Source organism: Oryzias latipes, chromosome 24 (assembly GCF_002234675.1).
Source record: "Oryzias latipes chromosome 24, ASM223467v1".
Lineage (NCBI taxonomy): Eukaryota > Metazoa > Chordata > Actinopteri > Beloniformes > Adrianichthyidae > Oryzias > Oryzias latipes.
The window spans coordinates 6,176,538-6,247,370 of record NC_019882.2 but is presented as its reverse complement, the minus strand read 5'-3'; the positions used below and the strand labels follow the sequence as shown (position 1 = coordinate 6,247,370).

The 70,833-nt window shown below is 39.1% G+C and overlaps 4 protein-coding genes across 4 annotated transcripts; 3 read left to right on the top strand and 1 right to left on the bottom strand.

Annotated features, from left to right (window-relative positions):
* Window positions 1-3,536: 3,536 nt before the first annotated feature.
* Window positions 3,537-8,804, top strand: LOC101156055 (opsin-5-like). The gene is made up of 4 exons (XM_011491561.3): window positions 3,537-4,094; window positions 5,453-5,746; window positions 5,822-6,153; window positions 7,903-8,804. Exons 1-4 carry the CDS (start codon window positions 3,992-3,994, stop codon window positions 8,377-8,379), a joined length of 1,206 nt encoding a protein of 401 aa, XP_011489863.1. The 5' UTR covers window positions 3,537-3,991; the 3' UTR covers window positions 8,380-8,804.
* A 4,762-nt stretch (window positions 8,805-13,566) lies between these two features.
* On the top strand, window positions 13,567-28,608 carry LOC101155816 (T-cell activation Rho GTPase-activating protein). The gene is made up of 14 exons (XM_004083561.4): window positions 13,567-13,785; window positions 16,763-16,848; window positions 20,768-20,938; window positions 22,834-23,001; window positions 24,182-24,223; window positions 24,546-24,630; window positions 24,725-24,778; window positions 25,001-25,070; window positions 25,237-25,391; window positions 25,740-25,901; window positions 25,998-26,107; window positions 26,283-26,469; window positions 26,668-26,749; window positions 26,862-28,608. Exons 1-14 carry the CDS (start codon window positions 13,714-13,716, stop codon window positions 28,016-28,018), a joined length of 2,601 nt encoding a protein of 866 aa, XP_004083609.2. The 5' UTR covers window positions 13,567-13,713; the 3' UTR covers window positions 28,019-28,608.
* Window positions 28,609-37,119: 8,511 nt separating this feature from the next.
* Window positions 37,120-65,399, top strand: LOC101155563 (ezrin). The gene is made up of 13 exons (XM_023953026.1): window positions 37,120-37,360; window positions 41,895-41,978; window positions 50,918-51,013; window positions 52,262-52,536; window positions 54,482-54,565; window positions 54,669-54,815; window positions 57,352-57,448; window positions 57,700-57,863; window positions 59,652-59,782; window positions 60,855-61,015; window positions 61,802-61,894; window positions 61,985-62,224; window positions 64,128-65,399. Exons 1-13 carry the CDS (start codon window positions 37,349-37,351, stop codon window positions 64,290-64,292), a joined length of 1,749 nt encoding a protein of 582 aa, XP_023808794.1. The 5' UTR covers window positions 37,120-37,348; the 3' UTR covers window positions 64,293-65,399.
* Window positions 65,400-65,461: 62 nt separating this feature from the next.
* Window positions 65,462-70,397, bottom strand: LOC101155317 (synaptotagmin-like protein 3). The gene is made up of 13 exons (XM_011491560.3): window positions 69,787-70,397; window positions 69,288-69,497; window positions 68,924-68,991; window positions 68,744-68,795; window positions 68,589-68,655; window positions 68,426-68,498; window positions 67,983-68,107; window positions 67,601-67,723; window positions 67,360-67,529; window positions 67,182-67,278; window positions 66,922-67,092; window positions 66,389-66,450; window positions 65,462-65,993 (listed from the first exon to the last, which is right to left on the bottom strand). The coding sequence occupies exons 1-12, from the start codon at window positions 69,882-69,884 to the stop codon at window positions 66,415-66,417; spliced, it is 1,290 nt and encodes a 429-aa protein (XP_011489862.1). The 5' UTR covers window positions 69,885-70,397; the 3' UTR covers window positions 65,462-65,993; window positions 66,389-66,414.
* Between the last annotated feature and the right edge of the window lie 436 nt (window positions 70,398-70,833).

The window sequence follows — 70,833 nt, the reverse complement described above, 5'->3', positions numbered from 1 at the left end:
GTGAGGATTAATATTCCTGTCTGTTTTTATTTACATTTATGTTTAAAAAGTTAAAATTAAGTTAAAGTTTTAAAGGTTTAAAAGTTTAGCTTTAGTGTGTTCAATAAATATTTATCTTGTTCGGCTGCAACCTAAAGTCTGTTTTGAAATTAGGCTCCCTCTGCAACTGAGTTTGACCCCCCCCCTGTAATACCAGTCTAGTAAATTCATGCATGTTTTTGTGTGTAAAATGAGCAAATAAAAATAGGGCACACAAAAGGAAGTCCTCAAATTGTGTTGTTTTTTTTTTTTTGGGGGGGGGGGCTAGGAGGTTTTTAGTGGCGCCCTTCATACCACTTGGTGCCCATGAAATAGCCCTCGGTCTCAAAAAGGTTGGTGAACCCTGCACTAGACAGTGCTCTGAACATTTTTTCCTCAATGATTTGTGATCTTCACTGGTGTCCATGGATTACATGAAATCTTTCCACCTTTATCCACCTTTGTCATGGTAGGAACACGTCAATGTAAGGGTGGGGTCATCTAAGATAGCACAAGGGTTACGTCAGCTAAGACACATAGATCCTTTAGGGTATCCTGGATCTCCTCCTATTGGGACATGCTCAGAATACCTCTCCAGGGAGGGACATGCCAAAGAGATGATTGATCCACCTCATCTGTGGATGTGGAAATACAGCTGCTTAACCCTGAGCTCCTCCTGGGTGAAAGGCAGTGGCGGACTTGGCGAATGTGGCCCTCTGCAGCTGTTGTATTAATAATTAATAATTTCTTGTTTTTTTCTTTTCTTTACTCCTTACCTATCGGGTAAAACGTCAAATAACTTCCTTACTGGTCCACTTTAAGACAACGTCAATTACAAGAATCTAAGTGTTTTGATAAGACTTTAAAAACTAAAATTAAATGTTAAAGAAATGTATTTTGTATTATATACATTTTTACTTGCAAAAACATTAATTTTACTAAATTCTCTAATTTGTGAATCCCTCACTTCCCTGAAGGAACAAATATCATTTTTCTGTCTTTAACTTGTCAGGTTTTACTAAAGAAGCAGAAAATGCAAATAGTTTTTTTAGTCTGTTCTGGTTTTTCCTATTTTATCTGCCTTCCAGCCCTTTTGGAAGTGTGGCAGCAAATGTCTTGCTTTCTCTTTGCCTTTTCCTCTTGATCACTATGCTTCATTTGACCACTTTAAAAAAAAACATTGTTTTCAATCTTCTTTTAACATCTGTCAGTGTTGCCAAATGGAGTTGGGGGTTCTCCAGCAAACGTCATCTAAAGACCACCAGAAAACCAGACCCACCAAAAAAACACACATAATATTAATCAGTGATTAATTAGTCATAATTGATCATCCATTATTTATTACTTCCCGATTTGATTGAAAGTCCAACTTTAACACATTTTTTATGTTATTACATCCACCAGTTTTGCAGTCAGTCAGAGAAAAACGTGAAGTAACGGGCTCTTATTGAACTTTTCTAACAACCACTGATGTTTTGTTCAAATATTAAGAACAATCAAACAAAAGGAAAGTGGAAAAAAAAATCAAAAATAATCAAACAATATATTAGTTGTATTTCAACTTATTAACCTACCATGAACAAAAGTGGAAATTGTTCTTGAATTTTAATTTTTATGAATTTAGGTGAGATAAAATAAATCTTGTGAAATGTTTGATTTTTGAAATCCTGTTCTTGTGAATAAAACATTTCCAAGTGTTAATTAAAATATTAGGAATTAAATCAGATATCACCTGAGATGACTCCAAAAAGTGCTTTTTGTTTTTCTATTTGTGTATTAAAAGGAATTTGGCACTGACAGCAATAATCCTTCCAAAAACATATGTATGCAGTCATAAAACAAATGATCGATTGTTTATATCAATATAATAATAAGCACAATTGTTTTTCTGCCTCATTCTGTGTTTTCTTTAGCGCAGCTTCACATCAGATCTTCTGAAGTGAAATATATGACCTATCAAATAGAAAAGGAGGACATGGAATAAAAAATAAAAAAAAATGCTTGGCTTAAATAATGACAGTAACAATGCAAAATAAAGCAATGATTAAAATTATTAGAATCAAACATATGCATTTCATTAATCATTAATTTGATTATGATGGCTGGTGAGGAAGATGACAGCTGGAAACCCAATCTGGACTTGCTGTTGCAGAAGAACAGGGGAGGACCAAACACTTTTACATGATCAATCTTATGCCAGATTAGTAATTTGGGGTGTTTTTTCATCACAGATTTAAATAATGATGGACGTAAAATTTATTTAAGACATTTTTACTAAGTGTTCAGGTCAATCCTAATGGTGAGTCCGCCCCTGGTGACAGATCTCTTCACTCTATTTCATTTCCTCCCCTTTTTTCTTCTGGGATCTTATCCTCATGACCCTCCGTTTATGACCGTATATAAGGTGAGGAAATGAACATACAATCACCAGTAAATCGAGAGCTTTGTCTTTTTGTTCACCTCCTCTTTTACTATAACTGCAGTGACAACCATTACTGCAGCCGCTGCAGGGATCCAAATGTCAATCTCAAGCTCCAAGTTTCCCTCATTCATGAACAAGACTGCAGGCAGCCTCAATGCACAATAATGGTCCTGGTGCCATGAGGCTAACAGAGCAACCTCTTTGGTAAAAAGCAAAGGTTCTGAAATTCTGTGTTCTTTAAACCAGACTCCCTCTGATCCTTGTTGGCTCCATAGAAATTCTGTTCATGAAAAACTTGAACAGAACTGTTGGAATCCAACTTTCACTGAGAACTTAGCATGCTGATAAAATGACCTAATCTCCTGCTTTGGTCGTCCAAAAGACCAGATGGGCCTTTATAGAAGGCCTTGAACACAATGAGAGACCAAATCGAATGCTTTTATTCACCTTTGGATGAGATGAGCAAGCATTTATGAACACTTAAGAAGTCAGTGTGAGATGTTTAATATACAGCTCCTATCCTCCTCTTCAAGCTGAAGAAAACCTCTATGAGAAGATAAAGATGAACAAATACTCATGATTTTAGAGCCTTCTTCTTTTCAATAGTAGAAAAACACTTTCACTTTAATAAAACCTTTGGATCAATGGATTAGGCTTATAACATTTTTTATGTAGTTTAAAAAAGAAAGTGCATTATTAAGCCTGTAATACAGTAAAATACTGATGAAATATATGAATGTATACAGAACTGTGAACTTCTTTTAATGTTTTAGATTTTTATGTATCCAAGACGGAATATGTTGCCATCTTCCGCCAGGGGGCGACAGACATTTATTTTCTGTTTGATTCTGGTTCTAATTTTTTTTTTTTAGGATTGTATTGAAAGAACCTTCTGGATTTTTTTACTTGTCCCATTTTTGTATGAAAACTCTCATCATCTGAGCCATTTAAACACGAGTGCAATTTTTAAACGGGAATGACACGAATTTCGGATGCTGCATAAGGTTTCACAAGTGATGAACCCTTATGCCTTTTCTAGAATTATTAAATCCTCTGAAATATTGAATGCCTTATTTTATTTACATTTTTTAAGCAAAAACTAAGTAATTGTTCCATAGATAAAAGTAAACAGTACATAAAACTGCGGAAAAAAGGCACATTGCTTTGCTGGATTCTATTCATTGTTTGACAATTATTTTTCTAATACTTTCTTTTCTATATATAAAATAAGGGCTAAAATGCATGAAAGTCTAATTCCACATCTCAAATGAGAAACTAATGATAAATACTGAAAAATGGTAGCTTGCAGTTTCAAACTATCTTTTAGTTGGTTTCTCTCATCAGATTGTTCCTCTGACATTTGTAGCCAGTGGGACCCAATCCTTGCTGAAGCAGTGAGACCTTGCCTCATACCACTTGAGCTTCTGGATCACATCACATCATCCTTGTTTCCAGTGGACCCTGGGTTACCATGGTGACGCTCAATCCTCCTGCATAAAAGAAAGTCAGCTTCCTTGCAGACATTCGGTTTTGACAGGCAGCGCAGCACCAATGCCTCTGAAGTCCTCCGATGAGAACCGAACCAGCTCTGCGTTCTCCTCCAAGCTGAGTCCAGAGGCTGATCTATGCGTAGGACTTGGCATCGTCTCTGTGGGTATGCATATCTTATGCTCTACATTTATTGACCTAAAACTATTTAAAGGGTTTTTTTTTTCCGACTAAAGCTAAGCAAAACTAAAAACTTTCACTTTAGACGCATGGATACCAAGTTAAGGTGCAGACATGAACCATTTTTAATAAACTGTGGTGGCAATAACTTTTATTGGAAGTTTGGAGAATGTTTTATTTTTTTACTGTTTGTGACTAAATTAGGTACAATGAAAAATCTATTAGAAAGTCTTTTTGCAAAAAATGTAACAGGATTTTTTTTTAAAACACTAAACTAATAAAGCATTTAAAACTATGACTCTTCTAGTTTAGAAAAAAAGAATTGACTTTATTAGAAAGTTCATCTACATGGAAATACAAAATACTTGCACAGAAACATCTTTTAAAACATTTTTTTATGTTTTTGACTGTCATGAATACCTTTCTTTTATAACTTAAGATATACAGTAGCTAACAAATCATACATCAATATAACTGATTCATAAAGACTTTTTATTATCTACATGGAAAGTGGCTTTTTTCACTGCTTCTCTAATGAAGAGAGATCTCAAAAAATCTTACAGAGTATATAAGACTCATCGGTTTTGTATTTCTATTCTTTATAAATGTGCTGTGAAGCATGAGGGTGGTGGTGTTATAATTTGGGAATGTATTGCTTCAATGAGTTGCGTATTGATCCATCCATCCATTTTTCGTTCCTTAGTCACATTTGGGGTCACAGGTTAGGCCGGAGCCTAACCTGCTACTGTTGGGGTAAGGCGGGGTTCGCCCTGGTCACCACTGCTGCAGGGTCAAACAAGGACAGACAACCACTCAAACTCATATTCACATATTCCCTAAGAGATGCCCAGAGATCCCCCCCCCCCCCCACACACACACACATACACACACATGCAAATATCCAAACTATACTTACAAAGGCCCTCAGATTTGATTGAACCTGGGACTGAGGAGAGAGTGTTAACCACTACACCATCATGCAACACTGGCCCAATGATTTATTTTATGATGACATTGTCTTGTTAAAAGAATAAGTTAAGGTTGATATTTAAACTGTCAAAGTTAACTGATCAAATGCCGGATGTGCTTTTTAACTTTGTTCTTTTTGAGTTTTTAATATTTTGGAGCATCAGTGACGGACTTTTGTTTGAGTTTTGCTTCATCACAGGCTGAAAGGTCAATGAGGATTCTTGGGTTAAAGCATATCTACATCCTAAGTATGAGATTTGAAAATAAATCAAAATGACTGACTCAAGTGTGCACTTTTGTTTCAGTAAGGTGATGCTGGAGGAAAGTCAAATGTGTATTTTTGTTCTCTCTGAGTGTAAACTTTGTGTCCTGCAGTTTTGCTCTCTGTTGTGGGAAATGGACTGGTGTTGGTCATCTGTTACCGCAAGAGAAAGAAGATGTCGGGCTCGGAGCTGCTGTGCATCAACCTGGCTGTGGTGGACTTCCTCTGCTGTGTCTGCTTTTACCCATTCTCCATTGTGTCCTCGTTCCATCACGTGTGGCTGGGAGGAAACATCACCTGCATTTACTACGGACTCGGCTGCTACATCTTCGGCTTGTGCGGCATGTTCACCATCACCGCCATCAGCATCATCCGCTACCTGAAGACCTGCTACAGTCTGGCTCACAGTGAGAGTAGGATTTGTTAAAAGGTTGTACCTGTGATGATTTCAGCAAGAAGCTGAGTTTTGATCCCTCTTCCAGGTTTTTGGCTGAAAGCTACTAATATCCGGCTGCTTTGCTGTGTCATCTGGCTGGTTTCTGCAGTTTGGTCCAGCTTTCCCCTGTTTGGCTGGGGCGAGTACGTCCCTGAGCCTTACGGGCTGTCCTGCACCGTCGCCTGGAGGGGCTATCATACATCAACAAAAGACGCCTTCTATGTCATCTGCTCCTTTGTGTGCTTTACTCTGGTTCCAGCTCTCTTCATTGTGGTGTCACAGTGCAGCATCCTCTACAAGGTGTCTCGCTTCTCCTGTGAACTGTCCGCAAAAGGCATCCGAAACAACCTGCGTCACGCTGAAAAGAGGATATCCATGGTGAGGAGTTCTTTTGGTCTCAATAAGCATGGACTCCAAGGATTGCACTTCATTTGAACAGAAAATGTTTCTGAGATTGCTAGGATTTGCAGCATTTACAACTTAATTGGACTTTTTAAGAAACAACACACATTTTATGGCCTGCAGGTGCCACCTGCCCCCAACCTGACTGCCCCTTTGTCCCACCCTTGTTGACTGAGTGGCTGCTACCGGCGCCTTGTCCCACCCTGGTCAGAGCTGCATATGATAAATTGAAAATAAAAAGGCAGAATTTCTGTTGTTTTTTTCTGCCTAGCAACCATTGTGGTGATGAACAGGTCTATGTAATTTTTTAGAAGAATTGGCAAAAGTAAACTTTTGGATTTCCTTGGCAACTGAAGTTTTTTGTTAATCATGCTCGTTTTGTTCTGCTTGAGTCAGCGATTCATGTATTAAATTCTCACAATAATTTGGTAAAAAAAAAATGTGCCAGCAACAGGAGATAACGCTATTCAAAGCTTCCCAATGTTGTGGCGTATGTGTGCAATTTCAAGAAGATCGCCTGAACAAGTGTTTTTTTTTTTTTTAACCATTCTGTGCGAAAATGTGAATTGCCAAATTTCCATTTTCATGCTGTAGGGTCTGTGGCTATCCCATAAACTTTATTTTGAGCCTATTGAGAGATTTTGGCCCCATTCATTTTTTTTTGAAGATCTCTCCCATTGTGATGTCTTTTTTGTGTGTGTGTGTGGGGGGGGTCACTTACACATTTTTGATGAGTATGTGGCGGGGTCAAAGGCTCAATCTGGACATGGCAGATTGCAGAACATAAAAAGGTAAACAATGTAGACAGGTGAGCGGTTGGAGTGGACAATGGTCCAACAAAAACCATCTGTTACTAGTTAATGTGAGGAAGCCTTTCTCAGTTAAACTCTGAAAAATACCCACAGTAAAATGTAGAATAAAATGTGAAGATTTCTTTAAGTTATAAATTGAAAGGGGCAATGCTTCCTGTTTGAGGCAGGTTGGACAAAAAGACAATTCACTAAGTAGCCCTTTGGTGGTTTGTATTTCAAGTTACTGTTCTGTGAAAGCTTTCCAAAAACAGTCTGCTTCAAAAATATTTTCCTATTATTTTTGGACTGTGAATGTTTCTGAACCATCATCATTTTTTCTTGTTTATCTGACATGTGTGCGTGAATAGAGAATCCTATACATCATGTCAACGTGGTGACAACAGAGATTATAAACCAATCTGGCCTTAAATCAGCCGAACAAACCACTGGTTGACTCACTCATCAACAGGATTTTCTATTATCTTTAGGACAATAGGAAATAACTTAAAGGAAAACAATTTTCACTGTAAGTTATTTTGAAATCTGTGACTATGGTTACCAACTGTAACATAACACGTTACCCAAAAATGATAGAAGCCAAGAAATTTCTTTTAAACACATTTTGCAGATTTTTCTCCCACATTTAAAAGTCTGTATGTTGTGTTTTGTGCTTTTTACACAATCCTGTCAAAAAGAAAAGAAGCAATTTTTTTTTTTACATTTCCACAATGATGATCATCTGTCTATAATTACTCTAATGTGGTTACCCGGCCGGCATGTCAATAATTTTGGTAACACAATGACTCAACTGTTGACCTTTATTGTTGAAGAAAGAAAAGGTCTCCTAGGTAACCACTCCGATGCGTCATGATGGTACAAAAGTAGTATGCCATTACTGCAATAGTAAAATCTGCTTTGTGACTTCCTCTTCCAGATGTTTTTCTGCATCAGTTTTGGGTTCGTGATTGCCTGGGCGCCTTACGCAGTTGTGTCCTTCCTCTTCATATTCCACAAAGAGCCCCGCTACATGGCGCCGGAGGGTTTTGTCCTCCCGGCTCTTTTTGCCAAAAGCTCGCACATCTACAACCCGTTTATCTACTTCTACTTCAACAAAACTTTCCAGCAGGAGCTGCGCCGCTTGCTCCTGGCATCCTACCACAAACTGACGGGAAACCGAGTTGGAGTTCACATTTCCACGAGCCAGCAGGCCCCTCATCCCATCCACATTCAGCTGCAGGAACGAGGCTGCGCCCAGAGGACAAACTTTGCTGTGTCTCACTGCAGACCCAATGAGATTCACAGAGGTTCACACAGCAGGCAACTGTTTGCATGCTGGGAGTCTGCGGCAAAGGACGCACAGGCCATCAAAGACAAAGAACAGAACACAGACTGTCAGGCAGTTTCCATGTGAACTCTGACTTCTAATTCCAGATTGATAAAGGAGTTTACACTCTCGGTGTAAAGAATCTTAAGATTCTGTTTTTTCTGTTCAGTTGAATGTTCATATGCAGCTGCATGGATTAGAATGATGAACGTCCATCTTATTTTCAAAAATGTTAAATGGGTTTTTAGGAAATGGAAAAAATAGTTCATAAACTTAAAAAGCTCTTTTATTTTTTTATTTTTAATGTTGTGTTTTCATGAATTATGGTTATTCTCGATTTGTGTCATTGAATCAATAGAGAACAAAAGGAGAAGTTTGTTTAGTTTCAACATCTTTTATGTAAGTGAATGTCAGCAATGCTTGTCTTCCATTATGTCCTGTAATATTTGTATTTTTTATGTGTTTTAAGTTAAAAAAAGTTGCATGAATGATTAAAGAACCCCCAAATCTGTCGTTTTGAGAGTTCATTCAGCTTTCTCATTTCCATAAATTACAAAAACGGACAGTCAAATCAAAAGGATTCATTTAAAAACCTTTAAACCAGAACTTAACAATGAATGATAAGACAAGTAAAAGCATTCTCACTTCAAAGAGTCAATATGAAAGATTCAAATGAATTTGACGCCTACGGCACTGCGGTAAATTTGGAGAATTGACTTTGTTCAATAACTTTGGATGAGGTGAGTTCAAAGCAAATCCAAAACTGACAACAACCATAAAACTCAAAGCTACCTTTAAAATGACCTCCGAAGTTCAAACAAAACTGAGATGAAACGACTGGGAGACTGACAAAAAGGACCACACTTCACAAACTTTCAAAAATGTAAAGAAAGGAAATCATGCCTTTGCTTATATTAGTGCATAACAAGAGTCTTGTGTGCAAGTTCACATTCTAAATAAAAAAAAACTGATAAAGAAAATCAATGCAATAGCTTTTATGTAACATTATCTTATCCCATGTTAGAGGACCAAGCAGCTGTTTTCAAAGATTCCCTGTTAGACATCCAGTATCCGGTTGGTCACCTGTGCAGCGGGCCATGCAGTAATAAATGTCAAGCTGTTGATGCTTCAGTTTTCCAAAAGTGGAGGCTTTACTGTCTAAAAAATTAAAGAAATATGGATTAGAAAGACTCCAATGCTGCTCGTTTGAAGCTGTTTGCGCACTTTCTCCAAGGTATTTGTGCTCTCTTAATTTGAAAAAAGCAAGTGTTTACGCACATTTATTTTTAAATTTTACTTTTTTTTTGACCAAATTGTTAAAAAACAAAACAAAAAAAAACTCACATACAGATATTTTATTCAAACTGTCATGGTGCCTCTGTCAGCTATCTTCCCCCTCCCCTCTCTGCTTGGCCACTGATTCGTCCCAGCTGCGTTCACTCATCTCATCAACCTGCCAGACCTACTTAAGGAGCGCCAGGACCAGAATTCAACGCTAGTTCGTTACCCCTGATGGACCTACATATCCCACGAGTGGACGCCAGCTTCAGCCCAAGCGGAGTTATCCCCGGAGTTACCTACCTCCTCTCACGCTCCATACATCAGGCCTCAGCTCTAGCCTCAGCCGAACCTCCAGCCACGCCACGGGCCACGGTCGAGCCTCCAGCCACGTCAAGATCCACCCTCTCATCTGGAGTTGCCGTTCCTGCCATTCCCCGCCACAACAGGACAAATTCATCCGCTGGAAAAATTAAATTTATTATTTACCTTCACTCACCTCCTGTCTTCCTTCTGGGTTTCAGCGTCTGGGTCCGTCTAGCTTTGACAAGTCATGACACAAACCAGACTTTCTGGAGAACAAAATCAAATCAATTCATGCAGAGTCCACAAACCTCTACATCATCTCGCTAATTTAAATGATTCATGAATGTTAATGAGAGGCAGAATCATTTGTTCTTCGAACTTTTAAAAGTTCCTGGCACTCTTGGCACAATCAGTTCTCAGTTTTCTGCATGAAAGCTGAGTTAATCCTGGACCACTGAAGACGAACGAACTATACCAGAAAACCATTCCCTTCATGGTGGTTAGATTTCAAACAGCTGCAAGTGGCGTTGTGTGGCCCTCTGGCGCTACCTGCCCCTGTTGCAACCCTCTTTTACCCCTTTTTTACCTGCCCTCCCTTGCTGAGCTGCTGCTTTTTCAAAATGGTGACTTTTTTTTGGGTTGGTTTTTATCTCCATAGCAACCATTTTCTTATTCGGTCGCCGGGGGGTAATGAAGAGATTGACATAATCTTTAGAAGAATCCAAAAAAAGTAGACTTTTGGATTTCCATGAATAACTACAGAGGTTTTTTGTTAACCACGCCCGCATTCTTAATGCACTGTATCACCAAAAGTATTGGCTCACTCATCCAAATGATCAGAATCGGGTGTCCTAATCACTTGGCCTGGCCACAGGTGTGTAAAACCAAGCCCTCAGGCGTGCAGACTTTTCTTACAAACATTTGTGAAAGAGTGTGCTGCTCTCAGGAGCTCAGTGAATTCCAGTGTGGAATTGTCATAGGACGCCACCTTTGCAGCAAATCCGGTTGTGAAGTTTCATCACTCCTAAATATTACACAGTCAACTGTCGGTTTTATCATAACTAAATGGAAGAGTTTGGGAACAACAGCAACTCAGCCCCCAAGTGGTAGACCACGTAAACAGATGGAGAGGGGTCAGCGGATGCATCCAAGCCACACATCCCCAAGGTACCAGTTGTGCGCAAATTCTGGTGAGTTTTTGAGTATGTGGCAGGGGGGACATTTTTGCTTAAATGTAGAGTAAGACAGAAGAGTTGCAGTCCAGGACTGCTACAGGCCAGAATGATTGAATTCAGGTAAAGAGAGGAAGGACTTTGCACCTATCGGCTGTGATAGCAGTCGGTTAATCTTTTTTTCTCTTCCTGGGGAATTTCCCATTCGATGCCTCCGTAAGTGGAAACGTCACATGCTCACGTCCGCAAATGCAAAGCCAATAGAGGGGCTGAACGTGACCAAAACGCAGGAACTGAAGCTACACTTTGGGTTCCTCATTACAACAGTTAGTGCTGTGTTTGTTTCCATGAAGTTAAGCGCTGAGATGCTTTCTGAATGTGTCGCTAGTGATGTAACCCCCCTGACAATAGATGGCATTGATGAATGAAGCCACAAAGCGAGGCAGTGTTTCCTCTGTCGTCCGAATCAGCTGCAGAACTTAATTGCGTTTCACTTTGCCAAAAAGCTTTGTCAAGAGTTCCCCCCGTAAGCAAACAATCAATATGAAAAACAACAGTTAAAAACACAAACAGACTGCCTTGTTTACAGGGGCTAAAGCTGAAAGAAAAACCTACATACAGCTTTAAGAAGGTCTCCATCTTGCTCTGCAGGAGCATAAATGCTTTTTATTCATAAATGTTGAAACACAGGAGATCATTAAGAATAAAACCTATTACTGCCACTCAAACTGACTATTGACAACATCATTAAAGTCTAGATCGAAGCCCCAAACATTGACTGAGGTTCTGGAAAAAGGAGCAGCCTATCGCAGCCAGGATCGGAGCAATCAAACCCAGGCCTCTCTTGAATTGGCCTCATGCTGAGCTTTTGAGAATCACATGGAGACCATTAACTTCACCGAGCAAAAACCGAGGGGGTCCAGCAGGATCAAAGCCAGAGCAGAATGACGACCACAGCAGGCCAAAGGCGCTGTTTGTTTGTTCGAGCTTCTTCTTCCTAAAGTTGCATGATTTGTCCAAAAGACTGGAAGGCCCTCAGCTAAGAAAAGTGTTTCTTCGCTGAAGACAATTTTAGACACCCCCCCCCCCCCAAATGGCAACTCAACGTGTGTTCTTCCATAAAATTTGTCATCTGTGGAAATGGTTAATTCTAAACCAAAAAGGTGTCCCTGGTTGTGTCCAATTTCGATCACGACTTAGTGAACTGTATCGCCATTTTGTAGAGCTGTCTGAATCTACAAATCCAAAGACCTGTGCCCTAGACATTTCCCAGAAGTCTCTGCAAAACATTCTGTAGACCACAATGCATTGCGTTTCAATGGTTTTCACATAACAGATTTGTATCTTGATTTATTTTTTTTAAATGATCAAAGTTTTCATCATCAGTACTCAGTGGATTCACAAATAGTCAGGCAGTGTCTTTCTCTGGGACAGAAAGTGGTTCTGGTGCTAAAACTAAGAACTGGTTGGACATCAGATGCTGGTACTGGATGGAAGATGAAGGTCCACCTCTTGAGCAGATCAGGATGGATTACTGGGCTACAAAACACACTTTTTTTATGGGGTGTGGCTGCTTCTTTACTGTATGAGATCTTTAAAAAGTAATATTACTTTAAAAACTTATAGGACAAACAAGCCAAAGATTATAATTTATCCTGTTGGCCTAATCAAATTGTAGAGTGCATTTTTTTAAAAAATAAATAAATATATATATTACTCACCTAAAGGAATAAGAAATAGGGGGGAAAAAAGTGTTTTTATTGGTTGTTTTGTCTTGGTTGGGTTGCTTATAGACTTTAAGACCTTTTTTTTTTGTTTTTGTTTTTTTGCTTTCAAAATCCCTTTAACAGGTCATTTGTCTATGAGAGGAGGAGCTGAGGAACAAGCATCATTTATGGTTGAGTTTGCATGAGAACTGGGACAGGAGGTGGACCTGTTTCTCTGTTAGGATCCGTCCAAAAGGGCTGAAGGTGGTTTGATAACTGCAGATTAATTTATGTATTTTTTCGTATAAAGATACTTTTTTTGTCTTTCTTTGGATTTAGATAAAAAAATAAGTTGATTACCGGTATTTGATTCCGCAGATTGTTCAATTTTCAAAGCACAAACCCAACTATGTAAATGAACAGCATGTTGATTACTTTGAATTTAAGTTCTCCACAAGTTTGAGGACATACGTGTTTGGCATGTGGGGGCTGGTCTTTGGGGGTCCACTGCTATGGTATCCAACCCTCATTATCCTGGAAATGGGGGCAAAGTGACACCCCTCTAATGGGACTCATTATGGGAAGAAGCCACCCCACTGAAGCATGACAGCACAGTCTAGGATAGAGACATGCTCATAGGGATGCTTGGAGAGGGTTGGGGGGGGGGGGGGGGTTGTTTGTGTATGTGGCTTGATGGAGGACTGTTGTTTGGTAGCTGGGTTTAAAGTGGCACAACCGGTCCAGGTCAGGCACAGAAACCCTCTTTTGTGCGTCGGCCAGGCCTCTATTGTTCAACCCCTCATTAGCACCACTTAGTAGAAGCTGTTTTCCAGAAGAGGAGGCTTCTTTCTGCAGCCGCTAAATCACAGCAGAGCCCCCACAAACCAAGTCGACTTTCCCAGCTCAGAGGTTGCTGCAAAAACCAAAGGACAACAAGGGGGTTGCTGGAAGAAAGCAGCATGGAGCCTTTGGATTATGAGACTGCAGCCTTGAGGAGAGGAAGCTATGATGATGCAGCTTCACTGCGTCCTGTGAGTATCGATCTACACACACTGGCAAAGGTGAACAGGTCCTGTTGGAGATGACCACAGAGTGTGACTGTCAAGTCTTCCAAGTTTGTGAATCCGAGATCATTCTTTTGAGCTAATGTGTCTCTGTACATGCAGGATCTGATTGGTGAAGGTTGGTGGTGAAAATAGACTTAAATCTGATTCATCAAAGCTTTTTTGGCCTTTCAGACAAACTGCTGAACTGGGAGTTTTTCAGAAAGCAAAAGTTCACGCTCAGATTTTTCTCATTGTCTATTGAAAGTCTGAACTCCTCCTAAACTGGCTTGTTGTTTTTTTGTATTTTTATATACTTGGTCATGAAGGTTCACAAAGTTGCAATGATATAGAACAGACCAATACAGAAAGGTTTAACAACACAAAAGAAACTCAGTTATAACCCTTGAAGTTAGATTTAAATTAGGATATTTTGCTGCTTTTTTTAAAAAAAAGATTTGAAATGTCAATTTCTGACAGAACAATCCTTATTTATCAGAGATCATTTTACAAGAAAACTCATTTTAACCGCATTTCTGTGTTGCCAACTGCAGAAAAATCTCCCTGTAAGCTAAACTGCCTGAAAACTGTTGTTGTGTTGGCAACAGCAGCAACACTGAAAAGAATCTGTCTCCAGAGAACAGGACAACATTTTGGTCTTCTATACTAAAGAAAACATTTGTCGAATTTGCCTAAAGCTATTAAATATCCTAAAAGATTGGGGTCAACATGTTTATTCTCAGGCTTTACAGAATTTAATCTTCTGCAAGAGTTCAGGAACAGTTTCATCTCTAATTGAGAGTTTCTTTCAATAATGCTGCTTCTACAAAAACAACAAACAAACAAACAAACAAAGCCTTCTCCCCACAAACGCCTCGCTTCACACTTTCTGAATTATGATTGTTGCATCTCTGTTAAGCAATTTTAATACATTGCACCTCCATAAGACATGCAGCACAACAATTACCTGAGACAAAGCAGCCAAAAGTCTAAAAATAAATGAATCAAAGATAAAAAATGGTTTGGTCAAAGTTTTGCCTAAAACCATTTAAAATGTCAATAATCTGAAAGACTGTTATTTCAGCCAAAGATCACGGAGCGTGCATGTATTTTTTTAACACAGTTCTTGGGCCGTTGTGATGTTTACTGAAGGCCACTTTGACCCTGTTAGACCTGGAACAGATTGGCACACGCTTTCTAATACTTTCAGCAGCTTTTTACAGTTCCTTTCCTTGTACATGTACATGTAACAAGTTTATTTCAAATCAAATCAACATTTACCTGGAAAAAGAAAATATAAGTCAAAACATGACTTGGAAAATAAGATTTGAAAGGGGAATGGAAGAAGCGAAAGCTTATATAAATCCAAACCCCCACTCAACAACAATCATAACAACAAAACAATGAAATTAAACATTTGACATAATAACGCTAACATACAAAAAACACCTGATGACGACAGACAGACATGCCCAAAAACTCCGACCAAACACCAAACCCCCTATAAAGGAAATAATAACAGAATAAAACTAAATAAAACAAAACAACCACTTTGATAGTGATCCTTCCAAAGTCCAAGACTACACATACTCATCATTGTTACATTGCATCTTGGTACACATTCATCATATATCTTTTAGACATAACTTTAAAATGAACAAGATTTTTACAAGTTTTCATGTCGTCCGATAAATTGTTCCAGAGTGTGACACCCTTTACTGAGATACACATCGATTTTAATGTTGTCCTTATTTTGGGTTGACAGAATTTGTTGATTCCTCTCAATTTATATTTATTAACAGCATCTCTGTTTTGAAATAAAGATTGAATGTTGGTCGGCAGAGAATTTATTGAAGCTTTATACATGATTTGGGCCTCCTCTCATATATGGCTTAAATAGAAAACCTCCATGTTATTTCGGAGACTTTTTGGTTTCAAATCTTCCCGATCAAAGCATCTAGCTGGACCTAGAATGGTTGACAGAGCTATCAGGCCCCTCTGGAACACATTCCCTGCTTAAGTCCAGGAGGTGGACATTTTTGGGGACTGATCTAAACTTTTCTTTTTGTTAAAGCCTGTAGCCCGGGTGACCCTGCCTTCAGTTCTGTTGCTATAGACCTGGACTACTGGAAGTCATTTTTCAAAAAGCTCTGGTCACTTTTCGCATCCTCCACCCTTCCTCTCTACTTTCCTATCTAAGGAAAAAAATGCCCCATTTTAAAATGAATTGTCTACCTATCTTTTGTCTTATAAAAGATGTTCTTGTGTTTTTGATTGTCTTTCTTTTTGATCCTGTCTAAAGGTCGTGTCACACAGCCTCTATGTACATTTTGCGCATGTTGCACGGATGAACATTGGTCACACGGGAACAGATGTGGAGCGAGTGAAACGGTCATGGAAAGCAACAAATTTGAATCTCGCAGAATCCTACAATTGCGTATAGGATTTATTTTATAATTGTGTAAAAAAACGCATGAACTGCCTCATTCTCAACCAACCAAAATTTTTGAACAGTTCAAAACTGAAATCAAGTAAATCGACGAAGGATGAACGCAAGAAACACTTGTGAATTTCTGTCTTTCATGATACGCAATTCATAGGCTTTAACCATAAGCAGTCATGACAGAATGAAGTCTTTTCTGAAAATTAAACCAAAATCCCTTCACTGTTTATTACTTATGCTTATTTAATCAAAAAAATTATACCTGGATTGATCTGAAACAGATTATTGTAGTACTTTTTGGTTAAACTTTTACATTGAATTATTTGTGTTGTTTAATGAGACAATCCTTATCTAAAATTTGTGTTTTATATTAAATTGCCAGGGTAACGCATGTTACCCACAAGTGGCCGGGATAGGCTCCGGCAGCCCCGTGACCCCGAAAGGGACTAAACGGAATAGAAAATGAATATTAAATTGCATTAAGAAAAACCTGCAGTTCAACATGTCTGTCTTCCTACACAGCATTTCAGACATCTGGCTCAGCGTCGACGCTCCGCTCCATCACTGGTCCTTGGGAAAGCTTTGGGAATGCCATGGTCTCCTATCAGGTGTGCATCTCTGAGTTTGTCAAACTCTCAGATTTACTTTTACCGAAATTGTCCACGTATTTTACACAAGATACCTTCTATCCATCCATTTTCTGAACCTGCTTATATGAGGGTGAAGGTGGGGTACAACAGTTTTTCAGTCACACACTTAAAAAAATCCCAGCTGGAAATTGAACAATTCCTTTATACTTCAACAACTGTTTGTGCTCCCCTTGCTTGCAGAAACAGAATTTTTACACACAGATCTGATCAGAAAACACAAATCACACGTACCAAACAAAAAAAATAATTTCATTTTTAGATTAGTTTAGTTTTTTTTTTAAATGCATTTGCAGATTTGTGAATTCGAGATTGCTTTTTAAATTTCTAAACCAGAAAAACTGTCTGCACTGTATTAGTTGCCATCTCCTATTTGGAGAAAAAGAAAAACTATTCAGGCTTTTGCAGAATAATTTAAGCATCCATGCGTACAGTTTTCTATCCATCCTGAAAGGCTTGTGTTCATTTTGGCTAAACAACAAATCCACAGGTAAACATTTTTTCCTTCTTTTTTTCAAGTTTCATTTAGTCTCTGCAGCCTCCAGCCTGCAGATGTCAACACAGAGGAGTTCATTGTGAAGAAAAAGCGTCTAACTTCCGCTCACGGATGTTTCCACGTGTAGAAACTCAGTCGACCAATAGCATGGTGTCACCATGTCACCCCATCTGCTCACCAAACTCAAGGGGGGATTTACACAGTGGGCTTCAAGAGCCAAGCAGCTGGGACTGTTTTTTATTACAATGTTAAAGTAGTTAAAGTTTATTTTCTTAGGTGTACTTAAGGATGACTTTAGCAAGAATACTATGTGTAGTGTACTAACTGAATATTTCTTCTGACTAAATTGAAACATTTTACGTTTACAATATCTAAATAGTTTATAAAAGTAAAGTACAAGTATACTGCCTCACTTTTAGTCTACTTGTAGTACACTTAAATACTTTGTGCTAAGGGCCAGCTCAGTAAATTATACATTTTTCCAACTTTAAGACAAAAACAAGTTTGTAAAGGATCCATGTTTTTGGATAATCCCGAAAATTTTCAAGTTAAAATTTCTTATTTAAAGCTAAAAAGCCTTTAATTAAGATTGTACCAACTTTATTAACGCCTTCAGACTGGACTTTTGTCATGTCACACATGTGGGCCCCGCATCGCCCCTATATGTCTGACGTTTGAGAAACCCCTACGTTTAGACCACCAGAGCAGTGGGCGACAGCCTAGACAAATGTCAGACACGTCCCACTTTCACACATCCACCCAGTCAGGGGACGTGGGGGGGACTTTGTGACTCTCACTGTAATGGGAAACCCACTCGCGTACACAGAGGAAATCACAATAAAAGGCACATGCTCTTAGAAGGAAGTCTGTGACATTTGCTGAGCAGAAATTGATTTTAATAAACTTGATTGTTTGTGACAAAACACATATGTGACATTTCACTCATCACAACCCTTCATACTAGAGTTCCTGAAATAACAAATTAGCTGTTTATGTGTCAGCGTAAGTGAGAATGCACCAACTTCTCCCACTTTGTTTTTCACATTCTTCTGGCAGGGAAAGTACCTCGAATGCACATTTACATCTCTGCCCCACAGCAGGTGCAGTGAGGGGAGCACCCACAAACACTGCTGTCACTGTCGCGTGTCCATCTGCACTTTAGATTCCCAACACATTCTGTCAGCTTTTAATATAGCTTTTAATGTAAAAAGATTACAAAAGTCCAGTTTCTGATAACAGGGGATGAAGAACATCAATAATGTGTCTTGACCTAACAGAAATTGTTTATATTTTACATTATTTTATTTTCATACTTCACTGAAAAACACACCCAAAAAAAAAATATATAAAGTTTTCTCAAAAATATTAATATTTATTCAAAAAAGCTGAACAGCAAATGCCCTCATGAGTGTGTAGCTCAATACTTTTTTAAAATTAAAATACTTTTTATCTCTATTAAACACTGGGTCTAACAGGTGCTCTTTACTTTAAATGCCAGTCTCTGCCAGATTTTTGGAAAAACGCAGCAGCGTTTATCAAGTTAGTAGATCTCTGAACAGACTTTGCCATCTGTTTTTATTTGAACCTCTTGGCAATTAGCTCAAAAAAAAAAACTTGCATTGCATTTAACATTTTGGGGAGATTTCAGTCTAAGAAAATGATAAATATTCATTTATTATTAGAATAACTGATTTGGTTAATTATTTAATCCCATATGTCTGTGATAAGTTTAACACATTTTAATTAAATTCTCATTCACTGATAATAATGGTTTGTGTCTAATATGAATGCTTAAAGTTGATCTGGTTTAAAAGCACAAGTTTTGGCGTAAGATACATCTGTGTCAACATAAAATCATTTTTGCACAAAATCAATCATTTTTAAAATGGTATTAAATCTTTTGTAATGTTTTCTTTTTAAGTTAAAAGGTGAATTATAAAAGAATAAAGCTTTTCTTATGGATCAGATTAGTTTCACTTTTTGAAGTTAATGTGTCTTTTGTAGTAGGTTTAGGGGATGTCATCTGGACTAGGTTTTAAAGTTAGAAGACGTTTCACCTCTCATCCACCTCTTTGTCAATTCTGAATTAGCTGGTCGAAGAGCTGGTATATATGCGCTCATGGGGGAGGAGTCAGACCAGAAACTGGATGGTATTGTCAACTTAGCCTACATCAAGAAGGATAAACCTTCTCTTAATAAGAATGGTGGTCTCAGGTTTATTCTTCCATCCATCTACGGCAGTGTTTTGAAACCAAAACAAACCAAACCAGTTCCACCTGGGTCATTATTAGCTGAAAGAGATGACCAGTTTGGGGAGGGGGTCACTAGCTCCCCAACCCCCAGCTGAGGACAAAGGACTCCTAACGACCCAAAACCATGTAGGCTAAGTTGACAATACCATCCAGTTTCAGGTCTGACTCCTCCCCCATGAGCGCATATATACCAGCTCTTCGACCAGCTAATTCAGAATTGACAAAGCCTCTTGGATAAGAGGTGAAACGTCTTCTAACTTTAAAACCAAGTCCAGATGACATTCCCTAAACCTACTACAATGGAACCAACCTAGATGAATGAGAGTCTTCATAGACAAGTTAATGTGTCGTTTTTTTGCCACCACGCATGGATCAAATATGCAATTAAGCATCAAGTGAACCAGATGGTTTTCTGTGCAGACAGATTCACTATCTTTTTTTCCAGATCACTTAAGGAAAAGCCAAAATAAAGGAAGCAGGCAGCTGCCGAGATGAAATGTTCTGTCTCCACTGTTCTTGTCCATTATTTCATGGATATTGAACATTTTTTTGGGAGGAATTTTGATCCATTCACTGTACAAAAATAACTTTTTTTTTTACCTCTTAAACCATTTCAGTGTTGGATTTTTATAGATTCAACCACAGACTTGGGACCAGTTGGAATCGAGCTGCTGAAAGCAAAGCGTCTGAAAATGATATTTCAAGTGGATTCTTTTTAAACTTGTTCTGAGATACAGCAGCGATTGATCATGGAGATGCAGTTTAGTATTGTTTTTTGTTTGATGGGTTGATATGTCAAGGCAAAGAAGCTATAAAACAATTTACAAAAACACAAAAGTGGAAACACATTCCTGTGAAAATAACCAACATAAAGAAATAAATGTATATAAGTGAGCTTTTAAAAGTGTGTGGAGAATGCAGTTCTTGTGATGCAAGACTGCAAGGACACAAAGCTGACATTTTTATATAGAAGAACTTTTTAAGGGAATAAAAAAAGGCATTTGATTGAAACCTTCAAGTTTCTGGTTTGCAACTGATCTTTTTAAAAATCTGCTATTGTCGCTGATTACAAAGAAGTGCTCATATTTAGCACATTCTTTTTCTCTTTCCCTTTTTGTCTCCTTTGGTTCAGGGAGGAGGCTCCCTGCTGGGTGTCTGTGGAGCAGAGCCCATTTGTCCTGGGATTGACCAGCGAAAACGGAGAATTGCTGCTGGATGAATGCGTCCAGGTTTCAGAGGGCCACAAGACCAGAGAGAGACACTTGTTCCTCTTCCGAGACGTCATCGTCTTTGCTAAGCTCAAGTAAGGAAACGGGAGGTTAGACTCTTTAGGAATATTTGAAGCTTTTGTAAGACAGATGCAAGCAGGACGTGTGGTTGTAATGCGGCTCTCACATTTAAAAAAGTTGTGGAAAATCTCACACTATCAAATTGGCCAAGTAAACTGCAAAGCGAAAGAGGAAGTTCAAACAAACCGTGTTTTTTTAGACTTCTACTTTGGACTGTTAGGGAATCTCCTTGACAGCTCGCTTGTTTTTGTCATTTAGTCTGGTCAAGATAGAAAATGTAGGTGCTTCCCTTTAAAAGAAGTCATGTGAGGGGAAAATTGTCGGTGTTTATAAACGGTTTTCATTTTAAGACCCAAATCTGCTCTTTTGAAAGTCCTAATAATGTGGATTTGAATGTTTAGCAGTTTTTTATGGGAAAAATGTTCTAAAACATCACAGTATGACCCTTTCAAACTGCAAAAAGAGGTATTCTAAAAGTAGGAAAAGAATAATAATCTTTAGAAAAAAAACTACAATTATCTGTAATTACTAACAAGAAATTTTATGAGACATCAAAAGTCCACACAAACATTTTAAAAGAGAAAGATGAGCTTAAAAAGCTAAATCTTTGATAACATTACCTCAAATTGAAATCTTATAAAGCCTGATAAGTCTTTTTTGTTTAGTTCTAAGCAAATGGTTTGTGTTTTTTTAGTTTTTATGCATCTAATTCTGGTTCATTGTAATTACAGTGATATTGAACTAGTGTAGTAATAAGTGGAAGTGACGCATTTTGGAACAAAATGAGAAGAAAATTTGAATACAAGGCCCATCATAATCAACTGTTAGTAAAATCTAAACTTAGCACTTACATTCAAATATCTTGAATGTTAAGGTTTTTATCTTTCCATGTATCAAGTTAGTTTGCAAAAATATCCAAACTTCACTTTTCCAAAGTTTTTTTCAGCACAATAGGTTAAAGTTTTAAAAATTGCTGCCTCCTAAACTTTTTTCACCTTTCACACTTGATCTGTTTATCAAAGCCAATGGAAGCTTGTTTGAGTGGGAGTGTCGTCAGAGTCATCTCTGTACCACAAGCTGCCCACTTTTCCTGTGTAGTGTGCTAGATGCACAGCTGGGACTACACAGCGGTACAGTAAACACATTTTTGAGGCTTGTCGTCTCAAATATGGACAATCATTACTCATCTGCATAGCTTTGTTCCTTCAGGGGTGTTTTTCAGATTTTTGTCGAGAATGGAACACAAAACAATCACGTGAAGAAAGTTCCAAACTGCACGTTTCATGTTTTTTTTTTTTAAATCCCTAAACTGTTGAAAAGAAAAGGTTTAAAAATGGCACAAAAAAAAACACAAACCCAGTTTTATGTTATTTATGTTTTTAGCAAAATGTGTAACTTTTTGCGAAAAAAAATTAGACAAGCTGTTTATATTTAAAGGTGTATCACAATTTTTTAACACCTCCCAAATCCTAAATATTGGTATCTTCATCCTTAAAGATCTGCTTCCATTGTTTGGTGCTCAGCATGATGCTGCTGCTCCAGACACACAGAGGTCAGCAGGGTCGTGCTTGACTGCTTTTTTCTTACTTGTGTGGCTTTATGAAGGTGTTTTAAACAAAAAAAACACAGATTTCTCGCTCTGATAATTCATTACTCACCTTTGCTAAAGAAGCAGATGAATCATTCCTGCTCTGAAACATCTCCTACATGTAAATATGCTCAAGAACAAAAACAAGCTTCTTTACAGAAAAGAAAATGGGAAATTTGGAGAGCTTAATATTTGATGATGACATGGCAAAACTAATTACCGAGATAGAAATTTGAGGAAGTGAAGTTTGTAGTAAAAAAAAAGACACTTATAAACCAAAACTTTGATGACTACTTGTTGTTTTCACTTCTCTTCTATCAGATCCACGGCCACCTACCGCCTGAAGCACAGAGTCAACCTGGAGGACGTCTGGCTTTACGGCTTCGAGGATGAGCTGGAGAACGAAGAGGACGCAATGATCGCAGAGTTCGACCTCAGACTGACTATCGTCCTGGCCTGGGAACTCAGCTTCTGTCTTGTGTGTTTTCGGTGAGAGGATAGCTCATCCTCTGTCCTTTCTCACAGACAGTCTTAAGCTGAGGATCTGCACATTATCATAAAATAATCATAAAACCTGTTTTTAGTCTGCAAACTCAGACTTAACCCCTTTAATGTCATTTAGGCCCAGACTGGAAGAGTAGATCCTTGTCGCACCTGCAAAGATTTTCAAGATTTATCCTTTGATTTTTCTGATAACCTGTTTGTCATTTTGCCTTCATTAGGAATCTTGGAATCCAACAAATATTTATGCAGTCCTCAACTTTCTGTGTCTTTTTCACTTTTTTGCAAGTCATTGGTTAACAAGAATTTATGGCTTTCCAATGAATGCAAACACGGATAGTAAAGTGTCATATGATCGCAGAAAATTTAGGAAGTGGCAAAGAGAAAGTCTTCCCCCGCAGCATCACAAGACAAAATGTCAAAAACTGGGAAGTGTCAGGCTGACCGCTAAACCTGTCTGCAGGACGGGGCATCAAAAGCAGCCGCCTGTGGCAAGTAATGCCAGCATTTACTGTAAGGCAGAAAAATGCCTTGCTTACTCAAGTGAATAAAAGAATAGGAGTAAATAATTTCTGATCAGACTGGTAACAGTCGACAGACAGCTCATTTAAACTCCCACGTTTCTCGCAAAAATCATTGCAACTGAACTCTAAAGTTGCTTTTCACTCATTCTCTTCCAAGAAGATGAGGAATTCCAGATCTGAGTTGTTTTTGTTTGATTTTGCTTCGGACTCTGGCAATGATTCAACGCGTGAAAGTTTCTCTGCTGCCCTCCCACACTCAGATGCCTCATGGATCCTTCAGTCAACCCTGACAGATTGTCATTATGTCGGCTGATGAAGTGCAGCTCGGCTGGCATTAAAGCAGGTCACTGAAGGTGAAGCCATGCAGGTGTAAGGTACGCCTTTCTGTGTCATCGTCCTGTTTCCACTGATGGATATGAAGCCACAGCAAAGCAGCAGTCTATAGGAGGAAGTGGAAGATGTCTGGTGGGGGCACGCCGTGACGTTGTTTCCTGTTCCAATGACACTGCAGCACACTCCCCCAGAGTTGCTAAAAGAATCAGTGGGCGCGCACGCTGCCTCAGTCCGTCCTAACGCTCTGTGACAGCTCACTGGAATCTCTCTGTGGATTAGTAACTCCTAGCATGCTGTTGTTTTGTCTGCAGCTCGCCTGAGGTGAAAGGACACTGGTGCGATACTCTCCGCAGGTAACTTTTGATGTGTTTACATCATCAAAATGTCTAATTTCAGTTATTTGGACAAAGCTGTAGATGCTTTCTGATCACCGCTAACTAAACATTCTCTCACTATAAATTAATTTAGACACATTTAGGAACATGTTTTAAAATAAAGTAAGATAGGAAAAAAGCAAGACATCCCTAAACATATACACTTTGTTCACGTTGGCTCTGTTATCCTTCAAAATGGGATATTTAGTACTAAAATGTTTAAAAATGAGTAGTTATAGAACTTGTAAAGGAAACAAAACAAGTTAAAGTGTGCTAAATTGAATATTTCTTTCTGTCACAGGAACATTTTGGATGCAAGAGTGAGAACGGGTTTTGCTTCTTCACCGCCAGACGTCCTCATGAAGGTGTTGAGTGGCAGCATCGCGGTAAGTCTCCGACTGTCCTCCCCAACTCCTGAAAACTAAAAAAAAAAGAAAAGCCATAAAGGATTCTTACAATCTCTCATTTTTTTTCTTGCAGACTAAAACTCTTACAGGAGGTGGCATGGAGCAGATGATTGATCTTCCCATCGAGGTAATTAAAACCCCTGTTTGCAAAAGTTAAAACATTGTGTTAGTGGTAATTAATGTGCATGAAGAACAAATGAATGACTGAAAGTGTGTGTAGATTGAATCATGTGTCACATTGAGGAGTGCGATGTGGCCCGTTAGGTTAAAAAAAACACACCCTTCCTCTTCTGTATGTCTTCCTCTTGCATGATCTTCAAATCTTTTTTTCTTTTTGTTTTGTTGCCAGGGAGATGCAAAGAACTTTGTTCTGTCAAAGCAGCTGAACAGCCAAGACGAGAGGTCGACACAGCTCATAGGTGAGAGAATAACCACAGAGATGAAGAAAAGAAACTTTTGTATTTTGATCAAGTGCAGATAACATTTTCGTTCATCTGGTTTTGACTTCTGCACATCTGGTTGCATAGGCGAGCAGCATTCATTTAGAATCCATGCTGATGGAACTGTTGTTTCTTTTCCAATCAGAGACCAAGTGGAGCTTAGTGAGGAACAAGATGAAGCTTAAGAAAGGCTCCTCCAACAAAGCATGCCGGGCAGAATCAGACTCCAAAGCACAGCTGTTCGGGCAGCAGCTCAGCAAGATCTGCCCCGATGAGTACTCGCTCCCCAAACCAGTCATGGTAAGCAGTTTGTGGATCTTTTTTAAAATTTACCAGCATTTTTACAACAGTTTTGGCAAGTTTAGGTAACTTTATGAGACAAATAATTTTTAAGAAATTGCATAGAGGTGCAGGAGTTCATAATGGGGAAAAAAAGGAGGAGCTCCCACAGACCCATATGTTCAGTTTAGTGGAGGTCTGCATAGACCACAGTTGTGATCATTGGTTGATTTTATTCAGCTTTCAGGACTAATGCACAGCAGCTTAGTTACTATTGCCCTCTCTTGTTTGTTAATGAGAAAAGGAAGCCATTTAATTACTGAGGCTGTCTTCTATTAAACGTCACCTCACCTCATCTTTGCCTCCCAGGACCTGCTGGTGCTGCTGAGGAAGAAAGGCCCGTCCACAGAGGGCGTGTTTCGGAAACCCTGCAACAACAAGAACATGAAGGACATCAGAGAGCGGCTCAACTGCAGCATGGAGGTCGACTACAAGGACCTGCCGGTGGTCCTGATAGTTGGACTGCTCAAAGTAAGGATCTAGAACTGTTTGATTATCCCCTCAGCAAAGCCAACCTGCTGACTTTTCAAGTCCTGAGACTCATCGCTGTTTTGCTTCTGTGTTTAGAGCTTCCTGAAGGAGCTTCCTGGGAGCCTGTTGAGGTCTGAACTTTACGACAAATGGATAGCGGCGCTCGACATTGAAGACGCCCAGCAGAGAACTCAAGAAATCACAAAGTAAGTGCAATTATAATTATAATTAAGATAGAATTACAATAATATGTGGGGTAGAAACCAGGTTTACACGTTTCTTTTTAAGTTGAATGTCTTGCGTTTGAAAAGGGAAGAAGCTTTGAACTAGAAAAAGAGCGCCAAGCTAATCCTTCCTTCCTCTTTTTTTTGTTCTAACCAGGGTGGTAGATGATCTCCCAGTGGCCAACAAACTCCTCCTGCAGTACCTGATCTGCGTCCTCCACCACATCCTGAAGAACGCAGACATCAACAAGATGGATGCCCACAACCTGGCGGTATGCATTGGGCCCACGCTGCTGCAGCTGGATGACACCCCGCTGGATGGGCAGAGGGAAAAGATGCAAAAGGTAACGAGTCTCGATATGAATGCGCTTTCTCACCTATGGTTCTTTGAAGCTTTGCGGTTCACTGAGTGCAAAATTTCAGAAGGTTTGAAATGTCAGATTTGACTGGCACATACTGAAAAAAATGGTTTCAGTTTGAAGTCGAGCCTTGTTTTTTCTTCTCTGTTACTTAATGAGACTTTTTTTAATGGTTATTTGCAGGTCACAGAGCTCACTCAGTTCTTGATTGAGAACTGTGAGATTCTTGGAGAAAATATCCCCAGTTTGCTGGATACTGATGAAGGTAAATAATCATTTGTGAGTCCTTCAGGAACTGCAAATAGCCATAATTTTCCTTCAAAAAGTAAACTTTAAGAATTTGAAATGACTGATGTGTTTGTTTTTCCTCCTGACAGACTCTGTGTACTCTTTGCATCACGACTCTGCTTACGACAGCACGGACCCAGATGGAGATGGAGAAGCGGGAGAAAAAAGGAGTTCCACAGATACGGAGCGTGGCTCTTCATCCTCATATTCCTCACTCAGCCCTTACATGACCACCTCCACGTGGCAGTCTGATGTCACCCTGAACGCAAAGACGACCATCAACCGCCGCTGCTCTGAGCCCATCATATTCCTCTCAGCTGAGCTTGCGAGTTTATGCAGCCATGCCAGGAGTCATGACGACTGCTCGGTGCAGAGGAGCACCTTTGATGAGCAGCCCCTGAAAAAACAAATCTCTGACGACTCTTTCTTAATGAAAAGAAACGATACCAGCCCTGCTCTGTCTTTTCCCAAGCTGAGCAGCAGCCCCAACGTGGATCTGATGCCTTACATGGGCAAGGACTGTTCGTGCTCTTCCCTGGAGAGCACAGCTTCCAATCAGTCAGAGGGTTCGGTGTTTGCCAGCTCTCCAAAAGGGTCCCCTGGATACACTAGAAGAATAAATGTCACCAACCAGCCTTTAGTGGCAACAAATACTAAGCAGGAGATTCCCAGACCAATTACAGATGAGAAGAAGCGGTCTCAGTCCATGAGAGTGACCTCCAAAGTCCTCATGAGGACCAGGAGCTTGGGAGCGTTCAGCAGGAGCAGCTACAAAAAAGACTCTCAAAAAGAGAACTCCTTCCCCTGTGAGACGCTGCCAGAGGACTCGCAAAGTGAAGCAGATCCGTCAGCCGAGAGTCCGCGCAAACCGCGGCCTCAGTCCGCCATCGAAGTGTTCAAGCACGTGGACAGCAAGCTGCCCAGCCAGCCTCCATCCTACGAGCAGGCCATGCAGAATCTGGGCTTCCCTCCACAGTACAGATCAATGACTGTCCAAGACGCCCAAAAGCTGGAGAGGAGGTCCCGACCTTCTTCTGTAAACTATGACTTTTCAACCACGGAGCACGTCTACAACCAGGACTGCTTTGCTCAAACGGCTCAGGAATGCGTCCTGGAGCGACGGCAGGCTTTCCGTCCGAGAGCCATGTCGGAGACTGTATCAATGGGCCACCATGAGGTGGCGTCCCGGAGGTGCAGCCAGCCTGTTTTTGAGGAATTTTCTTATGCTAAGGAGTCTTATGTTTAACTTCTATCAGTTTTCCAGAAAAAAAAAATCTAAAAGACAGTTTTTTATCGGCAGAGAAACTGCACCATGTGGTGTCTGAAGGTGCAGCTAAAGCATTTGGAGCAATCCATCAAGACTTGGGGTCCTTCAGGGCCTTCAGTAATGGATTTCCAATGAATCACACACTTCACTACCTTTTGGTGCTTGGTTTCCTTTAGCAGAATCCTCACCCTTCTCTGTAGATGTGAGCAGCCCGGTACATGTGTGTATTCTAACATTGGTTATTTCAGTCATGTGCTATCTGTGTGGTGGCACATTCTTAGTAGTGCTATTAAAAGTACAAATGCATGTAATATACTAAGATAGATATTTAGTCTATCACAAAGAAGCTATGAACACATGTTTCACTGTGGATAAAATATGCTATTTGAGGTTTCGTTGCCTTAGTGATGTGTAAAGCACTTTTTTCCCTTTTTTTGTGGCTTTTTTGAAGACGCACTTCCTTTCTGCATGGTCTTTTTCTTCAACTACACTAAAGCACTTTTTAGAAAGTAACTATGCTTTGTACATTTGTTTGATGGAATTGTAAATAAAAGATTCAACAGCTGTAACTATATGTGTAATGTTTTTTTCTTTTGATTTCCTTTTTTTCTCATTGAGAATATAAAAATACAATAAGAAGTAAAATAAAATGCATTTTAGCTTTTTACCCTGTAGTATTTAAGGAGAAAGTTAAGTGTTTTTCTTTTTCTTTTTTTTTTGTGTGTGTGCGAGATGTGTTGCATAACAGAGACTAGCATGGGGAGAACAGTGTGTTCTTAACAAACTGCACGCTGAAGCAGAGGAAAACCAGACAGGGTCACATGGACGGAAATGGTTTTTCTCTGTACTGCTGTTCCGCTCGTCGGCAAGATAAGACGATGCCACTTCTTCTTCTTCCTTCCCCTCCATCAAAGATTTGCAGACAATATTCCGTCCACAGCAATTCAATATTTAACCTATTGCAGTCATAAAAGCGTGCATGATGCAAATAAATCCAAAGCGAAGATGAACAGATCAAAACTTGACATTGCAGGGTGATCTAACACCTTGCTGGCATTGTGTCAAAATAAGATTTTGAATAGGAAGTACCTTGAAGCCTGACCTCACATTTTTTGCAAAAAAAAAAATCGCACTTTTTTCAAAATGGCATTTAACTGGAACATCCAAGCTCACACTTTTGAAAGTAGCAGGAAATGCTACAAAAAAAAACAGCTATATATACAAGAGGTCTTATCTGTTGCCCTTTCAGTTTTTCTTCTCAATGTGAGTTTTTATGTTTAGCATTATCTTTATTTTTCAGTGAATTGAAAGCCTAAAAGCCATATTTGTTCTACAAAGACTGATGATAAATAAGCATGAACATAATCAGAGACGATACAACGAAGATGCACATTTTCCATGCTGAACTGAGCCTGGTAGCACTGCAAAAAAAACTGTGTGCCCACTGACCTATTTTGACTTTGCATTCGGTGCCCCTTGACTTTTCTCACAAGTTTCATATGTGCTCAGCGGGGAAAGTGATAAAAGAGCCAGCAGATCTCTCATTTAAATCTTTGTTTATCATCCCTGTTTGCATAGGATGTACAGGAGCAGTTTTCAGGAATGGAAAGAACATTAGCTGAAAAAGGAAAGAAGGTGTTCTGAACATGTCAAACTGGTGTGGGACCCAAAATGCAGGAGACAAAACCCATGGAGACACAAAACTGAGAACAGATGACCTCACAACCTGTAAAGCAGACACTGATGAGGACAATGTACAGAAATGAAAACAGCTGTGGATGATGAACATGAGACTGAAATGACTGACAGGGGACAAGTCAAAACATGACCAAAAAAGATTGTGTTATGTGACCATTTTTTTTGTCTTTTCAGTTTTTTAATTCCAGCTCCAGGTTTCCCAGCCTGCCCCAGAAGCACCTGATTGAGGAGAGTTTAAAAGGCCCCTTTTGGCTCCTCCCTTACCCCTTCTCCCATGGCTGGCAGACACACTAGCAGGATGACTCATGCTTGTCACAGCAGCCTTTTTCCCCTCCCCAGATATTTGTTGTTAGTGTTTCCATATTAGTGGGAATAAACCTGGTTGTTTTTGTACCGTAAGCCCTTGGTTGTGTCTTTTATGTTGCACACACTGAGCCTGGATGTAACAATTGTCAAAAAACGAAACTAAACTGCACTTACCCCACAAACAATAGCTTTCTAGCCTCAGAAGTATTTGCAGTGCAAATGTTGTGGAGATGCAGGTAGTTAATAGTAACACTTGATTTTAGTAATCGGAAACATTGCAAAAATGTGTCGTTTAAATTTATGAATAAGAAGTAAATAAGAATATTTTTTTCTCCAAATCAACCTCGTGGGTTCTGCAGAGATCAACATGAAGGAAGGTGCTGCATCTTCCTCTCAGAATTGACTGAACCCGTGATGCTGTGGGGACAACGCTGCACTCCATGACCACTCCATGCTGCTTACGCAATACTACGACTGTCACTAATGAGTGGAGGCAAGCACAATGGTAAGCCAAGCTCTTAATGCTTTTAATGGTTTGTAATGATTTCTAACAAGTGGAGCACAAAAACGTACACAGAAGAGTGAAAACTCCAGCTGACGGCGACACAAAACCTCCTTGTTTCGATGGGTGTTCATTGTTCAGCCATCAAAAACCATGGAGAAAAGGATGGAGCTCCATGCTTGGTCTATATTTAGCTGATGGTGGCTTGAATACGTGCATTATTTCAGATAGTGTTAGATAATAGATGTTTTTATTATGTCTGAATCATGAGGATTCCCTTTTGTGCAAAGAAAAACAAAAAAAGAGGTTTGCTTGATCATTTTATCTTGGCTTCTTCCCATCTTTGACCCGGTGAAAGTTGAGCACCTCCTGAACAGGAAAAAAAAACCAAGAATCTATAGTTTGTGTCGTAGGTTTTCGTAGAAAAACCATCAACTTATCACCTTTTTACCTGCAGCACAGCTCAGCACGGGTTCCGCTGTCCCCTTTTTGTGCAGCAGAGCTTGGTCTCTGTGGTTTGGCATCATGCTCAGCCGGGTTTCTGACTTTTACTCAGCACATCAGGCTAGCCACATCTGGGCTAAGAGCAAAACAAACCTGTTTTTTCAGAGTGCAGTATAGCTAAGAAAGAAAAAAAAAGCTGAAAAAAAACAACAAACCACGAAGCGTCACAACAAACCAATGACGCAATCTGTGAGATAATGTTTAGCAGGATTAGGACATTTTGACCTTTATGTTTACACTGTAGTTAGTGTACAGAACTGCAGTGGTGTTGGATCTTTTGTCAGATAATTTAAGATGGTATTTGTGTTTAAGCTTTACCTGAAAATGTCTTACCACTGTGGAGTTTGATTCAAGGTTCTTTTATTTTGGTAAATGTTTTGGATGTTTTTCTTCTTTTAAAAACACTTTTTTTAACTTTAAAGTTATTTTTTGAAGTCCTTAGACAAAAGTGAATGGGATGGAATCAGTAGGAGCAGCAGCGCCTCCAAGCTGCAGGTGAACACCTGTGAATTTTTACACTGTTAATGGACTTTTTTGATAATATGTCACCCCTGCGATGACCGCACCTTTGCCCAACAGCGGCTGGGATAGGCTCCAGCCACCCATTGACTGAAACGGACTGGACATTGTTCAAAACATAACATGTTTAAAACATGAAAACAATTTTCATTTGTGTTGGTAAAACTGGAGACTTAGACACCAAACAATTTAAACTACAAACATAGAATTATTTATATGTGTAAAATGTTGACTAAGGTACAGAAATAAATCATTTAAACACTTTTCCCATTTATGGAACTGAGTGTGGTTCCTGCAGCATCCCTCTCTGCATAATTGTTTTTGTAAGTCCTTCCTTAAAGGCTGCATTATGATGTTTTTCACCAATGCCACATTTTAATAAAATATTTCACTTCTTCAGAGTTTTTTTTTTTAGTTTTCAGATGTCTTTAAAAATTCATAAAAATCTTCTTCACATGTGAAAAAGATTGTTGGTATTCTTCTGTTAGTAAAAGAAAAACCCACTATAGCTGTTACATAACATCAAACTGAACAAAGTAATAGATACTATTCAAAATCAACAAGGGAAAATCAAAATTTGAATTCATGTTATTCTTGCATTACAGACTACTGACAAAAAGACTTGTCTTTGCTAAAAGTTCAAACAGTTTTCTGTTTTTTTTCTGTTTCATTCTGCATTTATAGATTTACACATATACACTTTTTTATGTTACGTAAGCTACATCTGGTTTCATAGTAACCTTGAAGTCAGCACAGCAATAAAAACACACAAAAAGGATCAAGGATGTTGTGCAAACTGCTCCAACCAAGGGCATCTCATTGTGGGTTCCCATTCACCTCAACACTGAGCTGCCCTGAGTTTTAACTTCTCAAAGAATCAACAGAAGAGAATGATGGTTTAAATCCGGCAAAGGCGATGTTTTGAGGCCACCTAGTGGTTTTTTTCAGCAGTACATGGATTGGTTGAATAAAAAAGAAAGTTGCACACCGTAGTTTCTTCTTGCATGTTTTGAGTAATGTGCAAAATGATTTTAAAGTGATAGCAGTTGATGCAATAAAAACAATATTTTAACTATTATATATACTAGTATTTATTTTTGAGTGTTTTCCAAAATTACTATAGTATAACAACAACAAAAATTGGATAACGCTCCTTCTGTTTCCTCCAGGGTTTCCTATTGCTATTGTGTTTGCTGAAATATGCTGGAAAGCAAGATCTGTGGCTCTGAAAACATAAGGAATCATCTACGGTTTGCTCTCAGGTCACCAAGCTGATCCAAATTAAAAATGTTCACCATTCAGCACATTCCCTCAGGGGTCACTGCACATGTGATTTGGCCGAGATTATTATGGCGGATGCCCTTCCTAATACAACTTTGAATTTTATCCGGGCTGGGGACCAGCACATGTAGATCCAGACCTCGGCTCCTTTGTAGCCACATATAGGCAGTAGCGTAAAGGGCCTTGCCCAGAGACCCACACTGGATGAAGCTCATCACACCACTTGTTTCCCATGTTGTGCGCACATCCAACTGAGCCATCCAGAAGTCTTTGGCCAGAACCTAAAAGAATTCCCAAACTTCTATCAATTTAAAAAATATATATTATTTTGTATTTTGGGTTAGCGTTGGATTCTGAATTAACAGTTATAAGCACAAACCTTTTTTTCAAAAACTGAACTATCAGTGCCACTGATACATGAAATCCTTCTGCTCTTCAGATGTCACCAAATAATTTTTCCACTTACAAACCAGTTGCAGAACATTCACTGACTCTATTTACATTGTTAAATCATTATGAGACCAGTCAACATGAGTAAAAATGTGTTTTGACTTATGACAAAACTAAAATTTCTCCAGTTGTATATTAGATGAATGGATGAGTCACATTTGGAAAGACAACAGTGTCATGATTACTGTGCAAAAACCCAATAACGATGGGGAAAAAATGTAAACGTGAACATTTCCTGTCTATAGCTTCTAAGCAATCAAAAAAAGAAAAGCTTTTTAAATTGCAAAACAAATATTTACTTTGAAGAATAATGTGTCATTGCTGTGAAATAGGTGAAAAACTGGTTTTAAAGAATTCTAAACATCCAAAGAACCTTTCCTACTGTGTTTCTTTAACTCCATCTATTTGTTATCACTTGGGGACACACGAGGATGCTTCCGCTTCTGTTAAAAAACCTTCATCACTCTGTGCTTGTTATAAAAAAACAACAACTTTTAAAACCACCTTTCCCTCAATTAAAAGAGTCATATTAAAATCTACACTTTAATGTCATTCCCAGTAATGTTTCAAGTTAAGGGCATGTTGTTCTTGTTTTCTTTCCTGCTGCATATTTGCAGTGACAACCTGAATGACAACAGATGAAGCAACAACCGAGTGGTAGGGTCACATCACCGAGAGGCTTTGCTCTTTGCTGAGAGTCGCCTGCCTCTAACCTCAAATATATACGAGTCTATTTTAGTCCCAAGGTCTGCCATTGGTCGGTTAACCTCTGCCACCTCCCCTCGCTGACGGCGCTTCCTCGCTTCAGAGCGGGTGAATGGCGCGCACCTTCCTCCAGAAAGTTTCAGGTGTGATGTAACTGTGCGCGGGTCTGGTGACACTCTTTACACACCTGAATTAAGGGATACGCGCGCATTGATCCACAGAATGAATCAATAGTTGCTGAGCAAATATTTGCATTCTTTTTGGTTTATGTCTGATTTCAGAACATACTGTCTTTAACTTTGTTACCACGTCACACAATTGAGTTGCACCGGAATCCTGACTGAACTCGTTGACTGAACTAGTTTCAGGTTAAATTATCAGGAAAATGTAGGACTAAATAGAAAACTAAGGTTTTGTGTCAGAAAAGCAAAGTAGGTGACTCAAGGTCAAAATAATAAACATAAAATAAAAAATGGTTTTATGAGATCTATCTGAGATGCATTAATAATTTTAAAGTGTACTGGTGTAGTGAAATTATTCTCCATATTGCCATTAAACAATCTTCCTTTCCTACGTGCCCACTCAGGTAAAACAGCAAAGCTGCTGAGAAGAAAAGAGCCTGCAAGAAATACCCTCTCCTCCCTTTTCCCACATCTTGCGCCTCCCTGTTTGAGGATGTAAATCCAACAGGTGTCAGTGAGATTAGTGAGGATGAAGCCGCTCCACAACCAGAACTAACCAGATTACCACGCGAGATAGGAAAATGTTAACACGTATGCCAGTTTTACTAACAAATCTTTGCAAAGCTGAAACTATTTTACGCTTTAATTTCCTTTTTATTTGCGCCTTTACGCAAACTTTACGCACACACATCCCTGACCCGTAAATCCTCATTTTTATGGCCCAGAGCGTGAGAGCTGAGGTGTAACTGCAGAAGTTTCGCCCTGTTTCTTCTTTTGAAGCGAAACAGCCAGGCGGACAATATTAAGTGGACAATCAAAGAGTGGCGTAAACGATCTCTAAGTGAGTTGTGTGTTTGTTGACGAACGCGGGCGTCATCGCGGACGAATGAAAGACAGACGGGCGGGGACTGTGTAATTATCGAGGGTAGCGGGTGAGGCATGTTCACAACCAAATTCATTCTGCGCTCGCGTTGGTGATTCAGCTGCACTGAGATGGGAGCGGAAGTGGCTCTTCCGGAGCCTTCAGAATAAAAGAAGTATTTTAGACTCATGCAAGTTTGGTCTGGTCAGGTTTCAACAGGGGCTCAGTTAATTCGGTTTTCTAAAATAAGGGCATAAACAAGGTTTTCAAAATTTCAAAAAAACGTATGTATAAGATTGATCTTAAGACATACATCACCTAAATAGATTCGGTTTTTTTGTTCTGGTTTCACTGTCATACCTTAAATCTTTAATTATTATTTTTTAATCATTGCTAAATAATCATAGAGAAAACTCACAAATTAGACTTAAAGAACAAACAAAGCACATTGCGTACAACCAAAAGTTTTTTTCTTTTGTTTGGTTCTTATTTGTCCCTGGTTCTACCTATCATTTTATTTTCTCCACTTCATTTTACAATTTTAATGCCTTGTTATTGTTTTGGTTGAACAACTTAGTGTTATTGGGCTGAAAAAATGGGTATTTAAAACAATAAAAACAATTTTATGATTACTGAGTTGAGTAAGAAAGAACAATTCAATTATATACTATTTGTTAACTACTTTAATTGGAAATCTACAGCAAATATAAGCAATTAAAAACCCACTAAGATAAGATAAGTTAAACTTTATTGATCCAGCCGTGGGGACATTCATCTGTTACAGCAGCTCTGGAGATCAGGCAAAAGAAAAGTAAAATGTGCAAAACAATTAAAAGTATGGTTAAAACAACATAAAAAGATCAAATAAAATTATAAAACTCTTCAAAAACTCTCATTATATACTTAATACTTGCATTGCCGGAGAAAAAGAAAACAACAGAACTAGAAAAGCAGTAGAGCATTGAATGTTTCTGTCAGGAATAAACCAATATTGAATCTGTTGTTAGACTAGGTTGTACGGTCTAACAGTGGTTGAATGAAGGACCTTCTTTTATACGCCCCTTCTTATATTGTGCGTGTAACACTCTGCTGCTGAAGAAGCTGCTCAGCGCCTCTATACTGTCTGATGTGGTGGGTGAGAGGTGTTGTCCATGATCAATCTCAGTTTTGCCAAGATCCTCCTCTCACTTACCACCTCAAAAGAGTCCAGTGGGGAGCCCAGGACAGAACTGGCTCTCCTGACCACCTTTTTCTGTTTCTTCCTGTCCCGGTCTGTGCTGCTTGCTCCCCAGCAGACCAGAGTGTGAAGGATTGCAGAGGCTACCACAGAGTCATTGAATGACCTTATAGGAGAGGCCTGCTAACTCTAAAGGACCTCAGTGTTCTATGGTGAGGCTATTTTGGCTCTTCTTGTCCAGGTGAACAGTAAACAATTTAACAAAGGTAAAACAAAGTGGGTGAAAAGAAACCTTCATTATAAAAACATTATGTAAATACAAAAGTGTCTGGAACTGTTTCAGAAATGTAATATAGAAACATCAGTTATGAAATGGAACTAGAATCTGTATTAAGTACAATATTAAAAAAGGAAAATTTTCAACAAAAAGGTCTTTTAAATATATTTCTATTTATTGCAGAGAAATGTAAAAAACATATTTAGACAGCCAAAAACAGAGATTGAATTCCTACTAATATCAATGCGCAGAAATAGATTATAGTATTGATTATTCAATTTTGATAAATAGAAAATATTGATATAATAAATAAAATTAAAACAGTTTAAAATAAAGTATTTTAAATTCAACTTGTTTTAAATTTACCTGCATTTTAATTCTTCTTTTTTTCTTACTATTTGTGATGTGAATATAGAACTCCTTCTAGCACCCTCTAATAGGCTCATCCATTGTTAACAAACAATCAAAACAACAAAAAATAATGCTTGATTGAAGAAATACCACGATGATAAAAAACCAAACAAAAATATGGGCGTGATTGGAGAAGGTTGCTTTCTTTTGTGTTGCATGCTTTTATTTTGAAGGCAGCAGCGCGCATGTCAGCTTGCCGGCTGTTGGAGGTGATTCATCCCGGTGACTGTCGTCCGCAGGAGTGGCCTGCGTCCTCAGCCTTTAAGTCAGAGTGAAAAGTTGAAAACTCGTTTCTCTGCTTTTCTCTGATCTCATTTACAGACGCAGCGAGAGGCGCTGTCACAAGGAGCAAAGCTTTATTTATTTTATTTCCTTTTAGAGGACTCTTTCGATCAACCCAATTCCTGCTGTTTATCCCGGGAGAAGAGCAGCAACATGCCGAAAGCGGTAAGTCACTCTGCTGTTTGAGGAATTCCTGCTTTAGGAGGAGAAAAGTTGCGGAGAGCGCACAGGTGGCGTTCGTAAAGCCGGCGCGCGTAGCCGCTTTGAGGTCACCCTAATTGAGACGTCATTCCATTTTTACGCACAAAAACCTCATAAATCTGTTAAAGGAGATGCTGGTGTCAGACTGATGCTGCCTCACTGAGGGTTTTTCTTTTAGATTGAGGAGGGAGGCGGTAACTGTTGTTTCCCTTTGGTAACTTAATGTTCTCAGGAATTCATATGAATATTATTGAAATATGTATTAAAAAAAAGGAAATTTGGGGGGGTCAAAGTTGAATCCCATTCATCCAACTTCAGCCTGGGGGAGCATCACTTTCCCCTAATATCTCCAGAAAGGATTTGTTTGATATGACGTTACAAAGGAGGCCAGTTGTTATCAGTCATCCTCTGTGGTGCACATCACAACCAAGTGTGTTGTTTTTAAATGGGAGGATGCACCGGTTTAACTGCAATGTCCTTTTTCCCTTTTTGTTGCTGTATAAAATCGTGTCATAAATATATGCATATATGTTTGTTTGAGGAGGCTGTGCCTTCAGCTCCTCCTGACTCACAGTTTGCCCCACCCCGGCCATTGCATTCTGAACAGTCACACATGTCTTTCCCTCAGCTCCCTGCCTGGAAATTTCTGGTTCCGTGCTCACATTTAAGTGTCAGATGGAAAATATGATGGGGATTTCTTTGGACGTGACTTGAACTGACCCTCGTTTATTAATTTAATATACAGTCTGGGCCTGCACATTACAGGTGGACTTAAATATTACAGTTGCAATGAAAAAATAGCAGAAGTGCTTCACGCTGGTCCATGTGGTGATCATCACAGCGGCGGTCAGGACCATAAAGGCTGCCGTTGCTGTGTTTAGAGAGGCATTGGGGTTGTCAGGAGCCTTGCTGTGGAAATGACACCATCCTCATCTGATGGCAAAACAACATTGTTAGGCATGAAAGAAACACTGGGTGTTTATAAGGACAAAGGAGCTGTGACATGCATTTTTTATTTATATAATTTTTAGATTAGATCTGTTATGTTTTTCTGTCAGGAAAAATGAATCTTTTTAATACTGTTTCACTGTTGTGGTAGTCTTTAGTAAAATCTGAAATTACATAAAGTTCGAGATGTTTTAAAGCCAAACACATACAGGTTTTAGTTGGATTTACAAAAAAATTAGTTTTGATATAGATTCTAATTCCATTAGTCAAGTTAAGTTGGAGGCTAAAATGTTTAACATTTAGTTATAAAACCAACAGTAACTGTAACTAGAGATGCTAAATAAAAGGTGCCTGCAGAACCACCATGAAAGGTTTGTGTGTGGTACCCTCTTCAGTACGACTCAGCCACATTCCACGTCCTTTTGTCCTCTTCTTCAACAGCTGCCCTTATCTAGCATGCAGACATATTTCAAACAAAGGTCAGCCTCTATTCTTGGCCATTCTTCACTCCTATATTGTGTTTGAGTCAGTTTTGATCTGAACACAATATAAGAGTTAATGTTGGTTTTGCAAACTAAAAAATGAAAACTAACAGTATTTTGCTATTACAGCTCCGATGTTTGGTTTGTATTTGTGTGTGTCTATTGTAAAGCTTGTCTATTTATAACATTATGCCTCATATTGGATTGATTTGAATGACATAACACTGTTAGGATCTCTGTGCTGTGTCTCGGCTCATGACAAAAACCACACAAGGTGTGGTCAACATCAGCATGGGCGTTTTCTTTTTCGGTGCGATTCTATTAATGGTACTTCTCTTTTTAATATGTGATGACTGGGTCAAATGAGCCCCCCCTAGAGATGATTACAAAATCATCACATGCCTCTGAACCCTGTGTGTTCAAATTTTACATCCGTAGAACTTGCATACAGCAGCTTCTTTGTTTTTATGACCTTCTTGCGCTCTAGTGACTTTACTGGGATATCCATGGCGACTCCCATTGTTACTGGTTCTTGTAAAGCATTTGAGCTATGCAGAGGGCAGAATGCTGGATGGTTATCAATGAAAAACGCAAAGGTGTAGCGCAGCTTATCCAGACTTCATAATGAACCAAAATCAGCATAATCATTAAAAGATGATTGACTTCCAGATAGTCATCTTTTATTGATTATTCTGTTTTAGCCATTAAAAAAAAAACTGTCATTTTCTATGACATTTTCTGCAGAGCAGCAGTTGCTCATTAGAAATCTGCCTCAGAGTTGTGTGCGGAACTGCTAGCGTCGAGTAAGCCTACCCCACTTCCCATCACCAATCTGTTTAAACGCTTGCACCGCATGGCTCTATACTGTCAGAATTATTAGATTTATGATGGATGAAAACTATCAGCCATTAAGGCTAAAACTGTCGTTTTCAGTCATTATAACTTTTCATATATATAGTCATAGGGTTTGTCAGTTTAGGATAGGGGTGTTCAAACGTTTTGCAAAGAGGGCCAGACTTGGTAAGGTGGAAATGTCAACCATTCGGCTTGACGTTCTATTAACTAATGACATTAAATTTAGTTTTCACAGCGTTCAACCTAGCATTTCACCGTTAACCACAGTCAAGAAATACACACAGAGCTTTTATAAAATGCTGTGGGCTGCATAATATTATAAAGAATGTTTAATGTTGGAGGAAAAAAGACATTAAAATACAAAAAGACTTGAATTCTTTGACGTCTTTAAAGAATTTGAGAACCAACTAAAAAAATTGAGCAAAATTTGCAATTTTGTTTAAAGAAAAAAGAGAAGTGCACCTCCTTCAGTGTATTTGGAAAATTGTTGCTTGATTGTAAAAATAAAAAATGAGGAAGTTTAATTTTCTAATTTGGTGACCAAATTTATTGTAAAAATCCTAAAAAGATTTCTTGAAAAGAAGTTAAAATTGTGGTTTAGATGGGAAAGCTCCAATCAGATCCATCTTACAGCAGTTGTTCACTTTCATGTTTAGATTTTCATAGACAATATGCCCAGATATTCCCAGCTTCTGTTATCAATGCTCTTCTCAGATCTGCTTCATGCTTTTATTTTAGTGTTGGGCAGGTATTTAGACGCTTCATGGAAACTCCTGTTTTTTCCTGTGACCAAAGCTACTCATAGTGGAACTTTGAGTCCAGTGGGTTTCCTTCCTTGTGGTTCACAATCACTTCGATGTAGATCAGATGTCAATCACACCGTGGATTCTGTGTGCCTTCCTTTGAGCTGCACATTTGCATAGTCCTTTCTCAGCATTAAGAACAGTTTTATGTCAAGTCTGCATCTGTTGCAATGTGATTTGGTAAAAAAAGAATTGATGAAAGAAAAAGTTTTTTTTTAAATCTGGCTTCATAGGATGCAGACGATGGAAAAGAGCTGTCAACGCTCTGCAGCTGAAAGAGTAGCTTGTTTAGTGTAAAAAGTAAAAGCCCTTCCTCTTCTTCCTCCTCCTCCTCCCTTTTGACAGATTTACTCCAAGCTGTTTACTTGGTTGGGTGACTGCATAAGTTGAAATCTGGCACACATTTGCACATTTAAAAGAAAATCAAATAATAAAGTAGATCTGATTTTTAATCATAGAGTTTTTAACATTTGTTGGGTTTAGCTGTTATTTATTAAAAAAGAAAAGTCAAACTCATCCACTGTATGACCAGTGGATGAGTTTTTTTTTCCACCCAATGCAACGGTTGAATTGCTGTCTCTGCTGGATTTACCTCTGCCAGTTAGTTACTCAGCTGTTTTGGCTTCATGGGAAACGGTGTTGCACGGCCTGAGTCACCAGATCCAGACGCCCGGTTTTCATTGAGCGCCATTGAATTTATTCACCGCCGAGGCTTGGCTCACAAAGGAGTGGAGATGGAAGATGTAACTGGAGGCTTCTGTTTGCGGGGTTTCTCTCGTCACTCTGTGTCCGCTGGCCGCTTTGTATCATTTTCACTCTGCATTAATTAGCCCAGTCAGTTCTCGGAGGATCTAAGCGTGTCGGTTGGAAGCCTCCGCAGATGCCAGAGGCGGCTAACATCCTCTCCACAAAAAAGCATAGAGATGAGGATTACCTAAAAGCAGTTTGTGCTTTGGTTCATGGCCTTTTAGTTCAATATAAATGGTGTTTACTGATAATTATTTAACCTGGCAGCTGTGATATCTGCTTAGCATGAAATCACCTGAAATAACCTAATATTTACCATTAAAAGTTTGGGCTATTTTTGTGACTAAAACAGTGTCATCTATAATGAAAGAGATTTTTCTTTTACTAAAATCTGTTTTTTTTTATGCTTTTAGCAAAACATTGAAGCCTCCATGCAGATCTGAGTTTTCCTCAATGAGCGTGCCTGTCTGTAGAAAGCAGAGCCTCGTCTGTTTACTCTGCAAATACTGCCCCCACCAAACCAGCATATGCACCCCCCCCCCCCCTCATCCAAGCAATGAGTTCTGTTCTTCTCTGTATTTGCTTTCACCTGGAAGAAACACTGTCTTTCTGTGAAAAGTGTACTGACTTCCAACACTATGCGTTCTTTTCTTTTATGTGTAGGTCAACGTTCGCGTCACCACCATGGACGCTGAGCTGGAGTTTGCCATCCAGCCTAGCACCACCGGCAAGCAGCTGTTTGAGCAGGTAAGAGTTTGTGCAATCTTTTTTAACTTATCACAACGCATTTGCCAATACACATATATAAAAAAAAAAAACTGTGATTAAAGACCATCGAAAGTGTTCTGATGACGTCTAAAGATGGTCGGGTCCTTAGAGATCTTGTGCATTTCTAATGGTTTGTGCATATTTATATCAAAAGCGCTATACAAGTAGACATCATATTTAGGAGTTCATAAAACAAACATGAAGTAGTCACATCAAAAGTTTCTTACTGGGCTGGAAATCACTGCTGGAAAACGGAATCCCTTCATTTTTAACCCAAAAGTTCACAATTCAATTCGTTATTCAACATGATTTAAGTAAACATGAAAAGTTTGTTTTTTTCTAATTTAAATCCAAAGCGAATATTTTTGGTTTAACAATTTAAACTAAGCATAGACAGAACTTTTAAAATATCATTGAGTAGTTGCATTGAACAACCACTCCGATTATCTTTTGATCTATTTTCAAAGTGTTCCCAGCGATCTTTCAACTATGACTTTGCCCTTTTTAGACAAAATCAAAAACTTGTGTCGTTTTCTAGGACATAGTTTCTGCAGAGCGACAGAATTTACTTCAGAGTTGTTGACCGGACTGTTGGCGTGGAGTAAGCCCGCCCCCACTTCCTGTCACCCACCTGTGACGTTTTTCCGCTAGCTTATGGCCCTTCACACCCCCAACCTAACAGTACCGGTGCAACAAAAATGGCAAGAAATATTATCCGTACAGTTTTGAGCCAGATTCCAGCTCAGACGAGGAAAACAAAGACATACATAGATCTATTCGTCTGCAGGTAGATGCATCAGAATGGAACGGGGCAGGCAGCTTGTGGCCCACATAGCATATTACATCACACCTACCTCTTTAAACTGCATATTCTCGTCTGCTCCTGATTCAGAATGATTTGAATAAAGAAATACTTAAAACTGCAATTTTTCTTAGCTTAATTTTCTTTACCATATTTCTTCTATCATGATAAATAACACAATTTTCATCGTTGTGGGGCCTTAGGGAAGCAGTTTCTTCCTGAAAAAGCAACAATCTCATACTCTGGGCTTCCGTGTGACACTTGTGCTGCTGTGACCCAGTAAAACTGTAGCCTATAAGCATCAATTATTTTGGCAAATTAATTACATTTTTATTCATCCATTTTCTGCATTGCATTTATTCAATTCTAACAATCTACTGGAAAGATTTCTGTCATTAAGCTGCACAAACAGACCTTCATCCACACATACAGTTCCAAAGGGCTTTCAGAAGTGTATGTGGGAGTAAGCAGTGGTGCCCAGAGAAAACCCAAACATAGAGAACAGGGCTCGACATAGCCATTTGTCCGCTGGCCCGGTCCTGTTTTTCGAGCAGTGCGGACCACAAGACTTTACTTTTCACTTGCCCGCTCGGGCCACTAAAATATCTAACGGTTTATATATTCTTCACCTTTTTCAATAAAGTAAATTTTGCGAAAACGTGTAGATTTACCTCGTCTTCATAATTTAGTTTTTCTGCTAGTCCTGTGTTCAGACTTCAAGGGTTTCTATGGGAAACCTTTGATCACTTCTCCTTCTCTCCCGCCTGCGCGCGCGCGGCTTTCACTGCCGAGCACCACGCGGCACGCGCTCACTACTTTTTTTTTTTCAAACTTTATTGAATGTAACAATTCAATACAAAACAATGTTAAACAGCAACAACGAAGGCACAAGCCAGTGGGTTATTATTACATTTGATTATAAATCCGACACCGTCACTGAAGAGAGACTGAAGCATGTCAGAGATGTGGAAGACATGGCAGGAATAGAAAGGAATATGTTGGATGGAGTAGTGGGTATAATTAGTAGTATGGACAGCAAGATATTTAATGAATGCATTGAAGATGAAACTGTATCCACTAAGCTTTAAGCTGAATGTCAAAGAATCAAAGGCAACTCCAAATACCTGAATCTCAGACTCAAATGCAGTAGAATGTTAAACTACTTAATTTTGTTTTTCTTTACAACACTGTAAGCAGTAAGTATTTCTAGTTAGCTGAATGATCTCAGTTAGACCTGCACAATATGAGGAAAACTCGCGATATGCGATATCAGAGATTAAAATTGCGATAACGATATAATTTGCGGTATATAAACAAACAGCAAAATAACCAAATAACCATTCCCAGTTTAAAAATTATACTCCAAATGACCCTCGTTGACATAGGTTACAAACATCTAACATAACAGGGCTTCATCTGATTGGTCAACAATGTGAAGGCGTCCATCCGATTGGTCAAATGCATTGAGGGATTTATTTGATTCGTTAAATGGTTCAAGCTGCCATTAGATTGTTTTAACACATTTAAGGTTTATGATTTATTGCGCTATTTGCCGTTAGAAGCACCATGAAAACTTCTGAACTAGTGTTTCCTACTTCACTGCAGTGCTCTCTTCAAAACATCTGAAACAGACTAGAGCAGATTTAAGTTTGATATGCTCTATTTTCAGTCATTGAAAAGTGTAGAAATAAGTGATGTCACCAGAATGCACCAAATTGCACCATATTAAAAGTTTCCGGGGGGGCATACCCCCGGACCCCCCTAAAGTTGCAAGCACCTGCGGAGCGGCGGGTCCCGCTATGCGCGGTGTCGGGCCAGTAACTTTCAGGCAGGGCCAGTAAGTTTCAAAAACTACTGGCCCTGTGGGCCAGTGCAAATTTCTGGGCTATGTCAACCCCTGGAGAACATGCAAATGTCCCAAAGAACGACCTAAGTTGGCATCTCTGGTACTTTTGAGACCAAAAATCAACCACTTTTGTTAAAAGTGATGCCTCTGAACATGTATTTACCCCAATTAATTGATCTATTTTTATGCATCTGAATGACTCTGGACATAAATGGTAGTTTCTTGTGTTTCCAAAACTCCCTGTTAGATTTCACCTGTTGAAAAGATTGTTTGCTGCTAAGCGTGGACTGTAGTCCAACCCCACCGCTGGTTGTTTTTCTTCGTGAACGTTTTTTATGTTTCAGGAATCGTCAGTGTTTATTTTTAAAAATATTCGTAGCACATGTTTGATTTGCGTATTACTCTAAAATAAAAAATACAAACTTGTATTGGTAGGCAGATCTAGAAAATTGTTTTTCAACTTTTAGGGAATTTTGAGAGAATTTGATGATTTCTTGATTTTTCTGGTTCTGCTTTATTTAAACGCTGGAAGAATATGTTTCTAACTTTTTGACAATGGTAAATCTAAGGGAAACGTTTCTGCTCATTTCCATTTATTTACATACAACACAGGAAATTCTAATATTTATTGGAACAGTTTTTTTTTTTTTATCAGCCTATCAGTTTGTGGATCCGTGTTTGTGATTGTTTTGGTATTTATCAAGCTGAGGGTTTACTACTGTTGATGATGTAATTAAAGTTTATGACTGGTTTGCTGGGCTGAGCCGACATATTTTTTATTTTTACACATTTTTTTTATGTACTGGTTGTTGATCACTGGAGTCAATGCCATTACTTTGTATTCTTTCATTGAACAGGTTACCATTTGTGACCATAAGGATGTTGAGGGTGCAACATCCTGTTACTATTAATGATCCCTTTCTGGGACAATTCATTGTGTTTTCCTTTGGTTGGACATTATTGTGAAGCTCGAGACCCAAATGTAGAAGACGGGTCATTGGAAAGAGATCCTGGTTGCTTTCATTACAGCACCGGGACAGGAAAGGTATTGTTTCGGGTACTTCCTGAACAACCAGTTTTTCAGTGGTAACGGCAGTCACTGTGGCTGGGTGTTTGGGGGATTTACCCTCCGTCTCAGCTGTTCTGTTGGAAAGATTTTACCTCACAGATTAAGATCCTGTCATGATAAGATTAATGTTACTCCAAATAGAACAATATAAACAGTGACTTAAGTCAGTGCTTGTGACTGTGAGCTCCAGAAGACACTGACTGGTTCAAATACTTTGCACACAAATTTCATTAACAAGCCCATCCTATGACGTTCAGATACACCAGAGTTATTTACTTTTAACCTTTATTTGCCTTGAATAGATTTGCTTTCTTCTCTGAAGCTCAATTTAGTCTATTTCATATCCTGGAAGCTGTCAGCCTGTTTAAACAGGCACCTTGAAGGATGTTACTGACCTTTGAAGCTTTTTGTTACAAATGATTTGATCTCAGATGAAGCTTAAATGAAAGGGGGAAAAAGTTCTGTTAGTATTTTTGCTGTACTTTTTTTTTTAAATACAACAGAAATGGTTTGTAAAATGTTTATTTTTATTCTTATTGTTATTTGCTCTTTAATGTTTAGAGAATTTTTTTCCCTAGATAATCAGATTGTGGAATATCTCTTTACAGAGAAGTGATAACTCTAAAAAGACAACTACAGCAGTTTTTTCTAAAACAAAATGCAATAATTTAGCTGTGAGAACAGTTGACTATTGTCTTTTAACACAAAAAAAGTGTCATTCCATGTATAAATCTGCTTTTTACATTAAAGGCCATACAGAGTCCATTTGACCCCAAATTGTGGTTCTTATTTCACTGCAATCTCTAATCCGGCTTGTATTCTCCTGAATATAGAAAAGGTAAAGTTTTTTTTTTTTTTTTTGATTAACAGCATTTACGATGGCAAGAAAACTGCTTATACTAGGGAAAGAGAACAGCAGGGTATGTGCTGTCTGTATCGACACATAAATAAAAAGATAAGCAAAAAATGAAGAAGAATCATCAGAAAAAAGCAATTTTTCTGGTTGTGTTCACAAAACATGTGGAGCACATTATGACAAATGTGCTCCACGTGTTTTGTGCACACAACAGATGTGGAGAACTCTTACACATAGGTAATGGAACCATTGGAATAGGAAAAAAAAGCTTATAAACGAGGTTAGGCGCTAGCAACCAATCTTTGCCGCTCACCAAAAAAGCCATTTAGGATTAGTCAGCAAAACCAGGGGCTGATATTGAGCTTAACTCAAGGTTAAAATAAAAAATGTACTTACTTTCTTTTAAAGTATCACAGCAGTATGTCTTTATGAAATGTTATAGTCACCAAGTTTCATGCTGGTGTTGGGCACGGTGGTGGAAGGTTAATAGTTTGGGTTGGTTCTGCAGCAGCAGGTCTGGTTTAATACTGAGTTTACCATCAGTTTTCATTTAAAAAATACCCAAAATGCCTCCACACATGTTGCTCTGTCCCTCTTCAGGGAGGAGGCAGAAAATGGGTGACAAAAATAATAACCGGACAGGGTTAAAGTTGGCCACACAGCTGTTTATTTGGGTGACACAACATAAAAACTAAGGAAACTAACATGCGTGATAAAGCATCAGACCGTTAAGGATATTGTTGTTAATGTTGCTGCAAATCTGGACAGGGGGTTGCATCTTTATCAACTTTTAAATCAACTGTTAAATATCCAAAATCTTGTCTTTGATTTTCTTAAATTGAATTATTTTTTCCAAATCAGTGCGTTTTTAAACCATAATAAACAGATTGGAACCTGACATTTTACTTTTGTCTCCAAAACTTTCATTTTGATAAAATATTGGATAATAGAAAATATCTCTTATGCCTTAAAAAAGCTATTGCAGCACCAAGTTTAAACTCTTGTTGTGCTAGATGGAAGGTTGTTAGTTTTGTTGCCTAGTAGCAGTAACTGTGTCGTTGTTATGAGCTTCTGATCCTGACTCTTTAATTCCGTTTGAGTCACTGTTGTCAATAATCCCAGACTACAAAGAGTCCAGTGATGGTGATGAAATCAGCAAACTTGATTCAGAGAAGGAGGCAGGATTTGAACGTTCTGCAATGACCTGCTTGTACCCTGAAGGTTAAATGCCTTGTTTAGGACTGGATTAGTCAGCTTTTTTGTTTAAAAAGACAGAGATTTCACAATTTTCCTTGAAAAATGCTGTTTTCTGTTGGAGCTTGTTCATATTTGACATCTAATCACAGAGGACTTTTTGCATAAAAGTGTGCTGCATAGTTATTGGTTCTATTCTGGTCCATGTTTTTCAAATAAATGACTTTAGTTGTAAACCTATAGTTTAATTTCTGGTGCTTTAGGTTTATGGCATAAAGACATACTCTGTTCAGCAGGTTCTGTGGAAATGCTGAGAAACGGCAGCGTTCTCAGTGCGAGTGTGTGGTCTGCTGTGGCCTAAATGATCACAGCCTTACTCCCTGTCATGCGGCACTTTAAGGGAAACTCCTGCCACTCCCTTACGCACCCTTCTACAGTTTTACTTCCATGTGGCCTTCTTATGACTTCACTGTTTTTATTTTCTTATTTTCTACGGGTTAGAAATATATCTCAGATCAGAGGTTTTTGCTGGTTAAAAATGTCAGTCATCAGGATGAATTCTTATTTGCAGCTAAAAGTGCAACAAAGCTGGAAGCGGTTTGCCTTGAGCTGTATCTTTCATTCAGGTGCCAGAAGCACAAAATGTGAAAGCACAGATTCTCAGGAATAAAACTGAATGTTTAGAGACAGGAAACCTGCTGTTTGTGGCAGAACATTTAACAGATGTTCAACCAGCTTTTATTTCAAATTAACATCCTGTGCTTTTTGATTCCGTCACATTGAACATGTGATCTGTGACTTTCTCTTAGATTATTACCCCTCATTGCCCACCACCATTGTGGTGGTTAGTGCTTTCTCAGGGCTCGACTGGGTGAACCCCTCCCTTCCTCCCCTGAGGCACAGGAGTACTTTCGGTTGTTACAGCCCAGAGGATACAGTGACTAATGCTGTTTTAGCTCGGTAGCATTCCTCTCCCTCACCACAGGGCCCGAGCTTCTACAAGAATAATCTGAAGACTTGTTTTTTGCCGATTGTATTTTTATGGTTTTGATTTTTAAGATCCTTTCCGACCATCTTCATCTATTTTGAAAGCGTTCTCAACGGTCTTTTAATTATGGTTATGCCATTTTTAGCCAATATCCAAAGATTTGTCATTTTCTACAACAGAATTGTGAGCCCAGCCTTGCTTCCTGTCATCCATCAGTTTACATGCCCTTCCACTATCTAACAGCCCCTCACACCCCCAACCTAGCATTACCAGTGCAACAAAAATGGCGAGGAATATTGGAACTATCCAGCCGTACAGTTTTGAGGCAGATTCCAGCTCAGATGAGGCAAATAAAGACGTTCATTTCTCTGCAAGTGGATCCATCAGAATGGAGCAGAGCGTCCCGCCTATTATAGCTTCTACGTCACGGCAACAAGCCTTTTCCAAAAACATTTCCTTGTCTGCTTCTGATTCACAACGATTATATTTATAAAATTGCTGTGAATCATTGTATTCATATATATATAGATGTCCTCCATCATCGGAGAAATGTCACAGGAACATGTTAAAAACACCCAAAACACAAATTTCATCGAGCCTTTCATCCTAAAGTGACTCTAAAGTGTCTGGTGACCCAGAGTCAAGTTTCTGTAGTGTTGCTGCTAACATTTCAGCAAGTTTGCATATTTTTTAATCATTGTCAAGATACAGCACATGTCTGCAGAAAGACTCTAAGCTTAGATCAAGTTTGCTTGTGTGGAAAAGATATTTAGAAATTGTAATTTACAACTGAATTTTTTAAGGGCTATAATGTCCAAATTAAGTCCTGGCATATGTGGAGCTGCCCTCATGATGGCAGAGGGGAACTTATTACTCTAAAGTACTATTTTTATTCTTCTCCTGCCATCTGTTGCTGCTTAACCAAATAGTTTTTTAAGGGGTGTAATTAGTTGTGCTTCACTCTGATGTTCATTAAAGGGAACTGAACTAGTAGTTGGGTGAAGGCAACCAGCTGTGAAGTCTGTTTACTAAACCTGCGTCTGCACGTTTAGGACTAATCCTCTTCTGGGAAGTGCTGCAGCAGCTCTTCTTTAGTGAAGGAGCGGTGGATCAGTCCTCTGCGTCTCCTCCTCCTCCTCCTTCCCTTAAGTAAAAGCCCCCATGAAAGGACCGATTGTTTTCTGATGCCTTGTAAGTTTCTCTCCAGTTGAGATGCAGTGCTCTCTCATTTCAGGTTACCTTTAGTTCTTGTTGCACCAGAGAGTGCCTGAATCCGATCCATTTATCTTGGCCCCCACAGTTAGGCTCTGCCCCGTATTCTGAACCAACCACCAAGCTTGGGGGGGTTAATTTTAGCCTTTCCTGGAGCTTATCGTTTGGAGCAGGCCTGGCTGGAGCACCGGCATGTTGACTCAGTTAGCACCTGACCTGGTCACAGGGTGGGGAATGTAGCAGAGATGCACTCAAGTAGGAGCTGGGAGAGACTCATTTCATGTCCCTAAAAGGAAAATCACATTTTCCTACTTTGCGGAAAACTCCTCTGCTCTGCGTAAGGGAACTCTTGACGGGAACTCCAGCAGCAGAAAGGAGGATTTCTGACTATTGTACTAAAACTTTCCCCTCTTTTTGTAATCAAAGCGGTGATCTTTAAATGGTCCTGTGAGGTTTATAAATTGTTTTCAAGTAAAACTTCCAGAAAAATTGATGATAATGAGCTTCAGCATGAAAATAGAAACAGCAGGAGCCTCACCCCGCCTGTCTCCGACTTTCACCGCGTCTTCCTGCAGTCTGGATGCCAGTCATGCAAGAACTCCCTCATTATACATTATCACCCCCCGCCTTCACTTCTGAAACAATAGACTCACATTGTCGGAGCCTTTTGGAGCTGCTGCAGCTGTAAGCAAAGACATAAAAAGATTTGAAATATAGGATGTTTTTCCCTTGTTAGGTAAATAAAGCTGCCAGTGGAACCAGTAGAATTTGTCTTGGTGAGATGTCTTCAAATAGGTTGTGATGTCCTGCCCTTTTTAAGAGTAGATGAAGTCCTAAAAGACTATTCAAACATGTAGTTATTGGGTTAGATAAGCCAATTCCTCTCTAAAAGTTTCATACTGCGCCACATAATTTAATAAGAAGTGCACACTTTTCTTTTTCACTTTGCAGGTGGTGAAAACTGTTGGTTTAAGGGAAATCTGGTACTTTGGGCTGCAGTACGTGGACACCAAAGGATACAGCACCTGGCTAAAGCTGGAGAAAAAAGTAAGAAACCTTTTAACGTCATGATCAGGAAGAATAAGTCGGCATTAGTTTGTAAAATACCTCCCAATGTTTCAGAAGTTTATTAGGTGCAACATTATGAATGTTTACTCTTTAAACGTTGGTGCATATTTCCTGCTCATTTCATGAATGCGCATACAGAGTTCATGTTTGTCCTCAGAAAACCGAGAGTGATAAAGACTGTCTCGATTTCAAGGAACTCCTTAATCAGAGATCTTATTTGACTTGAAGTCGATGAGTAGCTACAGCATTGGTGTGCGTCTATTTTATTTTATTTTTTTGCATTTCCAGTATAGCAGCTGGTTTAAAGGACTCATATTATGAGCTGATGGCAGAACTTGTTGAACCCCTGCTTGATTCTCCTAAATTATGCAAATATTTTAGCAATTGAAACAACGAGTGTGAAGGTAGGGACACTGGGCATGTGACACGCATTCTTTAGTCCATGCTGTTAGTCCATGGTATTCACGGTGGACGCACAGGGAGGGCCTTTTTCTTCTTCTGTTCTACTGTTTACTAGTGCTTTTCTGCCGCCTACAGTTGGAAAAGCTCAATACGAAAACTCAAATCTCACAAATCATGCTCCTGACTTTTTCTTTCACAGCTCTATTCCGACATATGAAAGAAATTCCCTCCTTTTTATGTGGAGCCCAAAAACTGTCTTAGAAACTTGCGTAGCTACGTGTGAACAGGAGGGTTTTCAGCACGGAATCCAGAAACACGTTTATTCGCACTAGCATAGACATATCTTTGGAAGTAGCTGCTTGATGGGTGTTGCCGAGGGCGATGTGAGCTTGGCTTTATGCTTGGCGCGCTAAGATTGTGTGCCGATATGGTGTTGCTCATAAGCTCATACTTGACCCAAAATATTCCTAATTGACCTAAATTCAAAATGCCTGGTTCTGTATTCTAACTGGAATCTGTTAAAATAGTTAATTGTTCTAAAGTTGATCATAATTATTTTAAATATTTCCAAATATGCGTCTCTTTTTCTCAAGGTCTCAGTATCGTGTGTTTACATGAGCATAAGTAACCAGGCTATTGGCTTTCTGTTATGTAAACTGAAGACCTGGTTTCTGTAAACCAGGTCTTCAGGATTAGCAAACCTGGGTAGATTTCTCTCAGGGAAATTAGCTTTGAAGATGAAAGGAAAAATGCATGCATGATGATATGGTTTCTAACTTCCACCTGTAAGCCGATTTCTCTAATACTGTAATACATTCTTTACAGGTGACGGCACAAGAAATTAAAAAGGAGAACCCGCTTCAGTTTAGGTTTCTTGCAAAGTTCTTCCCAGAGGATGTTGCCGAGGAGCTGATCCAGGACATCACGCAGAAGCTCTTCTTCATGCAGGTGAAGGAGACCATCCTCTCCGATGAGGTCTACTGTCCCCCAGAGACAGCCGTGCTGCTGGCGTCCTACTCCGTTCAGGCCAGGTTCGGAGACTACGACAAAAGTATCCATCAGACTGGATATCTTCTGTCAGAACGCCTGCTGCCTCAGAGGTAGGAGGGGTTGGCGAGCTTCCAACCAGAAATTGACTTTGATAAGCTTGTTTAGTTTAAGAATTTGAGATGAAATACTTTCTTTGTGAGTTTTTATGTTTTTTTTTTTAGGCTCAAATGAATTCTAGGTGGCTTAATATAAATTGGATTTTTTGGCTTTTTGACAATTCGTATGAAAATCCTGATTGGATGAAAATTATTGGCATCAAAACATGAGTAAAATCAAAGTTTGTTTCCAGGGATATTAACAGCACATCGATCATGTTATGATGATTTCACCCTTGTGCTATCTTAGATGACCCCACCCTTACATTGACATGTTATTCCTACCATGACAAAGGTGAATAAAGGTGGAAAGATTTCATGTAATCCATGGACACCAAATCATTTAAGAAAAAAAGGTTCAGCCCACTGTCTAGTGCGGGGGTGTCAAACTCATTTTCACTGAGGGCCACATCAGCATAGTGGTTGTCCTCAAAGGGCCAGATATAACTGAAAAATAAATGTAACTACTCCTTGATGTTAAATAACTCATCATTTATTTATTATCACTTTTTAAAGTGACAGTTCCAGTTGCATAGAAAACATATGTTTGCTTGTTACTCTAGCATAAATCCTTTTACATTTGATTCTGTCAAGTTAGGTTAGATTGACAGTGTGTAAGTTCTAATGTATAATTCCCCAATCTGATGTTTCAAGTTTAATTCCCCCCAGATATGAATAAATACACACTAATTTTTATTTTTTATCTTAAGAAATTAAAAACTTTTATGGTCTTGCGGGCCACATAAAATGACATGGAGGGCCAGATTTGGCTCCCGGGCCTTGAGTTTGACACATGTGGTCTAGTGGGTCTAGATGACCCAACTCCCAAGGTAAAAGTGCCTAGGATAGCACAAGGGTTAAATAACAGTCTGTGCAATTTTCAGGATTTTAGCTAAATGCCTTTAAGGTGATTGTTCTTTGGATCAAAGTTTAAGAATTATTTATGCATAATTAAGCAAACCATTGAGACACTTCAATCAATGCTGCTTTCAATTTGTTTAACAAAAATAAAGGAACCTTCAGTCATAAAAAACCTTTCCAAGCTTGTGTGAGGATGTTTTAGTACTTTAGATTTAGGGACTTGTGAGATTATTTTTGGGAATTTCCAGGCTGTCTAGTTAGGACTATTTGGTCATGGAGCAAAATAAAAGTCTGTGGTGGTCCAAAACCATTTGGAAAAACCCGCTACTGAATGCTATTAAGAGGCAAAGGAGATTAAAGGTTTGAAAGCTAATTACATTAAATAAGATGAAATAATTGGCAATAACCTTAATTTTCAGTCATTTAATTGCTTCATTTGCTTAATTTAAAATATTTTTAAGCGGATTTACACCAAACTCCTGATTAGTTTAATGTAAACATCCAAAAAAGCTTAAAGGGATAAGGTGTAGCCAGCACCTTCTGTTCTAGAGGTTAATGCTAAACCTCCTCAAAAGACCACTGGAGGCTGGTTCCAAAAAGGAGCAACTTCCCATTAAAAAAAAAAGACAGAGAAAGAAAAAAGGGCTGAATTTACTAAAAGGTTGTGCGAAATCTCTTATTTTGAGGTTCAACTTTCTGAACTTTATTGAAGTGGGCGGAGCTCTGGTCAATAAGTCTGTCCCAATTAGGGCTTTATTTTACTGGTCACTCTTCTACAGGGAAATCAGAGATCTGTTCACATCTATTTATTTATGATACCTAGTTTTTTAAATGCTCCATTATAGCAGAGGGTAAAACACTTCTTTTACTGTATATTTTATATTTTACTAAAAGCCATTACAGAAGCGTCCTCTGCATGAGTGCAACAAGTACTTGCATTTTGAACACGATCGAATGATAAGAGTCGAGTTGTGTTGTTTGTTTGGGACTTTCTGTGAGGCGAAGAAAGTGATGTGCATTGTTCTTGTTTTCTTTCTAGAGTCATGGAGCAACACAAGCTTTCCAAAGAACAGTGGGAGGAGAGGATTCAAGTGTGGCATGAGGAGCATTGTGGGATGCTCAAGTGAGTAACCACAACTTTTCTTTTCTTTTCTTTTCCTTTCTTTTATTTGTGGATTTTGTGGTGATTCTGGAGACATTTTCTTTTATGATTTATTGTAATTTAGAGAGGATGCCATGCTGGAGTATCTGAAAATTGCCCAGGATTTGGAAATGTATGGAGTCAATTTCTTTGGCATCAAAAACAAGAAGGGAACGGAGCTGTGGCTGGGAGTGGACGCGCTTGGACTCAACATTTATGAGAAGGATGACAAGTAAGCACTGTTCTCATCCTGAGGTGAAATCTTCAAGAAACGTCTAAGTCTAAATAGAACATCAATTATCTGGCTTATGTTGATGTCTAAATCAAATCTAAATCTCTCGCTTCTGTGCTTGTTTGCTGCATTCCTGTTGTTCAAACTGCCTCAGGTTTTTGCAAAACCCCTGCATGCTTAGCAGAAAATGAGAAATGACCAAGAATCCCAGCTGAAGTGACAGATTCCACTGCATCTGTTGATTTATATTCATGAAAAATGGTGAAAAATCATTTATTTGTTATTTAATTTTACATGAGATTTAAGTTAAAATGTTTAGAATAAACCAACTTAGTGAAAAAATATCTTTATTATCTTGAGATACATTTATTTTGCAAAAATATCTAAAGAAAAACAAGTTTAAATCTAATCTTTTTTGTTAAGAAAAGACACAAGAGCTTAAAAGAACACATATATGTGAATTTAATCAATCAATAAAATCTGTGCAATGCTTTTTTTATGTCAGATTATTAATTTAAATTAAATTAAAACAAAAAAAAACACACACACAGTTGTACTTAGTTAACTTGTTAATAATAATTTAGATTTTTGATGACACTTTTTTCCAAAATAAGACACTTCTTATTATCAAATTAGTAGAAATGAGCGAAAACAAAACCCATAAATCAGCATTGGGGTATCGTAGAAACTAAAGAATCAATGTGTCGCTGTGACTCAGCTGAGATCCAAACCTTAGTCCACTGCAAACCATGTGATATGACCTAAAACACTTGTGAATGAAAGCGTGGGTAGCCCGGTTTTTCCTTTTGTAACAGATGCTATCTCTGCACAGAAGAATAGGAGTTCCCTGAGAAACTTTGAATTTACTCAAATGGGTGCAACGTATTTCGCTTTACTTCTATTAAAATAGTTTTATTTAGCTTTTTACGCATCAGTTCCAACTCTCGGCTCAGGTTTTAAATAATTACTTAAACTTGCTCAACCAGGTTCATGCCAGCAGCCAGTCACTACCCCCGTTTCCTGTTTAAAAGAACCAAAAATGTCAATATTCCTGTTTGAATCTCTTTTTGATTTTTTTTTTTTTGTCTTTTGCTTCAGGGTAACCTACTTTTGTAGATGTCTCATCACATTTTCTGCCTGGCGTGTTTGTGACTTTCCTTTTTTTTATTTGCTGTATGGAAAGGAATCTTGGATATGTGGTGAAATGATGTTTTTAAGCCCCCTTGAGGTGCATCACCTGTGTGGCTGGTGGAGGGGGGGAGTGAGCGGCATTAAAGGAGCTCTTCATCACAGGCTCAGCCGCTGACCCCGGCTGCCAGCTCTGCTCTGACTGAGCTGCTGTAGGTTGCAGCTTCTCCCCAGTTAAAGGCTTCAAGTGGTCTTCAGACTGTTTGTGGATTGACAAAGTTAATCCAATCAGAAGCCTCGTGTGGCCTCCAATTCAACCTTCACCGTCTCCTAAAACACTAATCATCTTAAATCCTAAAGGTTAACTTTATCCTCTTTCATTTAGCTTCATGGTAACTTTAGTCTGGAATAAATTCAGCAAGACAGGAGAGGTACTGACTGAGGACTGAAGTCTGTTTTTTCAGCAGAGAAGTGCCTGTCCTCCACACTACCCTCTGCTGTAACCATGGTTACGCCAACTGGTTTTTCGAGCTATGCAACACCTAAGAATGTGAGGCTAACCTGTCTGTCTCCGCTGCGGGCTGCCTGCCCACAATGCATCGGTGCACCTGGGGCTTGACTGAGGGCCAGCCTGGAGCTAATTCAGCTTTCAGTTTCTTTTGCAAAGCTTGAGTTAACAAGTGTTAAAACCACTTCAGTTCATTTGTATCTTTCTTTGTTTGCTCACTATGATTTTCTCTGGCCATTTAGTTTCTAAACAACTCGACCGACTGATAGTTTCACCGACGTTTTTCCTGATTCCAAAAGCATGTGTCAGCTTTGGAGATGGAGTGACATTCCAGTTGAGGGAGTATTGTGACACGGCAGCAGGTTTTGTTATGAGGCAGCTTACTGCTTTTTCAGGTTTTAACGCTATCGGCTTGTCTGTTTACAGTTCTGATCTGGGTTGCGTTGAATGAAACCGGCGTTGGTTTAGTTGGTGTGACACTGCTGAGCGGTGAGGGCTCCACGCCCCAGATCTAACCCTTTATCTGTGTTCACAGTCGGCCCACGGGAGGATTAGCCCCACATCCCAGTTTGTAGCCATGGATGGGCTTTGATTAAGCTGGCCTGAGTTGATTAGTGAAGTTAATGCAGTTCATTCACACCAATACCCACTATTGGTGTAAATTCTACTGTGTGCTCATGTTCAGGACACTTTTTTCTTTTAGGTTTTTCTTTTACTTTGCTATTGCTCAACGCAGCGGCTGAGTCTGAATAGACGAGACATTCCTATTACCTCTGAGATTTTAAATCTCGCTAATATCGAAGCAGCCCGTCTAAACACGATGGGTGTGATTCATTCTGTAGGATGTCCAGGTTTCATGTTGGTGCTTGCCGTGTAACTCTGATGTGGTCTCTCCTACAGGCTGACTCCAAAGATTGGCTTCCCGTGGAGTGAGATCAGAAACATTTCCTTCAACGATAAGAAGTTCATCATCAAGCCAATTGACAAAAAATCTCCGGTGAATCCAATTTCTTACGAGTTTTATTTGCGCCACTCCCTGTTATGTTTACATGTTTAGCAATTTTTCACTATTGTTGAGAGAAAAGGGGATCAGACACGGTTTGGGTTTTCTTTTACACCAGGAAGTGTTAACTTTTACAATCAACACGGCTTTCTGTATACGTTTAGATGAATTTGCTCTGAAGGTTGCCTTTGTTCTTGCGTCCTAATCTTCTCCTATTTTTTTTTGTTTTCTCTCACAAACTTTAGGACTTTGTGTTTTTTGCCCCAAGACTGCGAATCAACAAACGCGTTCTGCAGCTGTGCATGGGCAACCATGAGCTGTACATGCGTCGCCGCAAGCCGGACTCCATTGAAGTGCAGCAGATGAAGACCCAGGCCAAGGAGGAGAAGAACCAGAGGCAGACGGAAAAGTACGCAGAAGCTCACAAACAAAGCTTTTACTAAAAGAAAGTTACGAGTTGATAGATTATTTATTTAATTTATTTATTTTATAGCAGATTTATTATTTTTTATTTATAGCAGATTTGGAAAATAATTTAGCATTTATCTACTATTTGAACAGGGGCTTTCGATGGACAATAAAAACGCATTCCTTTTCGATCGCCGTTTATTTCCTGTCTGTTGAACTGAAAGTGAATGTCACCCTGGACTTGGCAACAGCTGTCGGCCCACTGTCTGTCCCACACAGCTGTTCAAACACAGTGATGCAACGACGCACACACAACGCGGCGGCGAAACAACAGCCAGTACCATGAGATCACCAGCCGAGAACGCCGCTTCAAACACAGAAGCTCTCGACGGTCCCAAACGAGAAGCTTTTAAAGACAGCTTCTGGTTTTTGCAGCAAAACACATGATGTCTATAAAAGCAATCATTCTGAATTATTTAATAAGTAATTAGCTTTGAAAAGGTTAAAGGTCCAACTCTGATTATCTTTTGAGCAATTATATATATTTCTTTTGCTATATTTAGCCCCCAAAGAAACCCTGTAATTTTCTAGGACATACATTCGGCAGAGCGGCAGTAGAAATCTTATCACATCCCTCTGTTAGTGAGAAATCTGTTTACATGCTCTCCCGCTTGCTGGCAGGGCCTCAAACTCCCAACCTAAAATGGCGAGCAATATCTGAGCTACTCAGCTGTACAGTTGGGATTCAGATACCAGCATGAATGAGGAAAATAAAGACGGACATGGATCTAGTCGTCTGCATGTGAATGCATCAGAATGGAGCGGTTCTGGAAGCTTGTGGCTCGCCCAGCGTGATTCTATGACCTTTTTTTAACTGCGTTAAACTTTTTCATCTGCTCCTGATTCACAATAATTTGAGTACAGAAATGCCCAGAAATGTAATTTTAAGCCTAATTTTCTTAATGTAGGTCTTCCATTATTTGAAAAAATGTCACAAGAACATTTCAAAAACACCCAAAACACAGTTCTCATTGGAGTGGTTCTTTAAAGGAAAGAAAAATCAAATTTTCAGTGATTTAGGCATAAGTTTAGCTTTAAATTTGCAGCTTTGTATTTAAATTTATAACACATTTGAAAACCATTTAGTTTTATTGGGTTGAATTGGGGAATGTTAACCGGCAGAGGGGTCCTGAGCATTATAGGACAGAGTTGTATGTCAAACGTGAGAACAGAAATGTGCCCACACTCAGATGTGGGTGACACCAGTGGACTTTAAAATGATTTTTTTCTGATGATGTTGCTCTCACTGAGCGGCTTGTAAGCCGACAGTGTTGTACATCTTCTAATAGGAAGTCATAAACCATCAATTCCCTCCATGTGTGGCTGTAAATGCGGAATGGTTAAACTGTCGCAGTGTTTATGGAATATTTACATGGAGGTGGTAATCATGTGCACTCCAAAAACTTTATATTTTCAAGAAACGTTGCCGTGCAAAAAAAAAAAAGATTTCTAAAGAACGCAAAATAGTCTTAGTTTAAGAAAACCGAGAGACTAGAGTTTTTTTCTTGAAATAAGCGTTCTTGGTTAGACCATTTTTGGTAGACTGGTTTGCTTATTTGAAAAAAAATGGCTAACGGGGTAAGATTTATTAATTTATTTCTAAGGGGTCTGTTTTTGCAGTGTAATTTGTAATCTACGTTTTTGGTTTGATACAGCTTTTGAGCATTTGTGTGTCCGACAAAGCGCGTCAGTTCTTTGTGTGGGTTAACGGCGGCTGTCTTATCTGCAGGGCCCACCTGGAGAACGAGAAGAAGAAGAGGGAGGCCATGGAGAGGGAGAAGGAGCAGATCGAGCGGGAGAAGCAGGATCTCATGATGAAGCTGTACCAGTTCGAGGAGAAGACCAAGAAGGCTGAGAAAGGTATGAGAGGACGGGAATGTTCTCATTACAGACACACAGACACACAAACACAGTGGGATTGTGTGAGTAAAATGTCTTATTCAGCTGGGTACTAACACCAGACAAGAACCGGTATTTGTAAAAGCAAGAAATTTGGGATGCAGTTAATTAAAACAATATTTGGATGACAAAAATATATAAACTAAAAATAAGCAAATTTATTTAGCATTTATTTGAAATTTACAAATTACTAGAAGAAGAAAGCTGATTCTTATTATGGACTTCCTTTTTGTAAAATTTGGTAATAACTTTCATCGTTGACACACATTCATTTATCTAATTAGTTCTTTCTTTCCAAAGCTGTAATTTCACTTTGTAAGCTCCCAGTTTCTATACGCACTTTGTTCTGTCAACGTCTCCTAAATGATAGCAACGTTATGAATTGTTTGCAATAATTACTCAACCGAAATAGAACGTAAAAGTAGACAAACAAGGTGAATGGTTGGCCTGATCAAACAGGAAATGAGACATTACTCATAAAAGTGTGGTAAACTCCTGATGACTGCTTTCCTCTTTAGTCACACAAATAAAATCAACGCAGTGCTTGAAGTGTAAAACCAACAAAAAAGTTGTATTTTTTTTTCTCATGTTGTGCTTGGTGTGTTAAATTGTTCCAAAAATGCTTCCTGTTCGGCAAGTTTTTCTTCCAGACAAATTTAAACTAATACAAAATATTGTTACCTGATTCGTTGTAATATTGTATCTGAAACTGCAATTTAAAGCCCCACTCTTTTTTAGGGTTTTCAGTGGGATTTTAATTGTGATTATGTGGCTTTCAGGCAAAATCTAAAAGCTGAGCATAGTTTCTGCAAAACGACAATAGTTCATTTGAAATTTGCCTCCAAGTTGTGGGCAGGACTGTTGGGGCTGAGCAACCCCGCCCCCTCTTCCCTAACCCGGAGGAGGGAGATTGTGTTGTGTGTTTTCTACATGTCAGAAACACCATTTTCATCTGAGTGGGTCTTTAAGGAAACAGGCTTTTCTTTTTTTTTAATTGATGCTACTGAAGCTGAAGGATTGTCTGTCTGTTTAGACTTGCAGGAGCAGCTGCAGAGAGCCATGATGTTGGAACAGGAGCGAAGAAGGGCGGAGGAAGAGGCAGTGCGTTTGGAGGCAGATCGCCAGGCCGCCCTGCTGGCTAAAGAAGAGCTGGCACGCCAGTCTGAGAATCAGCAGAGGACTCAAGAGCAGCTGGTCTGTGTTTTAAGAACTCTGTCTTTACCTTTATATGACAAAAATAAGGGGATAGTGTAACACTTAGAAAACGTCCTCTACAGGTTTGGGGTTTGGCATTTTTTTGGCTGTCGTGGCTCCAAACAAGCCTATTTTTGTGGAACCCAGCTGAGCCACTTTGCTGCAGACCTCCTGCAGAACAAAGAAGTGCTCTGGTTACCACTTTATTTCAGCCACAAGCAATCAGCATTTTATGGAACAGACACATGCTGGGAGGTCCCTTTTCTACTAAGACCATGCTGGTCGGTGCAAAATGCCCACTTATGACTGAACACTGAGCGTTCTGTCACTAAGCTGCTTTAAAGATATTAAAATCAAGCAAGAATTTCCTTTTACCAGTCCTCAGAGGCTGTCAGTTGTCACTGAATGATCACACATTCCTGCTTGAACACCTTTGAAATCATTTCACAGCCTGGCGATCCTCTGTGGGAGAAGGTCATGTTGCACACCGCAGTTAAAGACGGAGCTGAGATTGGTTTGGTGTAGTGAAAGATGAGCTCTTCTCATTGTGTTCAGAAGGAATGTTTTGCTTTGTTCAGCACCTTTCAGGAGTTAAAGAAAGGGATATCCCGTTTCTTTCTATTCTGACCCACTTCTTTTGGATTTCTTATTTCGCCTCAAGTCTAATGAATCGATTTAAATTCCACATATTGGAGGAGATGTGTGTTATCATGTGTGTCACTGAGTTTTTTTTTCTTTAAATCATGTTTACAGTAGTCTTTGTGTCTGACTCTTTCTGTGCATCAGGCTGCAGACCTGGAGGAATACACCGCCAGGATCGCTATGCTGGAGGAGGCCAAGCGGCGCAAGGAGGAGGAGGCCACTGCATGGCAGAACAAGGTGAGGTGTTTGGTGTGCAGCTCATCACGTCAAATAAAGGTACAGAACATCTTTAGGATTGTGCACTCACAAATTCTCTTACGGCTCCAGGCCCAAGAGGTTCAGAACGATCTGGTCAAAACCAAGGAGGAACTACACATGGTGATGACGGTTCCACCCCCACCCCCGCCTCCCCCGAGCTACAACCACCTGGAGGATTACAGTGACAACGAGGAAAACTCCAGCAATCACAGTGCTGAGCTGCAGACGATGGGCTTCTCTGACCACTCCCTGGAGGAGGAAAGGCTGACAGAGGTCGAAAAGAACGAGCGTGTCCAGAAACAGTTGAAGGTGAGGGCGAAGAGTCGATTTTTAAAGTTTCATACCTTGATGCAGCCTCACTAGAAAGTAGCTAAATTATCTGTTCATGCAGCAAGTAATTTTACTTTGCAAGAAATCCTAATAAAATATCAAAATCTAGAAACAAGGATCTCCACATGAGCATTCAAAAAGAGAAAAATAAGCTAAAAAAAGTTAACTGATTGATACAATTCTTGGCAAGGCAAGGCAAGTTTATTTGTATAGACAATTCGTACACAAAGTAATTCAAGGTGCTTCACAAAACAGAAAAATGCATTAAAATCACAATACATCATAGAAATAATCAACGTAAAATTTACTTACAAATTGATTTAAAAATAAAGGAAGGAAAGGAAAGAAAAGTGCAGATAGGACCTTTCAGTCATATACACGGCTAAACAGAAATGTTTAAGTCTAGATTTGAACATGAACACAGAAGAGGCCTGTCTTACGACTTCAGGGAGGCTGTTCCAGATTTTAGCTGCAGAATATTGAAATTCTTCAATTTTAATCTCATAATAGGTATTTTTTGCTAGTTCTAAGCAATTGGGTTTGTGTTTTTTGAGTTTTTGTACCCAATTGTAGTTTATTTTGATTACAGAGACAAAAAACTAGTGTAGTAAGTGGAAATTACTCCTTACAAGTTGCCAGCTTATTGCAGAGCCTCACACACACACACACACACACACACACCCACACACACACACACACACACACACACCCATATGCTCACCGATTTAGAGACATCGGATAACATTTGGGGGGAATTGGAGAAACCCTACATGCAGAAACGTCCCTGCAGGGATTGGAACCAGGGGCTTCTAGCTGTGAAGCTGCTGTGTCACTGTGCAGGTCATTGCTTTCTGTTACCTTCAGGAAAAAAAAGTCAGCACTTGAAAAGGAAAATAGAAGGGCGTGTAGCTTTTCTGCAATTTTTTCTTTTGTGTCCATCAACTAAAAGTAACAATTCTCCTACAAACGTGTTAAAAAATTTAAGTGACGTGTTAAAATCTTCCAGCAGAACACTTTAGTCAAAAACAAGCAAAAACATCTAATGTGGCTTAAGTTTTTAATCTTAAATCAAGTGTTTTTATTAGTGTGAAAAGAATGGAGCAAAACTATTTTGACTAATTTAATTGGAATTTCCTCATTTCTAGATTCTAACTTAAATGAGAAAAAAACTAGTAGAATATCTAGAATGATTAAAATCAAGTAGTATACAGTCTTATGCTTTCCCAAAGAGCTGTCAGGTATTTTAACTTTACTTAAGCGACTGGATGGAAGGAGATTGAGTAAAGATTGGAAACAGTTGTGTGAGCAGATAACGTTTTTTACACAACTCTACAAGAAAAACTACAAAAATGTGGGAATGTTCAAGAAATCTGATAAAAAATGACTCTATAGAGGAAGAACTATGAAAAAGGCAACATTGAAAAATGTAGTTCCTCATAGAATGAGGGAGAGAACTTTTTTTTAATGTTTTTGATGAAAATTCAAAGTGGATTGACTTTCTGTTCTTCTGGTTAAAAAAGTGAATTACAAAGGGGGTGTATAATATTTACAAAATATTAGAATGATGTGAGGAACATTTACTGAAAGCTTTAACCTCCGTCAAACTGTCTAAGACGGGCCAGACTGGGAATTGAACCTCCCAGTCAGATTCCTCCATAAAGTAGAATAGATTATTATTGAAGCTCCTGAAACTTAGACAAAATAGACTAAGATGGATTTTTGGGTGACACTTTCTGCTCTTTACGTCACCACAGAATAATGGGGACTCTTCTGATCTCAGCCTGTGGTTTAATTTTGTTAATACACTTTTATAGGGGTTTCTTTTTCTTTTTTTTTGTTTCTTCCTGACTAATGGGGCTTCTCCATATCTCTTCTCCCCTAGGCCTTGACGTCAGAGCTGGCTCAGGCTCGGGATGAATCCAAGAACACCCAGAACGACCTCCTTCACTCTGAGAACGTGCGGGCCGGCCGAGACAAATACAAAACCCTGCGACAGATCCGACAGGGCAACACCAAGCAGAGGATCGACGAGTTCGAAGCTTTGTAAACGGCTTTTGGTGCTTCACTGCTTACCCTTTCTGAATGATCTCGCTTCACGCCGACACACATCTAAACTCACCCGAGGACCTGTTAGTGCACACCCGCCGCAGACGAAACCGGACAACAGCAGAAGCAAACACAAACTCCCTCTGAGTTTTTCAGAAAAAAATCACCTCTTTTCAAGAGAAGTTAAAGAAAGTGCCAAAACCGACTTTCCTTTTGCATTTTCTTAGTGTTATGAGTTGTATTAGTGGATCCACGGTCTCACATCAGACTTAAAGGGTTTCATTTGTTCAAAGCCAAATCTTCTATAAAGTAGATTTTCTTAACGAGCAGTTACTTTGTTGTGAAGGAGGAACTTATTTGCTGCGACCACTCAGAAAGGGGAAGAACCAACATGCGGTAAATATTTTGGTATACTTCCATTTACTGTTGCAAAACTATAGGTTCAATCATAACATATTTATATTGTATATGGGACATAAAGGGTTTCAACTTTGTATATTTTTGCTATTTACTCACTAGAAAACAATAATTTTTAAAAGCTTGACTTATTTTGACTAAAACAATCATAGTCTTATGTTGGATGTGTTTTAAATCGCTTAAAGAGATTTAATTGTAAATTATTTTTTACTGCAGAACATATCCGGCTGCATGCTATTGCAATCTGTTTGCCGTCTTGGTACTTTTGATTAGTTTTTGCATGCAGCTCTGTGCTTAGCAGGACACTGAGGTGTTCTTGTATTATGTCTGTTTCTGTCTGAACTCTGTACGGCTGAGTGAGCACTTCAGTTCTCACGCCTTAAGTGTCCTTTCTCTTTAGCACTGACCCCCTAGAGGAGGGACAGCTCAATAAAATTAAAAATCAAATTTAGAAAAACCTATTTTCCTCTATTATTAATATTGTTTTTTATGTTCAACCTTCATTTCAGTGGAAATGAGCGTGAAATTTTAGTTTGGTCAGACAGTGTAAGAACAAACTCCTCTCTCTGGACTAAAGTAGTATTTACTGACATTGTAATGAAAATGCACATGAATGCTGGCCTTTGTTTAGGAACTGGATTTTATAATGAGGTGTTTGACGTACTGACAATAAAAAAGACTTCATCTCGCATCACTGTGTTGCTCTCTACATCTGAATATTGCATTTGCATGCTTTAAAAAGGGGGGTAAACATACATTACGTTAATTTATTTTCCAAAGAAACACTTCCACAACAAAACATTGACAGATAAAACATAAATTATTTGCAAATGTAGGGAAATAAATACTGCATACAGATAAAGTGCAGGCTCTTTAAACTTTTAAATACATAAATATTGAAATGTTCTTCACTTGGGTGTCACAAAAAGAATTCCAGGTCAGTGAGATCAGATCTGTACACTTCCTCTGAGACAAGAAAGACGGCATTGTTGAGGGGGAAATGCTGAAGAGTCTGGGAGGTGGGCATGTTTTCTTGTGCCGCCTGTGAAGGGCGTGTGCCTTCAGATTTCATCCGTCAGGTCAGTTAAATTCACAGGAATACTTTGACAGAAAAGCGTGGCGTTGAAGAAGAGTATGGATGTTTAAAGCGGCAAACATGTCTTTGCTGTTGGTTCATTTGACACCATCATTTTTAATCTCCCAGATCCCAGTTTGGACCGAAATCCTTGATCACTTCATGCAGATGGGGACATCACTGCCATCCTTGCATCCAGAGTTGGAATGTCTACAACACAACATACATTCAAATTATAGAAAGACACCCTCACACCTTTTTGACACTTGCCTTTAAATGCATGCCGTCACTCACACCAGAGCACACACAGCACTCCCTACAGGCCTGTGGGCCACAATGAGTGTATTTACCCTCTGACAAAGTGTTCTGCTCAATGTTTGCCTTCATAAAGTGTTTGGCAGATTTGATAAAAGACACTGTGCCACTAAGTTTGGACATGCAAACAAATAATATTAAGCAAAAATAGGCCTTTTACTGACCTCTAGTGGCAGAAAAGTGAAAATGAGGGATAACTGCTGCTGCTGACTGTTGCAAAGGTTAACTGATGTATCATGCTCTTGTGCTTTTTGTGAAAAAGTGGTGTTAATTGAAGCTGAGCCGCTCACCTGAGTTTCTGGAGCTAACTTTGGCTTCAGTCATTGTGCTCTGCAGCAACTCCATCTCGACTCTAATGCACAAAAACAAAAAAGGCTGAGTTTGGACCAGTTCCACAGTGGTTTCTTCATAGATTCAAATTCATATAAATACACAATTTCCCCAAAAACCAAATGTAAATGCTGTTTTATATTGAAATTTTGCTTGTGACAAATATACATAAAGACCCACTCTATAAAAATTGTGTTTTTAAGATGTTCTTGTCGCATTTTTCTGATGTAGGACATATGTAAAGAAACTAGGCTTAAAATTCAATTTCTAAATTTCTCTTTACTCAAATCACCGTGAATCCGGAGGAGCTGAAAAACTGCCATTTAAAAAAGAGCGTATTTGTGGTGTGGAAAATGCACTGGGCGGGCCACAAGCTCCCTGCTTAGCTCCAACACTTTACAATAGCTGAAAAGATGATTGGAGTGGGACTTTAAACCTTCAACAACCCAAACATCAGTTCAGGTTCTTTACCAAAAGTATTTTCTGCTCTCACCTTTGGACAAAGTGGGTACCAGTGAAAGCGCTGAGGGGATTTGTCTTCATATCTCCACCCATCCAGCGGGATGAGAACTTCACCGAGAAACACTCTCCTTTTCAGGGTCCCTGAATGCCACACAGAGGCCTGCAGTCTCTTTCCAAACAGCAGGTGGCGCTCTATATCATACTATTGTAGAAGCAAGCAAGTAAAAAAAGATCAGATGAAAATTAAAGTGATCAAAAATTGAAAAAATGTGGCAGCTTTCTTGTTTTTACCTTCACAACCTCATTATAAATGGGATCCGTGGTGTTTCGCTTCACTGATGTTTTGAGTTTGCTGCTCTTATCTGGCAGCACGTACAGTTTCACATACCTACAATGAGATTGACAGGAGGTTGTAAGGTCCTGAATATCCAGAGACAACATTGTGGACTGTTCTGACAGCTGTTCTTACGGGTTGCACTTCTTCCTCTTGCCATCTCCATGAGTGAGGTTTCTGCAGGCGCCCACCGTCACCTCCAGGCAAAGAGCATTGCTGTTGTAGACCATAGCCAACTCCAGCTCCCCAGTTACAGAGACGCTGTCGAAGTGGCCACAGTCTGCGCTGATGCTGCTGATGCTGCTCTGAAAGCAAAGCACAAGAAATTCAAGCAGGACAATCATTTAAATCCTCCTGGGATTGTTTACTGACTCACTCTTTGTCCTCCGGAATGCTCAGAACTGATGGAGGCTTCATCCTCTGCTCCGGTGGAGGAGCCCTCCATGTCACTGTCTTTGCTTTTCTTGAACAAGTTTGGAAGACTTGGGACTTTGAAAAGCTGTAGAAAAGAAATAGAATTGTTTTATTTTAATACCCACAAAAAAACATATTAAAAAATCACTTTAAGTAAATTCCCTCTCATCCCCAGCAGGTGTCAGAGTGACTCATTTATAAAAATGAATTCATGCTGTTTCAAAAAACTGATTTTGCAAATTCAAAACAGTGTTCTGTTATGCCAACCTCTTTTTAGTTTTTGTTTTTGTTTTGGCATATGCAAAACTCCCAATAATTAAGTTTTATGACTAAAACAGACTTACAATGCTGGATTTGTTGATGTTAGTGTCAGAAAGGCTCTTTTGGTTGCTGCTCTTGAAAAACCCTCCATTTCTGCTGTTGTCGACTTGCAGAAAGTCTACCCGCACATCATTGTGAGAGTTGGACTCTGTAACGAGACATATTTACACAGTTGGAAAACTAGAAAACAAAGCAACTCGAGAAACCTGCAACTTGCACGAAAAAAGAAAAAAAGAAAAAATGCGGTGAAGAAACAGGACTTCCTCATCAGTTTTCAATCTTCAGAGTTATGCTGACATCAATATGCAATGTTTTTTTTTCAACGTACTTCCTATGTGATTATACATGCGTGCTTAATCAGCTCGTTAGTGTGATAGTATCCACAGGAAGTCACACTTTTCTTTCTCACGCATCAAGCCGCTGTGTTGTCTTCAGTTACCACACAGAATTAAATATAGGAACTCGCCTCTAATTTGGCACTTGAATGAAACCATAACATCTTCCATTGATTTGGTGAATGACTTTGAATTCTTCAGTTCCTAAAAATCAAAGAACACAGAAAAAAAGTCAGTAAACTCGAATATTTCTGACCTTTCCTGTAAAGTGAACATGGAAAATAAAAGTTTTACCCCAAATCTTCCCATGAATTGATAATCCTTGTTGGGTGGAGGTGTGGGAGGCACGACGGAAATGTGACTGTAAAATAAGGCAGAATGAAGAGGAGGTGAAAATGCATGTAAAGGATTTATTTAGATAGGAATATGTGTGTAAAGGTAGATCTCACCTCAGCCCACTGTAAATCTTCAACAGCATGTCCCCAACCGTTTCATATTTGTCTGTGAAACATTAATAAAATAATCAAATGTGATTCCCTCTTGATGAGGATGAGTTAACCAGTAAACTGGTTGGGGGGGGAAAAAACACCTAAATAAAAACAAATGCATTTAGATGTCTAAAAACTAACCTTTTGCAAGAGGAAATTTCTTTGCCTTTTCCTCTAGAAACCACTCTCCTGACATAATCTTCACCTCCCTGCAGAGAGCGAACAGATTCCAACCATTGACATTCACATAATCAATAAACTGGAATTAACAAGAACGTGTTCAGATATCTGCTAAATTACATTAATCATCATGCCAAAAACCTAAAATATCCACAAGTTAACTGTTGATGAGTCACTTTCTTTAATTTTTAAATCGATTTAGAGAAAAATCTTGGCAATGGAATTCAAATTCCTGCAGTGATTGCTGGAGGCACTGATGAAATTTTCAGATTTTTTTTACACACAATTTGTCATAAACTTAGAGGTCGTTGCGGTCCATCTCTACCTGTAAGCATGGCACACGGTGCACTTCCAGTTTTCTGCTCCCACACGGCACCTCCTGCAGATGCGGTGGCTGCAGCCGCAGCACACAGCGCCTGAGTTCCAGAACTTTCCCAGGGGCCTTTGGCAGCGGGCGCAGGTCCGCTCCCCATACTGACGGGCAAAATTCTTTGCACCCCTCCTCCTCAGATCCTGCAGCTCACACTTCATCCTCCTAAGGGGGAATGGAAAAAGGGCAGATGTGTTTTTGGAGTTTCAGGTAGTGAAACATGTTTCCTTCTTTTTACCAGAGTCTCAATATTTTGCAAAACTCCCATTTCTAGCATTAAACCTGCAACTCCAAAATATATTAACCAGAACGTTTTGTCCTAACTGATTAAAGTGCAAATATTCATTTTCCTGCTGGTCTGTTTTTTGAGATGATTATTCTAAGATTTTCCAGTCATGACTTTTCTCAGCATCACTCAGCATTTTCCTGACAGAGCATGCCTGGAATGACTCACCTGATCCGGTCCTCTTCAACTGTTCTCAGCTGCTTGTCTCTCCGAAGAACCTCCAGCACTTTTTCTCTTTCCAGGACTTGAAGATAACTTAAATCCATTTCGAACGACTGCCTTTGATCGCTTGTTGGTGTTTTCTGTCCGTCCCCTCTGCTAGGCTGCTTCTTTTCTCACAATCTCCTCCTCCTCAACCCCTCCCATTTACTGGTCTCACTCTCAGAGTCCCTCTTACGTCCTCAACAGCTGATACCTAGAAGACAACGGGGAAAACCCACAACTCAGATGAATTTTCTCTAGTCATTTAAGCTGGAGCCACCTCAATTCAGCATTTTCAATATTTTAATCTCTAATGATACATTCCCTCATCCTCTCCTCGCTGCTGGATCATCCTTCCAATTTTCTCCTGCCTCAGTTTCAGCACCCTATTTTTATTTGTAGTACTCAAGATTTTGCTTAAAGAAATCATGTTTCTTCTGCTGGAGGAGGTGCAGTGATGCTTCACTGATAGCTGCAACAAACCAAAGGCCAGCGCTTGCATTATTGATGACTAATTTTGTGGACTTTCTGTTTCCATCCAACTATTTTTTGAGAAAAAAACAAAGACATGTGTAGCCTAAATTAAGTAGATGTGCTAGAACACAACAACAAAAAGCTTGTCTAATTTTATTTTGAGCCGGCAAAAGTGTATCTTAAAACTGATAACAGCTCCTTGGTTTCTGTTGAAGTTTCTGCATAGGCTGAAGATTTAATCTGCTCATTTCTTGACCTCTTAATCAATAGATTTCAAAGTAATTGCAGGATTCTTACGTCAAACATTAGAATAATCTGATTGTGGGCAGTGCCTGATTTTCTAACAGGATCTCAGAGGCAGAAATGATTTAGTAGAAAAAGATGTGCTGTGATTAAATTGGTGTCCAGATTTAAAAATATGCACAGTCTCTTAAGATTACATTAAAAATATCTTAAACGTCACCTTTAAGCAATATGGAAACATTTAATCATTTTGAGGCTTTTTGTTTGTGAAACACAAGCCTTATTTGAATTCTGGCG

Coding starts and splice junctions, on each gene's coding strand:
- LOC101156055 (XM_011491561.3), top strand. CDS start 3,992: ATGCCTCTGAAGTCCTCCGATGAGAACCGAACCAGCTCTGCGTTCTCC. Junction 4,095..5,452: donor ACTTGGCATCGTCTCTGTGG/GTATGCATATCT, acceptor TGTGTCCTGCAG/TTTTGCTCTCTGTTGTGGGA. Junction 5,747..5,821: donor CTGCTACAGTCTGGCTCACA/GTGAGAGTAGGA, acceptor TCCCTCTTCCAG/GTTTTTGGCTGAAAGCTACT.
- LOC101155816 (XM_004083561.4), top strand. CDS start 13,714: ATGGAGCCTTTGGATTATGAGACTGCAGCCTTGAGGAGAGGAAGCTAT. Junction 25,902..25,997: donor TGATAGTTGGACTGCTCAAA/GTAAGGATCTAG, acceptor TTCTGTGTTTAG/AGCTTCCTGAAGGAGCTTCC. Junction 26,750..26,861: donor TTTGCTGGATACTGATGAAG/GTAAATAATCAT, acceptor TCCTCCTGACAG/ACTCTGTGTACTCTTTGCAT.
- LOC101155563 (XM_023953026.1), top strand. Junction 51,014..52,261: donor GGCTAAAGCTGGAGAAAAAA/GTAAGAAACCTT, acceptor CATTCTTTACAG/GTGACGGCACAAGAAATTAA. Junction 59,783..60,854: donor GACCAAGAAGGCTGAGAAAG/GTATGAGAGGAC, acceptor CTGTCTGTTTAG/ACTTGCAGGAGCAGCTGCAG.
- LOC101155317 (XM_011491560.3), bottom strand. CDS start 69,884: ATGGATTTAAGTTATCTTCAAGTCCTGGAAAGAGAAAAAGTGCTGGAG. Junction 67,279..67,359: donor AAGAGGAAGAAGTGCAACCC/GTAAGAACAGCT, acceptor ATCTCATTGTAG/GTATGTGAAACTGTACGTGC. Junction 67,093..67,181: donor TTTATAATGAGGTTGTGAAG/GTAAAAACAAGA, acceptor CTTCTACAATAG/TATGATATAGAGCGCCACCT.